The 57,811-nt window shown below is 34.8% G+C and overlaps 3 protein-coding genes and 1 long non-coding RNA gene across 5 annotated transcripts; 2 read left to right on the forward strand and 2 right to left on the reverse strand.

The window, feature by feature from the left end:
• Positions 1 to 2,878: 2,878 nt before the first annotated feature.
• LOC132031647 (uncharacterized) lies at positions 2,879 to 3,796 on the reverse strand. The gene has a single exon (XM_059421600.1). It carries the CDS (start codon positions 3,794 to 3,796, stop codon positions 2,879 to 2,881), a length of 918 nt encoding a protein of 305 aa, XP_059277583.1.
• A 33,303-nt stretch (positions 3,797 to 37,099) lies between these two features.
• LOC132069281 (uncharacterized) lies at positions 37,100 to 39,572 on the forward strand. Of its 2 annotated transcripts, none has more exons than XR_009417726.1 (4): positions 37,100 to 37,242; positions 37,538 to 37,712; positions 38,062 to 38,137; positions 39,211 to 39,572. It is a non-coding gene; the product is annotated as an uncharacterized LOC132069281 (long non-coding RNA). The 2 variants fall into 2 exon arrangements; XR_009417727.1 differs by having other exon boundaries at positions 37,190 to 37,325.
• Positions 39,573 to 43,038: 3,466 nt separating this feature from the next.
• LOC132029837 (protein ACCELERATED CELL DEATH 6-like) lies at positions 43,039 to 45,982 on the forward strand. The gene is made up of 2 exons (XM_059419216.1): positions 43,039 to 43,650; positions 44,829 to 45,982. The coding sequence occupies exons 1-2, from the start codon at positions 43,054 to 43,056 to the stop codon at positions 45,399 to 45,401; spliced, it is 1,170 nt and encodes a 389-aa protein (XP_059275199.1). The 5' UTR covers positions 43,039 to 43,053; the 3' UTR covers positions 45,402 to 45,982.
• A 4,927-nt stretch (positions 45,983 to 50,909) lies between these two features.
• Positions 50,910 to 53,461, reverse strand: LOC132069282 (uncharacterized). The gene is made up of 3 exons (XM_059462683.1): positions 53,423 to 53,461; positions 53,014 to 53,128; positions 50,910 to 52,366 (listed from the first exon to the last, which is right to left on the reverse strand). Exons 1-3 carry the CDS (start codon positions 53,459 to 53,461, stop codon positions 50,910 to 50,912), a joined length of 1,611 nt encoding a protein of 536 aa, XP_059318666.1.
• Positions 53,462 to 57,811: the final 4,350 nt, after the last annotated feature.

A 57,811-nucleotide genomic window follows, 5' to 3' on the forward strand; every position in this document is an offset into this window, starting at 1 on the left:
AACACTTATAACCTTCGCAAACGTATTTGATTCGCTCCGAAACTCTTACGAATGACCTTAGGGAGCCCAATGTTTGTAATTTTATGTCCGCCGCCTCAACTTGACCCGAGGTGGGCCCGCAGGTCCCGAAAATTTCCTTATTTGGTTTATTTATCTTATTTCTGCACGATACGAAAAGAAAACATTTGCTTATGACTCTAAGGTCCGTTTGAAATATCCTATGATGTTATTTGAACATTCTTCACTAAGAATGATACTGAGCTTTCCGAGAATGATCTACAATGTATTTTCTCGAAAAATTTATAACTTAAGAATCTGCGACTTTTGTATATAAATTCCGAATGACTCGCTACTTATTTTGAGGTTACTAATGTTAATGAATATGTATATGAAATTATGTGTCGAGTCCTGGATTTCACTTTTAATATGCATTACGGTTTCTGCACTACTCTGCTCGTGCCAATGATTATGATTTTTTGCGGCACCCGGGCCGGCTTTGTGGTCGTGCGCCCTATGATAAACTCGGCGGATGTTGTGTTCGGTTTCCGAGACCTCGCCGCTGGGCCGGTTACCGTATATGGAGTTATCTTTGTGATATGGCTAATGATATGATTTGTTCTGCTGACGCGATATGTCGCGATATGATATGTGTGATATGATATGATATGTTGGGGTTTGTACGGAGATTTGAAACCTTCTGGAGTATGCTGTGTTGTGGCACCAGTGTCGGGTGGTAGCCACGTTCCTGAGCGTTATGCACGATTTTGATTTGCACTATTTGCATATATTTTTGCACAGGTCTGATATTTGATTCGGTATTTTCTCTCTGTACTCATATTTCACCTGCGGTTTGGATTTCTGTACTCTATGCTTTACATACTCAAATTTCCTTGATCCCCCTTTCTTCTTCGGGGTCGCGTTTCATGCCCGCAGGTACCGATATATGCCCAGGAGACCCGCCAGTGTAGGCTACCCATTCTGCTGTCTTGGATTGATCCTTTTGATCCGGGAGCCTGTTTGTTGGTATATATGCTTCTGTTATGTATATGCTTCTGTACATTTGGACTATTTGGGTACGACGGGGCCCTGTCCCGTCATATGTTTCTGTTCGGAGTCTGTAGAGGCCTGTAGTCATCTATGTGGGTCGAGGGTCCTATGTATGCTTGTTTTGTTGCGATTTGTATCCTTATGCGGTCCCGTTTGGTCTGGGGGACATAGCGGCCCATATGTCAGTATATGTGTATATACGTGTTCGGCGATGTATATTCCGCCGCTCTTCTGACCTCGATATGGCATTTTACATCCGCGACCGCTTAAATTAGTATTTATTTTTACGCCTGCTTTAATTAATGATTATGACGTATGAGCTACGATAAATTATGATGATTCGATATGAATGTCCGTTCGGGTGTCCAAATAGGGCGCCAGTCACGGCCCACGGGGCTGGGTCGTGACAGATCCTTCAACTCTATGTTTCTGCTTGATACCCCGTTTAGACTTGCCAATAGTTCTGCATAATATTATTTTAAGCGTGATTTTTTTAAAAATAAATTGGTAGAGAGAAATAAATAAAAATTTACACCTATTACCTCTCGAAGGGATACATCCAATGACAATGAACTGGGCCTCCGAGTCGAGCTTATACGCAAGGTGAATTAGAAGATGTTCCATCACATCGAAGAATCCGTGGAAGAATTTTCTCCAACTTACTTGTTATTACGAATATTCCTTCTCAGCATCCGATCCAAAAGTTGTCTACCCTCAATGTGCCGGAACACAAGTCTTTGAAGAAAAAACTAATTTCGACATAGGCTTCCGTTCGGGTGGGCAAGCTACTAAATGCGATGGGAGTAAAGTTTCCATGAAAACATGACAATCATGGCTTTTCATCCCATGTAACTTTCCTTGCGCCATATCAACACGTTTTTCCAAATTTGATGCATACCCATCAGGCATCTTCAAGTTCTTAACCCATTCACAAATCTTTCGCTTGTGATCCATTGTGAATGAATAACTAGCCTTAGGCTTGAAGACCCCGTTCCGTTTGTCCTGCAACCATAACTCTTTACGCATACAATATTCCTGTAAGTCCAATCTAGCCTTTGGATTATCTTTTGTCTTGCCCTTGACATCCATTATCGTGTTGAATAAATTATCAAAGTAATTTTTTTCAATGTGCATGACATCAAGATTATGCTTAGAGAAGATTATCCTTCCAATATGGTAACTCCCAAATATGCTCTGTTTGGTCCAGTTATGTGCAAGCCCATACCCATCGAACTTGTACGGTGGTTCTTCAGTAACTTTCGGAAAGTTCTCAACCCTCCCCCAAATTTCCTCTCCTGAAAGTCTTGGAGGTGGATAGTTTCGTTCAATTTTGTTCTTCGTAAATGCATTTTTCATACTCCTAAACTCATGATCCATTGGCAAGAATTGACGGTGACAATCAAACCATGAATTTTTTTTGCCATGCTTTAAAGTGAACGATTTAGTATTCTCCATGCAATAAGGACATGCTAACTTTCCAGCAGTCATCCACCTAGACAACATCCCGTAGGCAGGAAAATCATTAATAGTCCACATTAAAGTGGCCCGCAAATTAAAATTCTGCTTAAGAGAAACGTCAAACGTCTCAACCCCTTCAACCCACAATATTTTCAACTCATCAATCAAAGGTTGCAAGTATACATCAATCAAAACTTTTGGATTACGTGGGCCAGGAATGATGCAATTAAGGAATATATATGGACTAGTCATACACAACTCAGGTGGAAGATTATATGGTGTTAAGAAAACAGGCCAGCAAGAATATGGTGTAGCAGAAACAGAATGTGGAGCGAATCCATCGGAACATAAACCCAACCTAATGTTCCGTGGTTCACGACGCAAAGTTTGGATATGTTGCGTCAAAATGTTTCCAAGCCTCTCCGTCCGATGGATGACACATAACCCTGTGCGGCCTTCTATTTTCACTGTGCCATCTCATATGAGGAGCGGAGCTATTTGATGCGTACAACCTCTTTAACCTTGGTATAAGAGGTAAGTAATGCATCGCCTTAACGGCAACCCTCTTCCCGCTATGAGTCCGCTTAAAACGAGCTCTTCCACAAAACTTACAAGATTCTAGACCTTTGTCATCCTTATAGTATAACATGCATCCATTTCCATTTTCACAACAATCAATTCTCATCGACGAGAGTCCTAACTTAGACACTAATCTTTTTGCCTTATAGTAGTTTTCAGGTATCTCTAATTTCGGGTCAACTAATTCATGTATAAGGGCAATCACAAAGATCCATTGCACCTTGAGGAACATTCCAATCGCTTTGATGCTTAATAATCTAACGAAGAATAGACAATTGAGAGTGGGGACTCCTTCATATAAAGGCCGACTAGCATTTTTCAATTGTTCAAAAAAACGACTAGCTTCTTCATTTGGAGCTTCTTCATCATGGTTACCGTATTCAAAATTGGAATGCATCCCATAAGCATCTTGAACCATGTCGTGCATTCTAGAATTTTGGACATTAGGTTCCACCGCCCTACTACTTTCACCAACAACAAAGTTTTGAAATCTACCAAAACTACTATTCGTTTCTCCATGACTAGTCCACACTGTATAATCTTTTTCAAAGGCATCTTTATAGAGATGAAGCCTAACAATCTCTGGTTTCTCGTAATTCATACATTTACATTTCACACAAGGGCACCTAACCAAGCCATGAATTTGAAAAGTTTCAAGTGTCATTGCATAGTCAACAAAAGCATCAACACCGTCTACAAATTCTTGCCTCATCCCCCCTCGGCCGTCGTTTGTCCTATTATACATCCAACTACGAGATTCCATCTACACAAACAGTACCAAATTTGAAATTGTTAAGGAACAAATTCAATGAATAATTTAATTCAATGTTCAAAACCCAAATCACCAGTTTCCCTAATTAGCAAATTAAAGCTTCAGACTAGGAAAAATTAACTAGGACAATTTAATCTAAGAAAATTTTAAAATTAATTATCATTTATTTACTTTTTCCATCCTTTACTGACTAATCTTTTTGGAATAGTAACGAACGTCATGATTCGGTACTCCATTTTTTTTCTTTACAATTCAACAACTTTAATACCCTTCATTAATTGTTTTCTTTTTATATTTCTTTTTTTGTCAAAGTCCGACACGAACTTTACTAATATGACAAAATGGTCTACTGTTTTATTTAGTTAATGATGCCATCATGCCCCAAATAAAGTTGTACAAAACAATGGAAGACAAAAGACAGCAAGATAACAATTGCGGTGTTTCTAATTCCAAGTTACATTAAGCATCAATTCAACAATTAAAATAGAGAAAGCACATTTTGAGAGAGGAAAACACATACCAGAAAGATTAAGGATGTTGTCTACTGATCGTCAAAGTTGTCAATAGAGGCGGCACAATGATCTCCTAAATCATGCACAAACAACTGAGAAAAGAAAAAGGGAAGATTGGGTCAATTCTCTCCAAGACTCGAACATTTTAGTTAGAGCAACAAAAAAAGGGGAAGTAACTTTCAGAATTAAAACGAAAAAGGAAATTACTGAATCAAAGGACAAGTTAGGGCTTACCCAGAAGATGGAAAATGAAGGTGGAGAGCATTGGAAGAAGACAAGGGCGTGAGATATGGGGAAAATGAAGTGGTAACAGATCTGAGAGCGTACAAAATGGGGGAGAGATTTGGAAGAAGTAGTCAATTAGGCAAACTCTTTTTTCAATGTCATATCTGAAACAAGCTTTTTTCGAATTTGGGTAGGGACGGCGGCGGCGGTGGATCGGCGGAATGATGGTGACGTCGCCGGAGTTATTAGGGTTAGACAGAGAGGGGCGGGGGGGGGGGGGGAAGGTGAGAGGAAAAGAGGGAGAAATGGGAAAGAGAAGGGTTTAATTTCATCTGTGTTGATTTTATTACACTGAGTAATTATACCGACCTCATGAGGTCGGTATATTTAATAATTTTATTTTTAATTTAAAATAATACCGACCTCGTGAGGTCGGTATTTTTTGAAATTAAAAATAAAATTATAATTTATTTAGCATGAAATAAATTTCCGACATAACGTGGTCGGTACATTATTTTTTCAAATTTTTGGTACAATATTACCGACCTCACGAGGTCGGTTTATTTTTAAAAAAATTAAAAAATAAATATTACGAGTTTACCGACCTCATGAGGTCGGTTTTTTTCCGACCTCAACTGAGGTCGGTTTTTTGAGGTCGGAAAATGCTGTTTTTTTAGTAGTGTCCTGTTTGCATTAAGATACTCTTTCTCAGTAAACTATCTTTCGCAGAAAATTAAGATAGCAGAATGCTCTAAAAAAAGAAATGATCTTTTTCTGCATTCAGTAATCTTTTTCTTTATGACGGGGTGAAAAGCTAGTGACTATTGTGAAAACAATTTTAACTTCCAAGTAAACAAATGTGATAAATTCAAAGAAAACCCAATTCAACTAAATGAGTATCAATTTCCAGTCCAAGATATATACCTTATATATAGGAAATATGATGTTAGAATAGCACAACAAAAAAATTATCGAGGATCAGTATCTCTCATCAAATGCTACGCGAACAGCGTGATTGATTGCTGAGCAAAGGTCAACGAACATGCTGGAACTATCTTCTTCATTCGGGAATTTCATCAAACATCTTGTTATTGATTTGTTTTTTGTTTTAGCGGCAACTTCCTGTGGCCAGTGTTGGAGCAGTCAGGGCACCAAAGCAGAAAATTACAAGAAAGCTAAATTTTTTTTTATCAATTTGAAGCTAGGTATTTATGGCGAGACACAAAATTGAAAAAGTCAAAAAAAGAAAACCAAAGGGAGACCAGAATCAAGAATAAATGAAATAAAATACCTGCAAGAGAGAGAATTGGAACTGAAAGTAGAAGTGGAAGCAGTAACACACATGAACTAATAAGGGAGGAAAGAGATGAACTTACACAACTGGTCGATTGAGCTAGCTAATGAATTAGAATTGCCCTTACATAACGTCTAAAAAATGGCTTTCCGGGGTTGAGAAGAAGAAAAAAGGCCAGAGAAGAAGAATATCATTTTCCTCCAGGGCAGAAAGAAACTGATCGGAGAAGAACCTAGTAGAAATGTGAAAGCAATCAAATGAGAATTGTGCATATCTAAAAAGCAGAGTACGCATGCTATTATAAAGTGCAGAACACCCGTCATAAAACAGGACTGCATGAGAATTGTTCGTATACCACTTGATGCACAACTTTTATTGCTTTTTGTACAATTCACTTGAGCTGTGTTCGTCCACAACTGTCCTTTCTAATATATAGAATAGATATACTAATTGGATAATGCATGTGCTGAGCACAGGTCCAACGTCCATTTAGTGTGATTGTTTAATTATTTAATTATTCTCACTGCTCGTTTTTTAAATATTTCTGAACTAATTATTTAATTAGTTCGTTGTTTTCTTCGATTTGTTTTTTATTAAATCAAATCAAACCAAATATTATAGATTTCTTAAAATTTAAAACTAAATCAAATAGAAAAATATAGATGTACTATCATTTCAAAAATTACAACCTCATCTTTAATTTTAGTTTATAAATAAATAAATTACCTTAAAAAGAGTCCTTTTTACTAACCATCTAAACTGAGGATATAATAAAATTTCATTTTACGCATTATTAAACTTGTTAACTATAAATAATATACTAATTTTGTCTTTTCTTTTCTGTATTATATTTTATACACCTAAATTTGGATTTCCAGTGATACAAATTATATAAAGCCGAAAGAAGACTAAAGGAAAACACATAAACAAAAGTTTAATCCATGTTTACAAGGTTGCCCATGGAACTGAGAGTTTGTGTAAAGTATTGTCGGGGCCCACATTTTGCAAAACGCTTGAAAACTAAACTATTTGTGTGGGGCCCACTTTTGTACCCGTCTGTTGGAAATTGCGGCTACTTGAGAGTTGTGCGCTAAGTACATGAGGAAGTAATAGTTGAGAACATTGTGCCCATTTTAAGTAATTAAATCAAATGTTTCATTTTTTATTCATGATGTACAAGTGACTACAACACATAAATAGACGAACTATCTAAAATGCCCCTCAAGCAACTAGTTAAGACTGAGGACGGCTTTGGTAATTCTTAAACAGGGCTGGGTTTTTCTGGAAATTTTATGTAAAGGACAACCTAAAAACATGGCTGTACAATTTAGTATATGCAGAACATAAATGAAAACCCGAAAATACCCATAACTCTAGGTAAACTGGGAGCACAAACTCTCCCTTCTATACAGGTAGTAAAGTAATTTAGGAGATTTTATGAGTTTTTCCTTTGCGGAACAAAATTTGGTAACTATGATTTCTGTCAGTAGTCAACCACAATCATCACAAGATAAATGAATTTCTTTGTTTCTACGGCCGAAAAATCCTCTCTAGGAAGATGAAGAGAATTTTCTCTTTGAATTCTCTGGCCATCATATTCATATTCATGTGGGAGAAACTTGTTTTTGCCAACACTCATGATGGTATATTTATATGTTACTAGTGTAATGCATGAACGTGCTCCGCATGTTATTCCCTGACAATTCTGATCGTCATAAAAAAATATTAGGTAATATTATTTGTAATTACATAAATTTATTTATGAAGTATAAAAAAGGGAATTATTGGATAAAATTGTATCTTTTTCTTTGAAAATGGTGTTCTTGGTATATCTTTTTTTTTTCTTTTTCCCCACATGGAAACTAAGAAAATCCAATATTAAATATTAGGAATTAAGTGATCCAACATTTGTTTATTATCATTTACATACAAATATAAATGTGTTGAAAATCGTTCCTAAACAAAATTAATTAATAAGAATGTCAATTAGTTTTGAGAATATTTAGTTATTTATTTTAAAAAATTTAAGTTGATCATAAAAGTAAGCTCTAATTATTTATTTTGAAAAGTCCTCTATCATTGTTCTGACGTCATGATAGTTTTCACAATCAAATTTTTACATGAAAAAACTATTTCAACTATTTTCTATTCAACATAAATTGTATATTTGCTAACTTGCATAAAATAATCGATAAACTTTGTGATGGTTATTTAATATCTTTCGAGAAGTTTGTTAAATTTTTTTATTTTCTTTTTGAAGCGGTATCCTAGCTTAAAATTAATATTCCTTAAAGAGTTTACGACGGGGAATGTGGAATAATGGATTTTTTATAGAACTGTTTGGCTTGCGTATCAATAAAATTAGGCATACAATCCAAATAGAAAAAGAAAAGGAATTTCATTACTCAAATTACTATAAAAAGTTGGTAATTTTGAAAAACGTAAAGAAATAACATAGAAATAGGATTAGAACTTGAGTTAAGTTTCTAGTGGTAATAGGATAATCCTCACGTTTCTTTTAGGTTTTAGGGAAATAGGATTAGAGTTTATTAAGGATATAAAAGTCGTTCATTATTTGAAGGATATTTTGGTCAACCAACATTTATATTCTTGCTTTAAAATAAATATAGAATAGATAGATAGATAGATAGGCAGGATTCCAGAGAAGGATAAACCTAATGAGACAATTAACACTCAGTGACGGAGCCAGAATTTTCACTAAGAGGGTTTAAACTACGAATAATTAAACACATGAAGAAGTCAAAGGGGGTTCAATATCTACTATACATACATAAAAAATAATTTTAACTATATATAAACAGTGTAATTTTCCGCCAAAGGGGGTTCAACCCCCTTAGCCCCTGTTAACACTCCTTATAGATATATCCGACCCAATAGCTTTTTCCAACGGTTCGGATATGAAGCAGTGGAACTTTTTGTTTTCTAGCTCAAATTGATGTTTACAGTATATACCATAATGGTGTCGATCTATTACTTGTTATTATTGTATGTCACCTTAATCTGATGTGTATAAATTAAAATAAGAAACTTGTTCAAAACTCAAATAGTAGAGTTTGTTTTGGAATGAGTGGCCATGGTACTTCACTCATGTTCTTTGCAGTGAACGTGATTATCAATGGGGTCTTGCATGGTAGTTGCTTCCTGTCTTTGCATTGAATATTACGTAACTAGATATATTTTTCCAGACGAAATACATCGATGACCCTTTAAATTTATTAAAAATTTCAGTTAGACGTCTTAATTGAAGTGGTGACGTACTCCCTTTATTGTCTTTTACTTCTCCGGTCTGCATTTTGCACTTCTCTTAAAAAAACATTAATTAAGTATATATTTAACCAAATTATCCTTATAATGATACCTAAAAAATTTAAATTTGACTACTACTACTTCAATTATTTTGAAAAATAGTTACTTATGATAAGGGTAAAATTGAAAAAGATAATCAATCTATCTTGATTTGCTAAAGTAGTTAAATAAAAAGAAAATTTATTTTTAATATATTAAACAGGTAAAATGGAATAGAGATAGTATTGAATAGCTGACATATGTAGAAAATGTGTGATGCAAGTCTAGTTGCCCCAAGGTCGCCTACGAGGGATAGAGTCGAGGAGGCCCAAGCTTAGCAGGGAATGAGTACTTGTGAGCATGCTTTGGCACCATTCCGGAGTTCCCAAGTATGGAAGATTGCAAGGGAAGACGGATTGGAGAAAGGGAATGAAGATGGCTACGCTTGCAAGGAGGCTATTACTTAAATGCTAGCATTTTCGGATTTCAAGTTCAAGGAAGACAACCAAACAAGGCCCTTACTTCATTAAGGATAGATTTGTACTAAGCATAGTTGTCTTTCTCTTTTATCTAGTATAAATAGGAGTATGTTTATTTCCCTAGGTAGTTTATGTTGAATATTGATGTTGAATACTCTTGTGAGAGTTATGAGTGCTTGGACAAGCCATTGTTGAACCTTGATTGGAAAATGGGGTTGCTTGGGAATTCAATTCCCTTGAGGTCCACTTCATAGGTTTAGGTGCTTTTATTGGATATTAAATTCATTTGAGGTCCTTTAGTTTAATATACTTTAGGGTTGCTTTTGATTCCAATCTTTGTGTCTACCTTTTATCCTTTACTTTATTGTTGTTATTTTCTTGTTTCCGTTATCCGTTATTGTATCAATTGGTATCAGAGCTTAGTTTAGGTTTGTTCCATCAAATCTAGTCTTGGGTTTTGATTTTACAAAAAAAAAAAAAAAAAATGAAAATTCACAAACCCTAAAAATTTCTTGTTGTTTTGTTAATTCTAGTGTTAGATTAGAGTTTCCTAGTATTTCTAGAGTCTAAATCTTTAATTTCGAGTCATTTGAGACATTTTTGAGTCATTCACCATTAAAAGGATTTGAAGGTCTAAGAACTCAAAGTGGGTCTTGTAGAGGAAGGGGAAATTAGAGATTGAAAGTTCTTGGATTGTGTTCTCCTAGTGAAGAAGGGTAGGAATCCGAAATTTGGAGGTATTTGGTAAAGATTTGAAGGATCTACCATTTTTGGAATTTGAAGCTTTAAAAACTTCAAGAACTTGAAAGTGGTTCTTGTTGAAGAAGGTGAAATTAAAGGTTGAAACCTATTGAGCTTTGTTCTCTATATCAAAGAGAACTTAGATCCGAAATTTGAGCTAATTTGGAGTTGATTTGAGGGTAGTTGGACTTTTGAAATTGTTCTTGTGTTCTTAAGGGTATTCATATCTTCATGTGAGGAAGATGACCCAAAAGATTATTTGATCCAAATTTACTAGGTCAAAGTTGAAGAAAGTGTTTGTTGGGCCAAAAGGGGAAAATATTAGGTTGTGTGGGCCCAAGACAAGTCACCAAATCAGAAAAATCAAGCCCAAAATTTCAAGGATTTGAAAGAAAAAAAATCAGCGTGCTACGTCAGCAGAGTGTTCAGACCAGATTCATGGAGGTGTTCCCTCCTCTTTTGGTCCGCGATGCGGATGGAAAGCACAACTCCGAAAAATTTCTGAATTTTTTTCTAAGACTTCAACTTGGTTTGTCAACTTCCTAACTCATTTCTTTGATTCTTATAACTAATTAACAACTAGTAATTGATCCTTACTAGGCTGTTAACTAGTTCTTGAGTCCGTAATTCTTTTCGTACTAATTTCTTTGTTCTTTTCTCTTTTAATCTCGTTGAAAACTTCTTGATTCAAGTCAGTTAGTTTGTATCGAGTCGTTCGTTCTTCATTTAACAAGAATCCATTCTAACCTCAAGTAGCAATTGTAACCTTGTGTACCACCGGACTAATCATGGATCAGCTTTGGCCAGTCCAATTTGTGAGGCAGCTAAATTAAAGGTGCGCATACTCGAGCAATTGTGAGTTGATTTACACTAACCTAATGTGTTTTGTTTGTTTTGTTCAGTTTGTTTACTATGTACTATGGCAAATGAGGAGGAAAATCCGACTCCCACCCGAGAAGTAACACTCAATAAATTGGCTTCAGTGTTAGCTGAGATGAATAGATAAATGGGGAGTATATCTAGTCGAATAGGAAATGCGAAAGGAGAGATGGGGGCTCTAAAAGGAAGCATGAGGGGTTTGTCATATTCCCCTCAAATCCAATATCAAGGAATAAAAAGTAGGGAACATCTTGACCCACTAGCACCTGAACTATTGCCACCCCAAAACCGTCCAAATGTACAACAACCAAAGCAGAATCATTTACCACTTGATGATGATGCTATATAAAATGTTATTCGTGAGCGTTATGATAATCAAGCTTGGGGGCAACATGGTCAAATGCAAGGTCCACATAGGGGAAGAGGCGGAAGGAATGGACTTATTCCCCAAGGGAGAAGGCAAGGAGGTTATCAAGACCGTTATAGGTACGATTACGGTGAAGATAGATATAGGACCTATGCCAACCATGGAGGTCGGGACACCACTCTTCCAAGCTTCAAAGGAAGTAGTGATCCCGATGTGCTCCTTGATTGGATAATGCAATGTGAACGAATCTTCTTAACTAAAGACATGTCCGAGGTGAAGAAGGAATCTTATGCCATTGCTCAATTCGAAGGATTCGCCTCCACATGGTAGGAAACTTAAGTGAAAGTGAGAAGGTTGCATGGAGCTCCTCCCACACCCACTTGGGAAGAGTTAAAGGGTATCTTGAGGCGCAAGTATATAATTGAATGATACAAGTAAGAGCAACTCAAGAAGGAATACACCTTAAAGCAAGATGACAAAAGTGTGGAAGAATACTATGATGAGTTCTAACTTTTGAAGATGAGAATAGACTTTGATGAGAGTACATTGAAGGCAATGACTCAGTTTCGAGCCGGGTTAAATGGAGATATTTCTTCCCAAATGAGACTCCACAATTATGGTGATATTAATGAAACTCTTGAAGCGACTATCAAGATAGAAAAGGGTCTCAAGGATGACAAGATCAATAAGTCGAGAGGGTATGTAAGTTCATAGGACATGAACAAGGAAGGAGGAATTTTTTCCTCTAATTGGCAAAAGGATAAGAGCACCATGCAAGAATACAAGAAGCCCTTTGCAAAGACCGATCAAGTAGAGAAATAACCTCCAAAGTATGAGCCAAAAGAAGGAGTTAAGAAATCGCTTCAATGCTTCATGTGTCAAGGATTTGGTCATAGGATGAGTGAGTGTCCCAACCGGAGGACATGTGTAGTGAGGGTTGAAAGTCCTTATTTTGTTGATGATAATGAAAAGAAATGCGAGGGTGACCGAGAAAATGAAGACCCCAAAGATGATGACTTCGGGGATGATGAGTATGAACAAGTCACTAGGGAATTGCCTCAAGAAGGGGAGCTTACCGTGCCAAATTTTGTAGTAAGGAGGGTTATGATAAGCAAGGCTATGGATGATCCGAGCCAACGAGAAAACCTCTTTCACTCTAAATGCATGATAAAGGGGAATGTGTGTTCTTTGATCATTGATGGTGGGAGTTGTGCAAATATGGCAAGTACTTGGTGGAATTCTTAAAGCTCCTAATCATCAAACATGCTACTCCTTACAAGCTTCAATGGCTAAGTGAATGTGGCGAGTTAAAGGTGCAAAAGCAAGTCTTGATCAAGTTCAAAATTGGAGATTACCAAGATGAGATCTTGTGTGATGTGGTCCAAATTAAATGCAAGCTTGTCATGTTCTCTTTGGGAGACCTTGGCAATATTATCGAGCTGCGAGGCATGATTGGAGATCTAATAGGTACTCTCTTGTTCAAAATGATTGCAAATACGTCCTTTATCCTATGACACCTTTGCAAGTTCATGAAGTCTAGCCAAAAGATGAGGCAGTTGAAGGAGAAAAATAAGGGTAAGCGAAAAAATAGTGATCAAGAGGATGTCAACATGAGTAGAGAGAAAGGAGAGGATTCCAACGGAAGGGATAAGGTGTCTCTTTCTTTTTTCTTTTTATTTTTATTTTTATTTTTTTTTATTTTTAAATTTCCCCAGTTTTCCTGGGAGTTTTGTATTTCATTCCTTAGAGGTCCAAAATTACAACACAAGGATAGAGACAATCCTGCAAAAAAAAATGGGCTACCAGCAAAAAACCAACTTATTGCCCATTCTACTACTATACAAGAGGTTAGCCTAACTAACATAGAAGTTCGCCTTGTCAAATTTAGATCTAATGCTAGGAACTTGTCTCTTATCCATGAGAAAAGGACCCTTTGGCAGTTGTTGGGCCGAGAGATAAGTGTTGCTTGTTTGTGAGTTCATTACCATTTTTGCCAGCCAATCTGCAAGTTGATTGGCTTCCCTATAGCAATGTGTGAACTTGACAGTAGCTTTGCTTAGCATGACAGAAATGTCTTCAATAATTTTGTTCAATCGGAAACTGCTAGCTTTCCTATCGCTGAGCATTCCAGTGATAAGCAAAGAGTCCAGTTCTATGTTGAGATTGTTGTAGCCATTTTGAATGCACTATCTACATCCATACCATGCTGCCTTTGCCTCAGCTATATTGTGACTGGAACACTCAGCTGGAACTGAAAATGCCATAATCACCTCCCCTTTTACATCTCTGAGAACCCCACCTAGATCCGTCTCGCCATTACTCAAGTTGAAGCTTCCATCCGTGTTGAGCTTGAGAAGGCCCTCGGTTCGGTTTTACGCCAAAGATACCACCGCAATTTAGGAATATGTTGTAGTTTAACCAGGTTGTGACAAAAGTCTTTCCAGGGGAAAGTTAATTTGCATCCAGGAAAGGTCTTGATGGTAGCTGCTTACACTGTCCAGTTCACCTGTTGCTCTAGTTTGTACCAACTGAATTTCTTTTGATTTCCAAATCTGCAACAACAAGTTTCCTTCCAAATAGCCCAACAAATAATAATAGGGGTTATATGCAAAATTAATTTATGAACATCATTTTTTGCACTTTCTGCCACCATGAGTTAATTACATGTCTAATAGGGTGATGAGAGTGCTTAATACCAAGAGGAGCACCAAAAAAATTCCAAATATAACTAGCTGCTTTTCCTTGACTGAAAACATGATTCAGAGTTTGGTCATGCTCAATTGGACAACAGTTACATTTGGAATCCATATGTTTGCCAAATTTCATTATAATATCCTCAAAAGGAAGCTTTTCTTTCCAAATTCTCCAAGTAAGAAAAGACATTTTAAAAGGGATAGAAGAATGCCATACCTTCTTGATTAGAGGTTGTTTAGCTCTTTTTGTTCTTACCAAATTCCAAGCAATTTTGTTAGAATACTTACCACTTTCTGTGAGATCCCAAAACACCTGATCATCGAATTGCCAATCTCTATTGTGCAGATATGTGCACAAATATGACTCGGCAGAATCGTTCTGAGTTTCTCATAATTCCAGTTTCCATTGTCGATGAACATTTTGACTTGAAGTTTAGAGCTCTTAGGAGAATCCGGAGCTAGGTAAGATAGAGGACCCTTACAAGTCCAATTATCCCACCAGAAAGAGCTAGTACCTGAGTTGATCTGCCACAACATATGTTTCTCTGCTTCTTCTCTGACCTGAAGCATATGCTTCCAGGAATGAGAATTACCTGAGGCCCATTTCTTACTTACCACATGAGCTCTGATACAGTACTTCTGTTTGACAAAGGAGGCCCACAGAGAATTTGAGGTTCTCAACCTCCACCAACTTTTCATAGCTAAAGTATTGCTAAAATCTTTCATGCTTCTAATACCAATACCCCCTCGTCACAAGGAACACAGAAGTTTAACCAGGAACTCTAATGGTAGTTCTTATGGTCCTGGCTACAGCCCCAAAAGAAATTAGCCAAATGCTTCTCAATTAACTTAAGGGTACTTTTAGGAGGAGTTGAAGCAGAGAGAGTATAGATTGGAAGAGATTGAAGCACACTTTTGATTAAAACAATTTTCCCACCATATGAAAGTAACTTACCATGCCAACCATTAAGTCTTTTAACAACTCTACTAGCCATGTAATCAAAGTATTCTAATTTTTTCCTACCAACATACAAAGGGCAGCCAAGGTAAGTAAAAGGGAAATTCTTATCCATGAAACCAGTGCATCTCCTAATCCTATTAATCCTGTTTGCAGAAGTTTTAGGAGCAGGAAAAAATAAACTCTTATCTCTAGTAACCAGCTGACCAGAACTAGTTTCATACTGATTGATCTGATTCATAATGAGTCTCACAGTAGAAGATTTACCTCTACTAAAAATAACTATGTCATCCGCATAAGCCAAGTGATTAATAATAGAGTAATTAGAGGGTATAGAAAAAGGTATGAAACTATCATGACTAATCAGATTATTTAAAGATCTAGATAGTACCTCAGCAGCCAAGATAAAGAGGGAGGGGGAAAGAGGATCACCCTGTCTTAAACCTTGAGGAGAAGAAAAAAAACCATATCTAGAGCCATTAATAATCACAGAATACCAGTTTTCAGTGATAAGATTATAGATCATGTCAGTCCACAACTTAGAGAAACCAAACTTAGTCAAGACTGCTATAACAAAATGCCAAGACATTCTATCATATGCCTTAGCCATATCAAGTTTAATAACAACATTGCCACCCCTGTTAGTCTTTGAGATATTCTGAATAATTTCCTGGACTAACAAAACATTTTCAGTAATTAGTCTCTCCTTAACAAAGCCGCTTTGATTTGGTGAGACAAGATTTTTCAACAAAGGATTTAATCTCAAGGAAAATATTTTGGAAACAATTTTATTTGTGAAATTTGATAGACTTATAGGTCTAAACTCACCAAAGCATCTAGGGGTGTCAATTTTAGGAATTAACACTAAGCAAGTGTGAGAGAAGTACCTGGTCAACTTTTTTCCTCTGAAGAAATCTTGAACAAAGGCAATGATGTCCTCTTTTTTCCTCTTTTGGCAAGTTTGAGGGAGATTAGGGAGGAAGTGGAGGAGCACGTTGAGGACTATTATGAAGAACGAGATATCCCACAAACGGGCCCATGGAAGCAATCCGGCGGATCCTTTGAATGGATGTCAAGGTACCTAATGTGCCGGGAAATTATGGCACATCTAATGCTTGTTAACTATAAGTTTTACTTATTTTCGAGCAAGTTTGTGTTAGTTTGATGTGTTTTGTGTGTTGTGCAGGTACTGTGAAGTTAGAATGCTCGAAAAAAGAAAAAATGAGAAAAATAGGCAATCTGTTCTGATAAGCATAATGACGGACCGTCAACATGCTCGACGGTCCGTTGAGTTGCCTCGTTGATAAGTTCCTGCGAAGTGACAATTCATCATATCATCATCAGATCGTCGACTTGCACCGTTGACATGATCGACGGTCCGTCGAAGTGCTTCGACGGTGGAGTTCCTGCAGAATGAAAAAGGCATACTCAGATCATCGATATGGTCATCGAGCATGTCGACGACCGTCGAAGTGCAAAGACAATCCGTCGAAGTGCAAGCCTAGCTGGAACAGGACTGGGATTAATTATTCTGAGTTTGACTTGTATAAATACCTGTTTAGGTTTTATTTTTCAGACATCTGGAGTTTTAGACTTGTAGTAATTACTTTTGAGTTATTATTGCTTTTGAAGATTTCCAGACAATTACATTCATTACTTTCAAGTTTATTTGTAAGTTCAATACAATAATTCAATTATGCAATCTTCAATATTTTATTGTTTTCTTGTTGCCATGAGTAGCTAAACACCTTTACTAAGGTTGTGAATCCAAGGATGGGTGTGTTGTGATTGGGGATCGTGAAAGATATACGCATAATGGATTGTTAGAGTTTATTTGTTCTTCGTTTTCATTATATAGTTAGTGGTTGCAAACATTAGCTAACGCCATAAACTTTAGTTTATTTGGGAAAATAGCTAGGGTTAGCTAAGAACAAATAACAAGAACTCAGGGCTTTAAACCTTGTTTAATAAATTCACTTACGAATAAGAGGAATTTACTTGGCACAATTAACCGTTCTTCATGCATACTTTCTTATCTTTGGAAAAAGCATAGAAAGAAATAATCTTTTCTTATTGGGAAATAGTTCAGATTCACATAGAGGTTAAGTGCATCCATACAAACAGTCCATTAGAAGTATATCAAGATTGATACCCATGATCATACACTTTATCTAACAGGGACACAACCTTGGTTCTTTTTACCCATATATATTTACAACTTTAAATTTCCAGTCACTTTAATTTAGTCCATAAACCAAATCAACTATAAAACCCTTTTCTGGAATACACCAGGACCGCAAGATTAGTATAATACTTGTTTAGTAAAATTTTCACACCATATTCTTTGTGGGATTCGACCCCAATCTTGTTGGGTTACTATATTTGACAACGTCCGCGTTATACCATAGAGGTGTAATTTGAGCGTATCAGTACCTCATTTTCTCATAGTACTCCTACTTCTTTGGGTGATTTGGATAACAATTTGAGTGTGAATGATTGTTTGCCTAGCATTAAGCTTGATGTTTATGATCCTTCCCTAAGTGAAAGTGACACCATATGATTTGACGATTCCGTATCTAGTAACTACTCTCTCTAATTATAATGCTAAGTTTGATGATGATAAGATCATTTCTAGTGATTTGCCTAATGGTTGGGTATGTGATGACGTTGATATAGCTTCCTTAAGTAATTACAAAACCTATGGCAACCCACTTTGGGATATTGATCCACTTTCCCTTAACGGATATTTCTTGTTGAGGGATTACCCTTCTCTTTTTGAGGTGGATGGTCTTAATAGCGTTATAGATATGCCAAGGGAGGGTAAACCACTTGTTGATGAGGGAATTGATTTGCTTGACTACTTGCGGAATCCTAGTAGTAACCTTTTTACCCCCAGTGTCCATGATTGTGAGTCTTTGTATGATGCCCTACTTATTTATGATGATGAAATTCGTGCTTGGCTTCATTCAAATGATCCCTACGACTATGACCCATTTCTTGCTAAAACTGATAGTGAGGGAATCTTTTGTAGTAATAAAAGTATAGTGTCATATTTGAGTAGTCATCCGTCGATAAAGAAACAAGGCTTTGATGTTGTGAGTGACTTTGTTGATGGCTACATTGATGGTATGACATTAGTAGACGCTTTCCATACCACATTGTTTTCTTGTGAGATCCCTTGTACATGTGATGAGTCTTTTGTGTCCAATGGGGATTTTACTTTTGAGTTTGCACTAAGAGACACGTTCCTCTACTATTTGTGTGCTTATGATGATTGTCATTGTGAGTTGATCTTCGCGGATCTCTGTAGTACTAATGAATCTTGTAGTGGTGGCATGGTGTCTTGTTGTTGGATGTGTGTAGGTGAACCCTTAAATTTGAGGACAAATTTCTTTCAAGAAGGGGAGAATGATGCAAGTCTAGTTGCCCCAAGGTCGCCTACGAGGGATAGAGTCGAGAAGGCCCAAGCTTCACAAGGAATTGGTACTCGTGAGCATGCTTTGGCACCATTCCGGAGTTCCTAAGTATGGAAGATTGCATGAGAAGACAGATTGGAGAAAGGGAATGAAGATGACTATGCTTGCAAGGAGGCTATTACTTAAAGGCTAGCATTTTCGGATTTCAAGTTCAAGGAAGACAATCAAAGAAGGCCGTTACTTCATTAAGGGTAGATTTGTAATAAGCATAGTTGTCTTCCTTTTTTATGAGTGCTTGGAAAAACCATTATTGAACCTTGATTGGAAAAAGGGGTTGCTTGGGAATTCCATTCCCTTGAGGTCCACTTTATAGGGTTAGGTGCTTTTATTGGATATTTATTTGAGGTCCTTTAGTTTAATATACTTTAAGGTTGCTTTTGATTCCAATCTTTGTGTCTACCTTTTATCCTTTACTTTATGTTGTTATTTTCTTGTTTCCGCTATAAGTTATTATATCAGTGTGCCTATTAAACTTTTGCAACCTCATCAATATAGCAACTTACTCATCCACCTACCACAAATGAGTCGTTCAAAAAACTAAGTAATCGTAACTGGCAAGAGGGTTGCTCAAGTGGTAAGCACCCTTCTTCTCCAACACTAAGATTGCGGGTTCGAGCCAACAAGAAAGTAAAGTGGGAAGCTCTTAGGGAGGGATAAAAAAAGAGTATCCGTGACCCCGAATACCACTCGACTCTATCTGTCGAGCATATATGACACTTCAGAATAAATAAGAGCAAAGTTTCAAGCTTAAACTGACTACATATATAAAAGAATGAAGATGTAACGTTCGATGTGCACCCATGATTCAAAGTGTGCTCACCAAAAGTAGAGAAAAAACATGACCCACTATAGGAAATTTGAATTTTGATAGCAACCAAAATCGCTACAAAAGCCACGAAAGTTGCCACTAATAGGTTATAGTGGCGACTTCTGAGTTGCTGCAAGCATTATCGAAACTGAATAGTTCTTGTGTAAACTACCGGGAGTCACTTAAAAAGTTACACATTTGTAACGACTTTAGCCGCCACAAATAGTAAATAAATACACTACAATGAGACCTTTTTCAGGTAGCTTGCCGCTGAAGAATAACTTTAGCCACCACAACAACTACTATACCTTCACCAGCAACTTCTATCGCCACAAAAGCCTGAGTATTAGTTGCGACATTGGCCGCCACAATACTAATTGTTATTGTGACAAAGTTCTGTTGCCACTAAAGTTTATTTTTTTCCAGAGGCAAAGTAATAGATTTTCGGTGTTAACCTAATTTCTTAAATCAATATACGTGGATATTTTTTTCAACCAAAAGGCAATGGACAACTTAAAAAAAGACGAACTATTATCGTATAGAATTGTAAGGAATTTTTTATTGCTAAAAGGTCAAATACAAATAAGATATTCAATACTTCATAGTACAATTTCAGTGTATATACACATAATACTAACAAAGGTAAAATGCCTTCAAAGTAGTTCTTTGTCGTCTTCAGACTCATCCTAGCCCTTGGCCAACTTCATTTTCCGTTGTTGAAGGACCTTTTCATTGACAATAAAAAATTACCATCGAAAATGATATATAAACTACGATTACTACCATATATAAGTAGTCTATAAAAACCAACTTAAAGAGCAATTGCTAATTCACCTTCATTCCCTCTAGTTCCTGTGCTGAAAGAGTCGAGAAGAACAAAGTATGGTTTGCCAAATATTTGATAATTCAACTAATATATTAGAATACTAGCAAACTATGCCCGTGATATGCACGGGGCCCAGCGTGATTAATTTAACTACTTACTTTAGTTAGTTTTTATGATTTGTATATTTTTCAAATGATACTGCGATTCTTCTTAGTGAGTCTCCATATTTTTTTCTTTTCCTCTTATTTTTCCCTTAATTTCTCAATTGTTGTTAAAATTTGTCTTATTTTGGTTATTTCCACCTCTTTTTATATTTAGTAAGTTGACAATTCAAATATCCTACATGTCAAGTTTATAATCATAAGATTCAAAGGATATTTTATTATACTATACATATTTTTAATTTCGAACCACAAGATTCAAAAGTCTATCTTATTTCTTAAACTCTATGTCTAGTCTAACGTAGACACTTAAATTGAGACAGAGGGAGTATATGCCAAATGAAGGAAATGAAAGGACAATTGAGACACTGCGGACACGTGGGGACTTAAAAAGTAAACACACAAGAGGTAGTATTAATGTTAAACTTCTGAAATGTACAGATGTTAGTCCCGGCTTAGAGTACAATTTCAGTTGCTTTTTATACAACTTATTGTTGTTGTGTTCGCCCACCTTGGGCGTTTGTTGTTAAATAAATAAAAAACTATCTTATTTTGGTTATGTCCGCCTCATTTTAAATTTAGTAAGTTGACAATTTAAATATCCTACATGTCAAGTTTATAATCACGAGATTCAAAGGATATTTTATTTCTTAAACTCTGTGTCTAGTCAAACATAGACACTTAAATTGAGACAGAGGGAGTATATGCCAAATGAAGGAAATAAAAGGACAATTAAGACACTGCGGACTCGTGGGGACTTAAAAAGTAAACACACAGGAGGTAGAATTAATGTTCAACTTCTGAAATGTACATATATTAGTCCCTGGTTAGCGTACAATTTCAACTGCTTTTTGTACAACTTATTGTTGCTGTGTTCGTCAACTTTGGGCGTTTATATATAATATATAAGAAATAAAATAAAATTCTCTTATTTTGGTTATGCCTGCCTCTCTTTATATTTAGTAAGTTGACAATTCAAGTATCCTATATGACAAGTTTATAATCACAAGATTCAAAGGATATTTTATTATATTATTCACATTTTTAATTTAGAACCACAAGAGTTGAAAGTCTATCTTTATTTCTTAAACTCCGTGTCTAGTCAAACGTAGGCACTTAAATTGAGATAGAGTGAGTATATGCCAAATGAAGGAAATGAAAGGACAATTAAGACATCACAACATCCGTGGGGACTTAAAAAAGTAAATACACAAGAGGTAGAACTAATGTTCAACTTCTGAATTCAGTTGGTTTTTGTACAACTTATAGTTGTTGTGTTTGTCCACCTTGGGCATTTATTATATATAAGAAAAATATAGAATAGAAAAATAGACATATATTTTTATTAATGTGGCCAAGTAATATGGGACGAAGGGAATACTTTATTTATTAATTCTTAAAGAACGTGAAAAGTCAAGTATAGTAATGTGGCCAAGTAATATGGGACGAAGGGAGTACTTCATTTATTAATTCTTGAAGCCATGTAATATGAGACGGAGGTAGTACTTCATTTATTAATTCTTAAAGAACGTGAAAAGTCAAAAGTGAATAAATAAAAGTGCACGGAGGGAATAAATATGTGTCGGAGAATTAAAATTGAAATTTTTGTACAAGCACCTGTCCATTCATCATTAATGAAATTGGCAAAATTTATAATACAATCTAACGTGTCCTTCACCAGTGAAATAGGGTACAACATGAAATGTTCTATGTACAATTTATTAATGTTGTGTTGGTCCTCCTTTGGCACTTATAGAAAAATTTAAAAGTGATTTTGCGTGATGATATTAAAATTAAATAATTTAATAATAAAAATAGAAAAATAATTTTGTATGATAAATTCAAAAATTGGATGACCACGGTGAAATGAAATAAGTGGCAATCTGGATGACCACGGTGAAATGAAATAAGTGGGAATAGATTGAAAGAAAGGCTGAAAGAAAATAAATAGTTGGGGAACCCTAAAAACATGTCTATGTCAATTGTCCCACAAATACGTGTCATCAAGGAGAGGGTACAAGTGGTATTGGATTAGGTCTTATTAATGGAGCAAATAGTACTACTTTTAGTAGTTGTGTTCGTCCATCTTCACCACTTTGCAAACTATGCCCGTGCGATGCACGGGGCTCAATATGATTGACTTTACTCACTCTTTAAGTAGTTTTATGATATATTTTTCAGAAAGATACCATACAAGGATACCGCAATTATCCTTAGTGAATCTCCATATTTTGTTTCTTTTCCTCTTAATTTCTCAATTGTTGTTAAAATTTGTCTTATTTGGTTATGTCCGCCTCTTTTTATATTTAGTAAGTTGACAATTCAAATATCCTACATGTTAAAGTTTATAATCACAAGATTCAAAGGATATTTTATTATATTATACTCCCTTCGTCCCAAAAAGATTGTCCTCTTTTGACTTGACACAAAGTTAAAGAAATAAAGGAAAACTTTTAAAATGTGTGGTCCAAAACAAGCCTTAGATATTTGTGTGGCTGTAAATCATCTCATAAAAGTAAATTGTTTCGAAATACAAAAAGGGGACAATCTTTTTGGACTAAAAAGGAGAGGAGGACAATCTTTTTGGGACAGAGGGAGTACACATTTTTAATTTAGAACCACAAGATTCAAAAGTCTATCTTTATTTCTTAACTCCGTGTCTAGTCAAACTTAGACACTTAAATTGAGACAGAGGGACTATATGCCAAATGAAGGAGCTGAAAGGACAATTGAGACACTGCGTTAGATCTAATTAACAACGTAATTTGTAAAATAAACTCACCAAAATTAATAGCAAAATTCTAATTTAAACAGGAAAAATTAAAAGAAAATCCCAAATTCAGAGTACCAACTATATGAACCACCAAAAGCCCCGCAGAAAAATCGATCGATCGAGCGAAGAAGTAGAAGAAAGGGTGAGAGACCACCGAATAGTGAAGAAGAAAGGCATTACTCGCTTTAGTTAGTCTTTACGTTCGTATATTTTGCAAAGGATACTGCGATTCTCCTTAGTGAGTCCATATTTTGTTTCTTTTCCTCTTATTTTTTCCCTTAATTTCTCAATTGTTGTTAAATTTGTCTTATTTTGGTTTTGTCCTCCTATTTTTATATTTAGTAAGTTGGCAATTCAAATATCCTACATGTCAAGTTTATAATCACAAGATCAGAGGATATTTTATTATATTATACGCATTTTTAATTTAGAACCACAAGATTCAAAAGTCTATCTTTATTTTTTAAACTTCGTGTCTAGTCAAACTTAGACACTTAAATTGAGACAGAGGGACTATATGCCAAATGAAGAAAATGAAAGGACAATCGAGATACTGCGGACACGTGAAGACTTAAAAAGTAAACACACAAGAGGTAGAATTAATGTTAAACTTCTGAAATGTACACATGTTAGTCCCTGCTTAGAGTACAATTTCATGTGCTTTCTATAATAGAGTAATAAAATGAAGTGTAGACGTAAAGAACTATGATAACGTAAAAGTGGAAAACATGTGTACAGAGAATAGGTGGCAAACCAAGTAGTACTTGTTAAATGAAGTGGACCCACAACTGGAAAAAAAAAAAAAAAAAGGTATAATTGAAATAAGTCCAAATTTGGTGTACAACTCAAATAATTTTTTGTACAATTTATTGTTGCTGCGTTCATCTTGAACATTATTCTATTATATATAAGCATGAAAGATGGACGAACATAGCTGCGCCTATTTGTACAAAAAGCAATATAAATCATACTGTAAACTGGTAAGAACACTACATTGCATTATTGTACTAACAATAATATGAAATGTACTATCTAAAAAGAAAAAATGAAAGTGTGCTGTCAACTTGGGCATATTTTATTGAGTGACTAAATTTCTTTGCTCTTCTAATACAAACATGTGTATTGTAACTCAATATTAACCCTTCATTTTACTCTTTTGGGTACAAGTGTTTATTTTTTTTGTCTATGTGGGGGACAACTAGTTTCCTCTTCATTTCTAATATATATAATATTGTGTTCGTCTTGGACATTTATATATATTATAAATAATATGTGTCGGAGAATTAAAATTAAAACTTTTTGTACAAACACATGTCCATTCATCATTAATGAAATTGGAAAAATTTATATACAATCTAACGTGTCCTTCACCAGTGAAATAGGGTACAACATGGAATGCTCTATGTACAATTTGTTAATGTTGTGTTGGTGTAGCGGTTTGATATTTTTTTCAATCCGTATTTGCACTTGTCTCATTTAAAAAGGAAAGTGACCCGGGAAAGTAAGGTTGTCAATCGTACCGGAAAAAAGGAAAAATATACTTCTACGTGGATGATGCTCTAAATGGACTTATTTTAGAGTCGCCACCTAATTTTTAGGAAATTAGGAAAACTAGTTTGAAAAGGGTTCATTCAAAACGGTTAAATTTTAAAAGAATCATAATCTAACCAAAGTACGGTAAGGGTTCTGGTGATCCTCCGGAGAAGGTGTTAGGCACCCCAGTATTAAGGATCCGTAAAATACGGTTGACCTACGGGTTCTAATAGTATACCTTACATGGTAGATATAAATTGTTTTATGGTAAAAAAAAATTGTTTCGGCTTGTATTTCCGCAACAAAAGATTTTAGCCATTCATGCGAAATATACCATGTTTCAAGAAACAAAAGTGGTAAATTTTTGCCCAAAATTGGGCGTTTAGGGTGTCGGACTAGAACTCTTAGGCTAATACTCGAAGGTTCTTAGCCTAAGTAGGACTCTACGTAAGTCCACCCAAAATAGTATATATATATATATATATATATATATATATATATATATATATATATAGAAAATAGTTGTTAAGAAAATAATTTTAGGCATACTATTATAGTTCATATATTAATAGTATACTATATATATAGTCCATTTTTATTCTATCTTTTGCCGAGTTGTAGTCAAATTTTATTATTTAGTCTAAGTCTAAATAGTCACAATTAGTCCCACAAGTTTTGTCCAAATCAGTCCACACATTCAAGTCCATAGATTTCGTAAATGTTCAAATCAGTCCCAAATTTCATAAAGTCGGTAGTTTTGGTCCTTTTAATCAAATAAGTCCTGATTTGAATTAATGCCTTACAACTATGTCTTAATTTTGTTGCAAATTCATTTTGGCAACTTTAAAATACGACAATTTCATAAGGGTTCCAATTAGCACAATAATTATGCAAGTAACAATTTAAAGTACATAATTTAAATAGAGATAGAGAGATTGTGCCGACCAAGCCCAAAAACAAAGTATTTATGCAATCGGGTTCATCTTAAATACAACGTATGCTCCATTTTGCTCCAAGGGAAAGATTGACTCGATCTAGATACGTTAGTGGCCCTATTGAGACTCACCAACGGGTTTGAATAGACAAAGATACAAACGGGTATGCATAATATTAGTATATATTCATGAATTAAACTAAGTACAAAAATGAAAATTACAATAATTATTACACAAGCAAAAAAAAAAAGATTACAATTTATTTGGACCGACTCACTTAACAATTCAATGATGGTAAATGATCAAAAATGGTCCAAATGGAAAATAAGCCCAAAGCAACAATAGTGATAAGCCGAGTATAATAACACAAGTGACAGGCCCAAATAATGAGCCCAGGTCCTAAATTTTTTAAAACAAATTTCTAAGTGTCAAAGAGTAGTATACACGGTATACCACTTGATATACTATTTCGTGTTTTAGAACTTTCTAAGTGTTAGGGCTATGATATACAAGATATACTAGGTGATATACCTATATATGGAGAGCAAAACCCCTTTGGGAGGCATACCCTCCATATACCCTATATGTTCCCCATGTCCTTCCTTCAAGTAACTCATCAAAACTACCCAGAAACAACATCAAAACTCCCAGAAAATACTCAAAACCCAGCAATGGCATACACTAACAGGTAAGCAAATTTACCTTCTCAAATGGCAAGTTTTAGGCAAGTAAATCAAGCAATGTTTCAGTAAAACAAATAACAAAAGATTTATGGTTTAAGCTAAGCAAATCAACATCCCAAAACTCAATTCATCAAGTAGTTTCTAAGTCAAGAAGCTTAGGATTAATCTAGTCTAGAACGAAAGCAACTCTTAGTAAAAAATAGAGATTTCAAAAATTCCAGTTTGAGGGATTAATTCACTGTTTTCATGAGCACAGTTGCAAACAAATATTTTCAGTTTACCTTTTCAACCTTTCCAGTTCAAATATCAAATCTTCATTCTTAGTTGTATTCAGAGATACCAACAAGTTAAAATAATGCACACAGAGTCCCTAAGCACAGGTTAAGTCAAGCTAAAACAAACCAAAAGTGACCAGCTTTTTAAAGTATTCATAGATTCTAAGTGTCACAACAAAAGAGACAGACAACCAGGAAGAAGTGAGGCAAGTAAGCACACAAATGATTTAAATAGTTCGCACACAGGATTACTTCTTTCTTTTCAAGTCAGTTTAACTTTGAAGAAAAAAGAACCGAATGTAATGCATTTTCAAAGCAAACAGAGACACCTTATGGTGTTATGTAAGAAAAGATCTAAATAAATGGAAAGTTGAACCTTCACAGAGTTCCCCAAACACTAAATGTTGTACCAAGCACATTTTTTGTCCAGAACTAGTTTATTAATCAAATCTTAATCACTATCAAGGGAACTTCATCTAAATATAGGGTAAAAATACAAGCAATCAAGTGAACCAAAACACACACACTTTCACAAAGGATTTAAAGCTACTATTACAGTTTTAGTAGTCTATTAATTAAGCAAGCTTAGTGATCAATGGTAGACAGAACAAAATTCATATTTCCAACTTCAATAGCCCATTCAGGATGCATTACAATACTTAACAAGAATCATAAAGATCAGTTTTGACACAGGAGGGTTTCACTCAGTTTCCATTTTTCAGACTTGAAAAAATGAGCAAAACTGCAAGCCATAACACAATCCCCAATCTTTAAGTCAAACAGGTTTGTTTCTTACAATTTAAGTCAATTTTAGTCTTGTTTAGCAAATAGCAAACTCAGTTTTTCTCTAGGACAGCCAAATGGATTCAAGATAGTGCCAAGCTTCAAGATAGCACATAGCAACCATTTATCACTTCAAGGTCAAAATAGGTTCCTTTAAATCCCTACATGACTTAGATGATTCAAAACAAAAATAAGTGTCAAACAAAAGGGAATTTCTAATCTTTTGTTATTTCAACTATTAAGACTTCAACTAGGCACACATAAGCATTTAAGAACTGATTAGGCTTCATTTTAACAAAAACAAGTCTCCATTTTAACTCCCATGTCAACAATTTGTAATCTCAGGGTCCTATAGGTTATATATTAACTCACTTCAACCCTATTAGAATACTCAGTCAATCTTGGTGAGTCATAAGACTCATTCAGTTCCTACTTTCAAAGACAATAATGACACTTAAGCAATTTTCAGAATTTCAAATTACAAATCAGCTTTCAAATATGACTTAAGGCCATCTTCACAAAGAACTGTAAATACATTAACCATGAACCAAGTTGTAAAGAACTTAGTACTAGTTTTAAATCATACTTTTAGCAGTCTAGATAATAAAGGGATGACATGACATGATCTTCAAACCCAAAGTAAATTCAAAGTAACCAGTGTCACACGGTGCAGCTTTACCATAATCCCCTTTTAGGTCTCTATATCTTAGTTTAAGTTCATTTAGAAGTCATAAAGGCTCAGCTAATTACAGAAAATTGCCTCAGCATACAAGCAGTTTTGTAGAGAACATTAAGAGGGCCTTAAACTGTTATTCTCACCTCCTTACTTCAGGGTTTGAACAAACAGATTCAATTACAAATATAGGATCAAAATAGAGTCCAACTAAGATGTAAGAGATAGTCAAGTCATAACCAGCAAATCCACAAGAATGGGAAGGAATATAAGACTATCCCTAGGAATGAACATGAGTCAAGTAGGGTCAAAGCAAATCACAAATGATGGAAAACTCCCATGGAAACAATTACAAATCTCAAAGGAGGCTCATGCCACTGTCCTAGGTCACAAAGTGATATGCTCAAGAGTATTACAGTCAACAGGATAACATATGCAAGTTGCAGGATCAGTCATAAGAAAATAAAGAAGGAAAGTCATGAAATTATCACTATGCTCAGTTTCCAGAATCCCATTTTGAGGTTAAATTCTAGTTTTTATTAGTGTCAACGTGATTTGGCAAACAAGAAGGATATTTAGAACTTATGTGGCCAAGGCAAACTCACAGAATATATCAGCAATGACTCAAATTAAGGATTGATACACACACAAGACCCAAAGAGATTCAAATCATTCTAATGGACTAACTAGACAAAGTATAGACTTATCCAGTTCCTACTCTTAGACAAATTCTTCCATTTTTTTAGAGTCTTTAATCTACATTTGACCCCTCTAGTATTCCTCAAACAAGTATACAAGATCATTTCCAGCTCTCAGATGTCTAGCCAAGTTAAAAAATGGAAAATGCATATCAAATAAAGCAAACAGTCATAAAGACAAGCAAGAAGTCCCTTTCTTATGATCTTAACATGTCACTTAAGTCAAGTAAAGGAGAATCAGGGATTGAGAATTCATTCTTTACGGATTTGGAAAGAAAATAATCTCAAAGGAATGAAACAAGTTCTAGCACACATAATACCAAGCAAGCAGAAGTTTAAATGTCTTTCAAGTTCAAATATGCATGAATAAAGATATGAGCATCATATTCTGAGATTTTAAAGCTATTTTCTCAACTTAAATAATCCTAGAAGATCATTGAAATTTACACAAAGGCAGATTCAAAAAAAAAAAAAGCACAGGTGTACATAAACAAGTCACTTTTTCCAAAAAAAGAATAAAGCCTTAGGTTCATTTTTTGAAACCAGTTCTTATTTGATGATCATTCAACCATTTCAGAGATGTTCATATCACTTCAAGATACCATTTAGACTAGAACTTAACTACTAATTAATGAACACAAGAAATAGGCTTACTTTAAGACTCTAAGCAGTTTTTAGATGATAAATATATGGAAGACATCTATAAAGCAAACCAGGTGATACGCACTTTATTAAAGACCATCCAACAACTAGAAGGTGAACTAAATAACCATGATAGGACTAAGGGTACTCAGGAACCACAGAAACAGCAACCAAATGGTCTCAAAAATGAAAAAAATACCCTTCCAGCCTCTTAAGACTAGCAAATGAGGCAGTAAACAAGATCCAAAGCAAACGCCTAACTCATTTTAACCTAGTAAATCTTAATACTCAATATCATGACAGCCTTGATGTTTTAATGAAACAGTAACTAAACAAGGCTTGTATCAAAATAGACTTAAAACCACATATAAATAGATACAGATACTGAGTTCTTCAAATAGAATCTTAAAGCATTTTTGAAATCAAACATAGGCAGACAATATACCAAACAAGTTGAAAATAGGAAATAAAGAAAGGCTAGAATAGGATAATACGTTTTTATGGGGCAACCAAAAGATCAAAATAAGAGAGATTGGATCACAACTTCAGCACCAACACCCAAGATTCTTTTAAGCAGCCCTTGTTTTGAATTTTCTTATATATGGTAGTATATTTTGAATAGTATATATATAAAAGTATATATTAGTATTGTTCTTCTTTTGATTATAGTGATATATCAGCAGGTTTTTCTTTGTATATAGGTAGTATATCTAGGAGTATATAAGGGATGAAAGATATATATGATTCTTTACCCTTTAGGATTTTCTGCTTTTTCCCAAAAAAAAAAAAAAAAAAAAAAAAGGAACCCCTCTCTAATGGCTATCTCCTTCTATTTATAGGAGTAGCCAAATAGGTTTTAGGGAAAATTATGGGAAAAAGCCCATCTCAATAGATTTTCCCCCCATTTCAACCTAATTCGAAAAATAAATTTAAATTTTCAATAACAACTCAGCAAATTCCTCAACAAGTTGTACTGATTGTACTACTACCAATCATAAAACAACACATATCACAAAATATAACAAATTTATCCTAAAATTCAAATAAAAATCAAATAAATCAGCAAAATACTAGGATAGTACACTTAGTCACCAATAGGACAAGAAAAACCAATACATCCAATGTATACATTGTATAAATAGGATAGAAATCCAAAAATAGTACTCGAATTATTCAAAGTCTTTTGGGAAATTATTCTAGGTCCTCTGTTTATAGTACGTGGTGCACAAGTTGGCTAGGAACTCTTGGTTCCGCCCATGACAACCACGTACTCAGAGAATATGAGCAATATCCCCATTAATCGACTTAATTCGAGCCCAACTAATCTCGAAATCACAAAATTAAACCTAGGAATGATGATAAGACAAGACAAAGGGTAAAAACCCTCAAAAATCCGGCGAGAATCAGCCATGAAACGCCACAGATTTTGATCGCTAAAAAAAACCCTAGGAATCGCCATTATCGCCTGAGAAGGAAGAAAGAGAGTCGGGGTGGGGAAAATGAGGGGTGGGGGGAGGGGGGGTGGAATGTTTATTTAATAAACTTGCACCCCTATTTTTTTTAAAAAAGTCCCCCCCCCCCCCAGTTTTTAAAAGGTTTAATTCAACCCCTCTTCCATTTTAAATCAAAATAAAACTAAGTATTAAAATACGCATATAACTTAAGTGAAAATAGTTATTTAGACAGACTAAAATCTAAAACTCATAGATTTAAAATTTTAGCTTTGAAACAAACCTAATATTGATATAGTTCCGGAGAATATTTAGGAATGTGAAAAAATGCGGTCAATAAATAAGCTGTAATTCATACGTCGTCTTAATTAACAATTTTCTCGAGTTAGACGGAGCGGGATACGTATTTTTTTTTTTTTGAATTATATTTATAAAAGTAAATAACTCATAATTTCCTGTAATTGTTAATTTTTAGGGAAACAATAATTAAACATCAATTTTTTGCAATTTTCTCGGGATTTTTAAATTTTTAGATTTTTTAAGGGCATCCTTACTCCGTCTTGGACTCGAAAAATTTAAAAATTAAAATACGCGTTTTATGAGGTGAAAATTAGGTGTCAACGCCATTGGTCCTCCTTTGGCACTTATACATAATAGAAAATTTTAAAAGTGATTTTGTATGATGATATTAAAACTAAATAATTTAATAATAAAAATAGAAAAATAATTTTGGATGATAAATTCAAAAATTGGATGACCATGGTGAAATGAAATAAGTGGGAATAGATTGAAAGAACGGCTAAAAGAAAATAAAGAGTTGGGGAACCCTAAAAATATGTCTATGTCAATTGTCCCACAAATACTTGTCATCAAGAAGAGGGTACAAGTGGTATTGGATTAGGTCTTATTAATGGAGCACATAGTACTACTTTTAATAGCTGTGTTTGTCCATCTTCACCACTTATGTATATACTTTATTTATTATTTCTTAAACAACTATGCAAGTAAAAGTGAACGATGTACGGGGCGACATAAGTCCATTAATTTTAAAGTGTACAATTTATATAACTTTTGGTAATTTTGTGTTAGTTAGTTTATATAGCTTTATGATTTGTATATTTTACAATATATAAATAAATATATATAAATACTAGCAAACGATTCTCTTAGTAAGTCTCCATATATTTTTTTTTTCGTCTTATTTTTCCTCTTAATTTCACAATTGTTGTTAAAATTTGTCTTATTTTGGTTATGTCCGCCTCTTTTTATATTTAGTAAGTTGACAATTCAAATATCCTACATGTCAAGTTTATAATCACAAGTTGAAAGGATATTTTATTATATTATACACATTTTTAATTTAGGACCACAAGATAATCTATCTTTATTTCTTAAACTCCGTGTCTAATCAAATGTAGACACTTAAATTGAGACAGAGGGAGTATATGCCAAATGATAAAAATGAAAGAACAATTGAGATACTGCGGACACGTAGAGACTTAAAAAGTAAACACACAAGAGGTAGTATTAATGTTAAACTTTTGAAATGTACACATGTTAGTCCTAGCTTAGAGTACAATTTTAGTTGCTTTTTGTACAACTTATTGTTGCTGTGTTCGTCCACTTGGGCGTTTGTTGTTAAAAAAAAAAATTGTCTTAGTTTGGTTATGTCCGCCTCTTTTTATATTTAGTAAGTTGACAATTCAAATATCTTACATGTCAAGTTTATAATCACAAGATTTAAAGGATATGTTATTATATTATACACAGTTTTAATTTAGAACCACAAGATTTGAAAGTCTATCTTTATTTCTTAAACTCCAGGTCTAGTCAAACGTAGACACTTAAATTGAGATGGAGGGAGTACATGCCAAATGAAGGAAATGAAAGGACAATTAAGACACTGCGGACCTGGGGGACTTAAAAAGTAAACATACAAGAGGTAGAATTAATGTTCAACTTCTGAAATGTACACATGTTAGTCTCTGCTTAGAGTACAATTTCAGTTGCTTTTTGTACGACTTATTGTTGTTGTGTTTGTCCACCTTGGGCATTTATATATAAGAAGAAGAAAAATATAGAATAGAAAAATAGACATATATTTTTAGTAATGTAGCCAAGTAATATGGGACGAAGGCAGTACTTCATTTTTATTAATTCTTAAAGAACGTGAAAAGTCAAGTATAGTAATGTGGCCAAGTAATATGGGACGAAGGGAGTACTTCATTTATTAATTCTTAAAGAATGTGAAAAGTCAAGTAATATGGCCAAGTAATATGGAACGTAGGGAGTACTTCGTTTATTAATTCTTAAATAACGTGAAAAAACAAAAGTGAACAAGTAAAAGTGCACGGAGGAAATAAATATATGTCGGAGAATTAAAATTGAAGTGCTTACATGTATACATGAGAAAAGAATAAATATTCGGTAAGAACGTGAAAAGTCAAAAGTGAACAAGTAAAAGTGCACAGAGAAAATAAATATGTGTTGGAGAATTAAAATTGAAGTGCATACGTGTATACAGGAGAAGAGAATAAATATTATAAATATTCAGTACTATGACATATATCGACGTGGGATTTATTAATTTTTAAAGAATGTGAAAAGTCAAAAGTGAACAAGTAAAAGTGCACAGAGAAAATAAATTTGTGTAGGAGAATTAAAATTGAACTGCATACGTCTATACATGAGAAGAGAATAAATATTCAGCAAGAACATGAAAAGTCAAAAGTGAACAAGTAAAAGTGCACGGAGGAAATAAATATGTCGAAGAATAAAAATTGAAGTGCATAAGTCTATATACATGAAAAGGGAATAAATATTAAGTACTATGACATATGTCCACGTGGGATAAAAAAATAATTGGGTAAAGTGTCCAAGTTATATAGCTTATGGTACAAACAGTCATTGCGTGTACAATTTGTAAAGCTTTTGGTACAAGTTGGTGATGCTTTGTTGGTCCTTCTTAGCCACTTATATATAATAGAAATATATATATATATATATATATATATATATATATAGAGAGAGAGAGAGAGAGAGAGAGAGAAATGTATTGGGCCACAGATCATGTGGGTCAAGAATTCCAGATAACATCATCAATTATTTTAGGCCAAAAATAGACCAGAATATGGAGTCATGTCACGATTTTCCATCTAGACCCCCCAACTGAAACGTTGACCATCCGAACTCCCGAACATAAGATAAACCGTGTCATTTGAACCCCCTCGTGCCAGCTGGTACACGCGTGAAGCTCATTGCTTTAAACAGAGCGTGAGAGACCAATTTTTTTCTTTTTTTGAATTTTTAATCATTAAAAATTAATTTTAACAAAAACTCTATTTTAAAATCTATTTAAATAATTAAAAAAATTGAAAAACCCAACCCATCCTCTCTGATAGCCCACTTCACCGCCGCCACGCCGCCATTGCCTCCTCTGTGCCGCCTCCTCCGCCGCCGCCGCAATCGCCCGCTTTCTTTTTTAAATTTTTAATCATTAAAAATTAATTTTAACAAAAACGCTATTTAAATAGATTTTGAAGCGAATTTGAAAAACCAATGGTGGCGGGCGTGGCAGCGGTGAAGTGGGCTATCGGAGAGGATGGGGTGGGTTTTTCAATTTTTTTTAATTATTTAAATAGATTTTAAAATAGAGTTTTTGTTAAAATTAATTTTTAATGATTAAAAATTTAAAAAAAAAAGCGGCGAGTGACAGCGGCGGAGAGGCAACGGCGGCACGGCAGAGCGATGGCGGCGGCGGTGGGCTATCGGAGAGGATGGGTTGGGTTTTCAATTTTTTTAATTATTTAAATAGATTTTAAAATAGAGTTTTTGTTAAAATTAATTTTTAATGATTAAAAATTTAAAAAAAGAAAGCGGCGGCGGCGGCGGAGGAGGCAGCGGCGGCAGTGGCGGCGGCGAGGTGGGCTATCGGAGAGGATGGGTTGGGTTTTTCAATTTTTTTTAATTATTTAAATAGATTTTAAAATAGGTTTTTGTTAAAATTAATTTTTTTTGTTGACATGACTTATTTTTTAAAAAAAAAAAAAAACAGCTAACATGACATGGCTCCATGTCACTGGTCTATTTTTTCATGTCACAGCAAGTGAGCTTCACGCGTGTGCCCGGCTGGCATGAAGGGTTCAAATGGCACATTTTATCTTATGTTCGGGGGTTCAGATGGTCAACATTTCAGTTGGGGGGTCTAGATGAAAAATCAGGACAATTTCAGGGGTCCATCTATGACTTTGGCCATTTTTTTTATTGAGAAAATTACATCATAAGTTAAGCTTTTAGAGTTAAGCATATAAATAGCATAACTTTTAAAGTTCTTCAAAAATAACAGATTTTATACCTTTATGATATATTTAAGAAAATATTATACCAAAAATAATCCCCCTAAATTAGGGATTCAATAATATTTACTCATTTTTTATTATCGTTATCCCCCTTCTTTAAGGGATAAACCCATATCTATTATATCATTTATCTCTCTTCTCCAACGATAAATATCTATCTTTATCAATTCTCTTTCTTATACACCCCTCAACTGCTACTACTTCTTCTTATTCATTTCTATTTTCCCTATGGGCGGTTGAGAGTTTTCAAAAATTTGGGCGAGGCTAAGGCTATAAAAAATAGATTGAGTTATATTAAAATAATTATTACAAAATCTTTAAAAAATCATATTTATTAAAAGAAAATCCAGCAAATTCACAACATATTCGAAAATTATTATATTATGTATACTGCATATATAAATATTATTTGGAGCATAAAATTATACGAGGTACAAAATTTATCACACAAGATATAATAAAAGCAAACGTGGTATATGAAATGTATACAAGGTTTAATAAAATGTATAACAAAATTATAAGAGGTATATAAAATTTATTATACAAGGTATAATAAAATTATATGTGGTATATTAATTGCATACAAGGTTTAATAAAATGTAAACAATATATAACAAAAACTTATACAAGGTATAATTAAATGTATATAAGATATAAAAAGCAATTACAGAAGAATTGATAAATATTTGTATAAGTTTTTTCTGATAGAAATTTAATTTTAAAATATTACTTATATGATATTTATATAATCAAAAGAGCTACAAGCGTGCATATGCTTAAAATATTATGTATCATACGATTTTTATATATATTAATGTTCTGTATACCTTTTATATGCATTTAATATGGATGAAAAAGTTATGGTATTGAAACTAGATGCAACCGATTAGGAAGATATTACTAACAAAAAAGTAGGAACATGGGGAGGTTTCCTTATATATAGAAAGTTGCTTTATTATAGAACTCTTAATTAAAGTGCTACTAAATGTTTACTGCATTTACCTGTTAACAATATATAAATATTTTTATATTCTTGTCTACTTATGTTTTTCCCCTTTTTTATTCAACAAATTAAACTTGCCCCATAGAATATTTGGCATTAAGCCTAAAATAGCTAGGATCATAGATTTTTCTTTTCTTGCTAATTACACAAACAATTCCTATGGTGGCTAAAATAACATGGTATTTATGAAATAAAAATAGGAGCCTATATGGATGACAAAATAAAATCTGAATAAAGTTCCAAATCATGTTAATTCTAGATCGCCAGACTAAGTATGACAAATAGGTCTGTTTTTAGAGCTTTTTTGCAATATCATTGCCTGAAAAATTCAAGATGAAGCATCAGCAACAATGGAAATGTCATTAGATAAGGGATATGGAATCTCTTAGGAATTAAAATCGACCTTTTTCATGCTATTCATAGACTAAATTCAAGCATCTAACCTTTTATTCTTTTTCAAATAATAAAAAAATAGTTAAAGGATATCAATTTTCTGGACAAAATTTTCAAAAATTGTAATTAAACGAGGAAAATCATATATATATATAAAAAAGCAAAGCTACGTTGACGCAAGAGATCTTCACAAACCAAAGATTTGCCTTTATCTATTTTCTCCTTTTTTTGGACAATTTCTCATTAATTTAATTAATAAGTTGGAATAGACAACAAACAAAATAAAACAAAAAAACAGTTTTGTATTTTAATGCGGACTCCAAAAGTCGCTTCCCAAACGCCAAAACCCTTGATAACTGCCTACTCCAACAAAAGAGAACAGTCCCTTCGAGTAATGTATCTTCTGCTTTCCACAATTTCTTTCTCGCCTCAAACGGATGACCTGAAATTTCTCTTTATTGGTGTGAACTTACTTTCTTCCATATCTCCGATTCCGATAGTACACAATTGTTATGATTATAATTTGATTAGTTTGTAATTTTGGGTATAAGTAGCCTTCCTCTGTACAGTTTTCTTTTCCTGTCTTCTGTGCATTGTTGTTAAGTTTTCCAAGGGATGAGTATTATATTGCTTTACGCTTTTCAATTGGATACTCAAGTTTTATTATAATATACTTATTGATGCTGCTTCTTTTTCTTCTTCTTCTTAATTAGTTGCTAATGTATGGTACATGTGTTTGATGTATAAAAACTTCAGAGATGGGGTCAACAGGGGCAAGGAACTGCGAGTCGGCAAGCCAGCCGTTTACAGAATTGTGTGTGATGAACAACAATTGTGCTTCTGTTTGCAACACTGAGGGCTTCCCTGATGGCAAATGCAAAGGCCTACAATCGCCATTGATTTTGTCTTAGAAATTGTTAAATCTATCTAGGTAATGCAGTGAGTAGTAGTAACTATATACATATATTGAGAATAACGTGCATTCGATTAGATATATATATATATAGCACGAAGGCTACTATTTTGAGTGCTACTATTATTGAATGTAGCTTTTTAATATTTACTCATTTAAAATTATATTTGATATGTATAGGCCAAAATGACTTTGTAACTAATTTTAGTAACAGAGTTAGGAATGTCGATGAAGCTTATGCCTAGGAATGTCGGTAAAGTTTATGCCCTCCGTTTTAATTTTCACAGCAATTCGTGTCCTTTGAATTTTGACTTTGCTAGAATGTATTATGGAGTATATTTCCTTTTGAACTTTTCTTCTATTGCAGGTCTTCAATGACGGCCGTAAGAGCTGCAAGAAACAAATACTTGCTAAAGATTTTAGCCAAAAAATAAACTTTGTTGGTAATGACACCCTCTCTTCTTCCTTCTCCCACATATATTTTTTCAGATTTCAAAAAGACGTGCTACATAGAAGAATCCTCGCCCGTCCTTGTATTTTCACTTTTTTTTTGTTCGTTTTAAGCTTCAAATTTCCTATTTTGTCAACCCGAATTTACACCATGTTATTGATTTTGCCTACTCAACTCCGTTGCTTCTTTCTCTCTAAACATAGAAGTAGGAATCAAAAGAATTGTTTTCTTGAAAAATAGATACCTATGATTTCAAAGGCTTTAACATTAGTTTTCATGTAAGAGCTCTTATAATTAAATTGACAAGACAATATAGGCGAATTTGATAGACATCTCGGAATTAATCATTAGGTGCTTAAGCGTTTCTTTCCATTTCTTACAATTTATAATTAAATTGATTTGAGTGGAAAGAAAAGAGATGAAAACAAACTCTTCACATGTAATTGAGAGGAGACAGGGTATAAGAGACGTTTTGATGTCTTGGTCACTAAGCTCTTAATCTTTGGTACAACTTGATTCATCCTTCTATTTTTTGATTTTGTTTTATAGGTTTCGGGCATATGATAGTCACTCTGACTGAGTGACTCTTTGAATTTCTTTTGGTTTCTTTGGTTTGTGGGATTTCTGTGGATATCTTTATGTATTTTCTTTTTTCTGTCACTTATGCTTGCTTTATATATAAGAAAGAAAAGAGATCAGGTAAAATTATGTGTCTGAAATCTCTTTGACATTGCTGACTTTGATTTCAGAGAAAGATTTAAGAAAAAATAAACATAACTCTGATATGGTGTGTTCAATGTTTTCTAATTGGTTACTAAGAAAGTTTTGGATCTTGATGAGATCATTAGCTACGTATCATCCCTTCGATGCCAACTTTGATAAATTAGTTAGATGGCGTTTGTTTTAAAATTTGCAAAAGCGACTTTGCAAATTTAGTAGTTGAGTTTTTAAAATGATTGTTTGATATGTTATTGCTAATAAAAAATGAATCAATTTATGTTTCAAATTATGGGGTTAGACATTTACCAAAATGGTTGAATTTTGTATATGGATGCTTTCATGCAGTTCCTCACAAGGAAGTAGCTAATCTGAATCCAAGAAGCATTTCAACATGGATGTTTGATCCCTCCAAGGAAGCAAGTTAGTCAAACATATAGGACTATTGACGAGTTTTTGGCTTCGTGAATATAATTGTTCATGAATTCTCTGACAGCCTGAGATGAGGATCGTTGTATCATACTAATAAAAGTAGTTGCAGGGTTTGGATTTCAAAGTTATGAAGGTGGTATAGAGGAAATTTAGTTCCTCTAAATACGTTGAAAATATCTAAAGTCACGTTGTACTAAAGAATTTACTATAAACATTATTCCTATATCAATTTGAAACAGTAGTTCAATATGGCATAATGACTTATTGCCTTCTTTGCAGTACCTTTATGAGATTTCTACTCATATTTTTCTTCTTTAAAATCCACTCATTTTAATGTGGTGTTTTTGCATCCCCATCCATTTTCGTATGGTGATTTAAAGTATCACGTATCACTTCTTTAAATTATTTTCTTAGTCATTGCTTATACAATCCTTGATTGGTGATGAGACTATCAACAAGACATGTTTAATTATTGTCACTTTATGCATGCATTACTGCATTGCGGGATATCTTCGTCTCCTTTTTGTTACATTTTACCTTCTTTAAACTGTTTCAAATGGACAGTAATATGTAAAATGTATTCTTTTTTCCTTAATACTTGATTGTGATATACAAGCTGTTGACATGACTAACTATGAAATATTAAATAACTAAGAGCTTATTGTTGTTAACTAAGTAGAACTACTATGATGATATTGCTTGCTGATATTATAGATGCCTTTTCGATTGACACGAGATCTTGAGACTGATAAAAGAAAATGGAGTTCTTTTTTTTTTTGTTTTGATTTGTGTTGTGTTAGTTTATAAATTATTCTACTTTTCATCTTCATGTTATTCGAATAGAAGGAAATTTTAGAAAAATCCAGCTCTATTATCTAATGAAACAAATATACCAAAACACTTGAAACACGTGTTTACTAACGAGGTATCTAAGAGATTCATGTATTCAAGTTACGCTCATACACTGACATATATTCTTTAATTTATCCCTTTTAAAATATGCTAATAAAAAGCACAGTTCATTTAAAATAATTGATAATACACAACACACGCAATGTAAAAATTGATAATAGTATCAATTTATTATAAAATTATTGCTGTCGTTCTATACCGAATATATTTACAATAATATCAACTATTATAAAATTATCAATATCCTCTATACCGCGCGAAGCGCGGGCTATTTCACTAGTAATCTGAATAAAAATCGTCACAATTGCAGCCTGCACCTGCTAGGTTTGGAAGGAAAAGGAAATGTGTCAAAATGGTGGTGACAGTGGGACCCACTTGTCCAAATGTCAAAAATTGAGAGGCCTCATATATACAGCTATAGCTGTGGCATGTTAGACACGTCACGTTTAAACAAGGGTAAATACATCATTATCCCTCAAGTTGAAACTTTTTTTTCAAAAAAAAAAAAAAAAATACCTATGACCCCGTTGAATAACTTCAGATTAGTATATTGATCCCCTTTTTGGGTCAATCCTAGCTATAAGAAAATGTGTGCAAATCACACACCAATTGTTACTTGTCAAAACTATTGAACTCTACTACAACAACAAAATCAAAAAACAAAAAAGCTAGAGAATAATGATTCATCAAGAATAGGCTCAAGGAGAAAGAGCTTGAACCAAAAAAGGAGAAAGAAGATAAGGGAAAAAGAGAAGCAAGAAGATAATGGAAAAAATGAAAGAGAATAAGGGAGGAGTTGGATCGAAGAAGATGAGGGGAAAAAATTGAAAAGGAAATTAAAATAAACAAATTAAAGAAAAGCATAGCTATCGAAACAGATATTGAAAAAAACCAAAAAAAAAAAAAAAAAAAAAAAAAATTTGCTTATATCACGCTTCATTGGAGAGTGAAGTATACTCTCGACGCCATGAGGCTTATAAGAGGAGGTACTCCCTGCGTCCATAAAAGATTATCCCACTTTCTTTATTAGTTTATCCTAAAAAAATTGACACCGTTTTATATTTAAAAATAATTTAACTTACGAGATGATTTACAACTACACAAATATCTAAGGTTTGTTTTGGACCATACATTTCAAAAGTTTTTTTTTATTTTTTAAACTCCGTGTCAAATTAAATTAGAATAATCTTTTTGGGATGGAGGGAGTAATAAATTTACTTTGAACAAGAATAAGAGGGTATGAGGACCTTTTTAAAGTTGAAGTGTCTTTTTGAAAAAAGTGATATAGTTGGTGGGGGTATTTATGTATTATCTCGTTTAAACAAAGACTCGAATAAACTCACAAATCAGTCTTCCCATAGTACGGGAAAAAAATTCTTCCCATTGTTTAATACTACGGAAAAGGCTCAAATATGTCATCCAACTATCGAAAATGGCTCATTTATGCCACTCATCAATAGTTTGGCTCATTTATGCCATCGAACTATAGGAAATGGCTCATTTATGCCATCGAACTATAGGAAATGGCTCATTTATGCCATCGAACTATCGGAAATGGCTCATTTATGCCACTCGTCAATAGTTTGACTCATTTATGCCATCGCCCGTTAATATAAATGACTCATCCATGCCATATTTCATTAAAGCTGATTTTACAATACCATATATGACACGTGGGCTCCAATTAGAGGTCTACGTCGTTTAATTAAACCAGCCCAATTTTAAATACCAAATTAATAAAATATCCGACCCATACACCTTACCCACCCACAACCATAATCTAGTTGGAGGCCACATGTCATATATGGTATTGTAAAACCAGCTTTAATGAAATATGGCATGGATGAGTCATTTTTATTAACGGGCGATGTCACAAATGAGTCAAACTATTGATGAGTGGCATAAATGAGCCATTTCCTATAGTTCGATGGCATAAATGAGCCAAACTATTGACGAGTGGCATAAATGAGCCATTTCCGATAGTTGGATGGCATATTTGAGCCTTTCCGTTAATACTATCAAGCAATGAAAGCAAATGAGTTAATTACAAGATCATAGTAGGAAGACCTTAGATAATCCAGAAAATCATAAGAGATGGATTCTACCTTGTACAAAGCTGCGACGAAAGGAATTATTGGAGATGGTGACTTTCTACATCTTCAGCTAAACAAGGATAAAGAAGCCGGGCCCCAACTCACTCCACAAGGCAACACCATTCTCCACATTGCAGCCCTCTATGGCCACTCGGAATTCGTCCAAAAAGTCCTTACGATAACCCCGCAATTATTACGCCACCAGAACAAGAAAAAAGAAACTGCACTTCACATAGCTGCTAATAAAGGGCACACTGAAGTGGTGCGCGTGCTACTAAATTGCGAAACAGATAGAGAGCACCTCATACGGATGAGAGATGGAGTTGGAGATACGGCTCTACATAAGGCTGTGAGAAAGCAGCACATAGATAATGTAAAGCTCCTGCTAAAACAAGATACGGACTTCCAATTCCAGGCAAACAATGCAGGCAAGACACCACTTTATCTGTCCGCGGAGTCTGGTTTTCATGATGCTTTGGTTGAAATCTTGGATTCCTGCAACACGCCAACTTATATGGGACCATCTCAACGAACGCCTTTGCATGCTGCGATAATTAATAGACATACCGGCACTATTTCTTATTCTTATTCACCATGTTAATACCCCTTATTATAATTAATTTTACTCTAATAGTATATTTCTTTATACTTTATATTGGATATAAAGTTAGGAAAGGGGATGTATACATGTCCAAAATCTATCTAGTTGTATAGTTTATTTCACATTTGGACTAGAAGTGGAAAAATAAGAAATATGAAGGTAAAGAGCATTCGAGCGATTTCATATATAATTCTTGTTCTGCAACTAAGATGGTGGATGGTCGAATTAGTTCTTGCATCCTCTAATTTGACAATTGCAGATTGCATCAGAACATTATGGCAACGGAATAGATGTTTATGCGAAGAAGGTGACACATGGGGCTGGAATTCAGTGCACTATGCAGTTAAACTAGGCTTGAAAGAAGAAGTAGATTATATGCTGGCCTGGAAAAAATCCTTAGCCTACCTTCCAGCAGGCAGTGAAACTGACTGGACAACTACATTTCACATCGCAGCCAAGGAAGGTTATGTAGACATGATGAAAGTGTTGTTAAATCACTGCCCTGATTGCTGGGAAATGCTTGACAGCAGAGACCAGAATGCCCTTCATGTTTCCACATTGAGCAATCAAGTCGAGGTAACCAAATTCCTAGTATTAGTCCCTGAATTTTATAAACTTATTGATGAGTCAGATAATGATGGCAACACACCTCTCCATTTGCTTGATGCTTCTGGGAACTATGTCCCAGAATTAGAAAACCATCGCAAAGAAAGGATGACGACGTTCAGCAAAGAATTGTTACCAAATGAGGTAGGAACCACATGCGCTTGACTCTCGCTTTTATTCATGATAATCGTGTTTATTGCTTCATAACAAACTGAGGTGGAGGAAGGAGATTGCAGAACAATTTTTGTAATATATTTCTAGCTAAATCTATTTTAGTTACAGTTGGTTTATCCGCTACTTGATTTTTTCCTTGTGGTTATACTTTATGCATAAACTTCTCAATCTAGATAATAAGTATGTCCAATTAGTTTTGATGTGTAAGTATATCATAGATGAAACTAGATTTTACTCTATCAAAATATATATGTTGCTAATGGTGCTAGTAATAACACAAGTCTTGTGACTCTTCTCTGATGTGAACCGTAGAACTTGAGATTATTTGTTCGAATATAGCAGCTACATTCCTAAGACTAAGAAACATAAAGTCATCCCACTTATTTCATATAAAAGAAAGGTCCCTCAATAAGCTTCAAAAATCTAGTTAATTTGATCCAAGTGCAATTAAGTACATAAATTTGTTTGAGTGTTGGTTTATACTCTGTCTGATAAAATCATTTAATCTTTTTAATTTATAATTATTACTATTTGAATATCATCTTTGACTTCTTTAATAGAATTGGAAGGAAACTAAAAATTATGTCTGAAGTGTGATTATGCCAATCAATAGTAGAATAAGAATGAATATTAGACAATTTTGAGATCTCTGGATACTTCAAACTGATCCCGTCAAGGTTTACCAGACAAGATAAAGTATCAGTTCAAAAATATTTCTACTAAATTCATCTCAAAATGTCAAGACCCAAGGTACCCGAGACCTGTGACCAACAACCAGCGATGCCCTTGCCGACCAAACCAACCTTACCTGCATCTGAATCATTCAATACATCTGAGCTTCGAGGCTTGAACAATCCTTGACTATAGCTATTCCTTCATAGAACTGACGTTTCCTGAGATTAGTGTCCATTCATGATGTATATGGTTGTGGTGTACTGGTGTTGTACATTCAAAGGACACAAGTAATGAAGAATCTATTTCCTGCTAGATCATCTATCTTACACGTGGATTTTGTTATTACACGGTATCATAGTCCTCTGTTATGACCAATCTGCTAAACTAAATACACATACTATTCGCACTTCAAGTATATATAAACTCATATCAGGTGAAGAACTAACATTTTTCTTGGAATTGGTGACATCAAGATGGATTTGAAGGACCAACCAAAGCAAAAGGGTGATACAGTAATGAGAGACAAGGTAGAACAGGGGGAGGAGGGGAAGGAGAAAAATAAAGGGCGGATCGAAGAAACTCTAAGGGCCACCCAGATACATGTAATTGTGGCTACTTTAGTAGTTACAATCACTTTCACAGCTGGTTTCACGTTACCAGGAGGTTTTGAAAGCAATCTGGGCCCAAACGAAGGGATGGCAATTTTAATAAGAAAAGCAGCTTTCCAAGCATTTGTTGTTACGGATGCCATTGCCTTTGTATGCTCCGTCAGTGCTGTATTCAGCTACTTCGCTATGGCAGCAAATACTGCATTTTTCCGACGGGTGAATGCTGACGATTGTCTTTATATGCTCGCTACTACTTTGCAACTTTTCGGTATGGCAGCACTTGTAATTGCGTTTATAACTGGTATGTATACTACTTTAGCACATTCAGTTGCTCTTGCCATTGCTGTATGTGTCATCGGTTGCATCTCTTTCCTTGTCTACGGCGTCATGCTGTGTCTCTCTTTCGATTGGAGGGCTTTGCGCCCGTTATTTGAGTAGTGAAGTACTACGGATGAATGTAAACTAGTACTGTATAATATTATTGGGTCGCTACGGCCTGTTGCACTGGTGCTTGTTAAATTAATTAAGCCTTTCAGTTAGCTCGCAACAAATAGTTTCCACAATTTTTTTTTTAGGTAGGTTGTCACTGAAGAATGACTTTTATTGGCGACTATTACAATTTACAAATCAGCAGAAGCAGAGAAAGAGTTCTTGAAAATTCTATATCTGAAAGAGGGCATTTGCTATTTATCCAGTCTAAAGCACCCCACTGTCTCCTTAGGAAGATCACCAGGATTGAAGATATACAAATTCTCCCCGTTAGCACCATTCTTAGCCAAGATATCTTTGACTTGATTTCCTTCCCTAAAGCAATGGTTTATGGAGATATTACCTTGACAGATGACTGCCTTCACTTCATTAATAATCGATTGTAAGTGCCATAGATGCGTTGCTTTCCCTTTGAAGCATCTGGATAATCAACATTGAGTCTTCTTCAAGGATAACATTGTTGTAACCATTATTTTGTACCATAGAATCCCTATACGGCATAATTGTTAGTCCCGTCTTGAAGCGCAAAAGCCATCACCATGTTGCCCTCTTGGTCTCTAAGAATTCCACCAGCCCCTGTTCTTCCATCTACAAATCGACTCCCGTCAGTATTTACCTTTATTTGACCATGTGGAGGGCTTTTCCAATGAATCATTTAGAAAGCATGCCAACAATATTGCAATCTCCCCAACTAATGCCAAATGGTCTCCCAAAGAAACAAATGTGTGCCTCAAGGTCTCAGTTTGAGGAACTTTTTTCACTTCAAACTCATCCACTTGGCCAACTTCATTTTCCGTTGTTAAAGAACCTTCTCATTGACAATAAAAAATCACAAGTAAGCAATATGTTACGATATATAAACCACGACCATTACCATATATAAGCAGTCTATAAAGCACACTTGGACAGCAATTGTTAATTCACGCCAGCTCTCTTCATGTTCACTATCCTTCAAATTATCTTAATCTCCCTCAAGTTCCTGTGCTGAAAGAGTCAAGAAGAACAAACAACGGTTTGCCAAATATTTTGATAATCCAACTAAAACATTAGAATATGTATTGGGCTATACATCATGTATGTCAAGATTCCAGATTTCACCATCTTTATTCAACAAACTTACCTCAAATAGAATAATTTGCATTGAGCCTAAAATAGCTAGGACCATACATTTTTCTTTTGTTGCTAATTACACAAACATTGGCTTTGCTCGCAGAAAATAACATGGTAGTTAAGAAATAAAAGTAAATGGATGACAGAATAAAATCTGAATAAAGTTCACAGGTGATGTTAATTCTAGATTACCTGACTAAGTATGGCCAATAGGTCTAAATTTCCCCACTGAAAAGAGAATATTATAAGAATCCAACAAGTAAGAAAAGTTAATGGCCTATATCATAAATGACTAAAGATGTACATTAGGACTCATGTACTTGCTATTCAATTCAGCTACATGCTACTTCCTCTAGAAGATCTATGTCAAAAGACTTGATGCCAAACTCAACATACAAGATTTTCTTTTCGTTTTCACTCCCCTTTGAAAACACTGCTGGAATTATTTATTCCTATCGTAGAATCCTACATCGATAATGCAATGGTTACTATAAAAATGTTTTGATTCATTCTCTTGACATTAAGTGTGAATATATAATGAGTCATTATTCCAAATTTGTAACTGACTTTTCAATTCCCTTTTAAAGACTGATTTGTTGTTGATTTGAATAGCCAGGTTAATGGCTCATTAAGTTTTCTTTAATGGTTGAGTTAATGGCTAATTAACTCTCTTTAACCCTTCAGATTTTCAGCCTATATAAACCAACCTTCTTGGTGAATTACTTACCCACTGAAAAATTTATTCTCCTCATCTTTTCCTCTTGGGTTGTTTTCTGGGCTATTGGTTTTCTGCAACTCCAAGCCTCCAGCACCAGTGCAAGTGTTTAGGACTGCTGTGGAATCTTGAGAGCGACAGATCTAAAAGATTTGCACTGGAGTCGGGCCGAAATCGCTTTCAAGGCAGTGACTTGTTTCACGACGGCGTTGATCCAATAAGTTGATTCTATCATTTTGTTCATGGTTGATATTGTTAATATTCCCAACAAACACGTCCCATTACCTGCAATTACTACTACCAGCCCGGAGACATGAAAAAAATAAAGAACTTGGATAGTTGAGAAGATGCAGGGTAAATTAGAGATACAGTTCTAGTAACGTTCACCAGCTTTAGAAATTACACGATTTGTAGGAGACTTCCCAAAGCATGATAGGTGGAAGATTGAGGCAAATATTTAAAAAAGAAATTCAAAGCAACAAAATCTAGTGACAAATTCATTTAAAAAAAGAAACAACTAATCTAGAAATAATGGATAGACAGAAACAACAAATCTGATAACAAATTTATTTAGATAAGAAATTCAAAGCAGAACAGAACAAATATAGATTTGTATGCTAAAATTTGGTGAAAAGAATTAAGTATGAACAAATTCAGTTGTCCCTGTGGATTAGAAATTCCAAATATGCAAAAAGTTTCAGTTTCAAATAAACTTCCCATGTAGCAATTAACATAAAAGTGATGTCGTCGGATAAGCAAGAGATTGTAAGAGTAATGACAGAATATTCTCGTAAATAATATTTGGTGCATAAACAATCCAGTTAAAAGAATTTAAATTTATTAACCTACACTGCACATAATTTTGAAGTTTTAGAAATATAAACTATACTAACCTCTACTACGGCCTTTTTTGCGTCTTTTTTTTTTTTTTATAACAATAAACTTTTTTGCGTCTTTTTTTTTTTTATAACAATAAACGACTTTACTGTATTAATGCATAAGCGGTTTCAAAGAGTTAAAAGATGCAGCAACATCAGTTACAATCCAACTAGGAAAAACGAAACCCAAATAACCTTACGTAACAACGAAATAGAAAACTTGGCTAAATTGTGCGTTAGTATATTCCAAGATCTAGAAATATATACCACATGCACATCGTCAAAGAAACTCATAAGCTTCCATATATCTTCACAAGTTGTCTCTATCTCCCATGAAGCTACATTTCTTTTCCGTATCATATCCACAATTTTTGCACCGACAAGATATGCACCTTTGATCATCCATTTTCTTTAGAATTTTCCAATGCTTCCCGAATTGCTAGTGCTTCAGCGGTGATGGCTTTCCCAACAAATTGAATTGGGGTACCAAAGGCTTGGCCTTTTTTGCGTCTAACATAACCATATTTTGGTTAACTGGAGCAAGGGGCAAGGAAAGAATTGAAAGCATTCAAGACAAATTATTATGTCAAATACAAGTTCAAGAAGAAGAATTGTTTTTATTAAGATTACCAAACCCAGAGTACCTTCATGAATTCAAAAGGAGCATATACTCCCGCCGTCCTAATTTATGTGAACTCTTTCCCTTTTAGTCAGTCTCAAAAGAATGACACCTTTTTATATTTAGTAACAATTCAACTTTAAATTAACCTTTTTATCCTTAATGAAATGATTTCTAGCCACACAAACTTTTATGATTTGTTTTAGGCTACAAGTTTTAAAAGTATTTCTTTATTTCTTAAACTTTGCGGCAGAGAATATTACATAATTAAAGATATCAACCTAGTCCATGAATTCCCAGATGTTCGAAATTTTTGTCAACCACCTTAGCTGTATTAAAATTCTTCCATTTTAATTACTACTTTGGTTTCTGATGAAAATTTCGTGTGCCCAGTGATGTTAAACTTATTCCAACCAACATAATGAGAGAAACATGAACAAACTCATCTGAACAAAATTAGCACTGCAGCAAATTTTTGTCTTACAACCCTTTTGGTTACCAAAGGAAATTACACAGTTTCATCAATAAACTTATTCTGTACACAATCACATAATACAAAAACCTGAATGATGTACAGATTCTTTGTTAATAATAATATTCAACTGGAACGACATCATTAGAAGTTTATGGAGCTCACTTCAAAAAGTAAACATAGTTTAAACGGAAAAGGGTAAAAAACGCCCTTAACGTATTAGAAGTGGCTCAAAAATGTCTTTTTTCCACCTATTGGATCAAATTTGCTTCTTCTTCCACCTATTTGGATAAAAAATACCCTTAACGTTTAAATTTAATTCTAAAATTGCCCCTCCTTTTAACAAAAGCTGACATGGAATATATGGATTTTTTTAATTGAATATGTGACATTAATTTTTATTGGTCCGCATGTAATTAGACCGAAATCCAACCGATTTTAAAAGACCCAACACTTCTTCCTCTTCATCCAACATATGACTAATTACACGTGAACCAATAAAAATTTCATATATTTCCACATAAGTTTTTGTTAAAAAGAGAGGCAAGTTCAGATTTAAATTTAACGTTAACAATATTTTTTTTATCCAAATAGGTGGAAGGAGGGACAAATTTGATTCAATAGGTGAAAAAGGACATTTTTGAGCCATTTCTAAAACGTTAAGGGCTGAACCTTTTCCTTAGTTAAAATAGCTCAAAGAACATCTGAGACCTTTAGTCACACTACACAGAACATTATTGGACGAAGATTTATGAAATTGAAAAGAGTTGTGGCATCTAAACATCCAATGAAATCCCATTTACCATATTAAGCTTGGCATCTGAGTACCTTTCGATCTGCATCATGCTCGTCACAAAGATTTTATATCTATGCAAGTATTAATCAATTAGAAGTAAGTAGTGGACATTGCATTCTACTTCACTTTTTTCTCTTAATTACACCATAGTTTTGTAAGATTCTATACAGGACAGCATATTCTAACTTCTTTTTAAGTTGAATATTTTTTTGTACAGGAGGTGAGACGATTGGCAGTCTGTATTTTTGTTCACATGAATTCTCTCCTTCCTCAATTATTCGTATAGATTGTCTTTACATTAATCATTGTTGTAACCTAATGACAAGCTAAGCCCCCTTCTAGAGTTCCAAAGATATATACAACACAACCCAAAATAAATGGGGCAAATTTAGTTTAATAAATGGGGCAAATTTAGTTTTTCTTTTTTAAACAAAAGATAGTAATTAATAAAGATTAAAATTTACCTAGATTATTATCTATATACATAGATTATTATTTATATAAGACGAAAGGACCATTAGACGAACAAACACTATTATCTAACGACAAGCTTATCAAGCAACATGCTTAGGGTTCCATGAGGCCAAAGAGGATCCTTAATTGGGTCAATTTTCTTACACCACTGTAAGATAAGCTTGTACAATAGTAAAAAGCCAGTAATTTTCATCAACACATACATACATTAACCACATATTATTAAAATACTTATAATTATTTTCATTAACACATACAGATTCATGCATACATACATCATTATTGATTAAAGGTGATTAACAAAGTACTTGCATCACGTCATACATTATTACATAAAACACTGCATTATATATTGCATAGTGATGACTGAAGTGCTTCATCCATGCATGTTAATTAGTTTTCAGCCACTTGAGTTGCATCTTGAGAAGGAACCAAGGCAATCTGATCGTCCAAAATGAAATGGCAAATGGGCTTTTCTCCTGGCTTAACATTGAGCAATTGAAAGGGCAACGTCTCAGGGTTCATGGATGCAGTATCCTCATGGCAGACTGATACTGCATTAACTTTAGTTCCATCAGCACCCACCATTGAGACTTGAAAAGTCCTAGTACTGCTTCCTTCTTCATGGCAATAGTGTACTGCATATGGGTAACCCACTTTGTGGCATATCACCCCTTTGCCATTTGCTTTCTCCTTCACTTCGTTGATGGTATATGTTTGCACCTCCGGAGTTTCATTCTCTAACTCGGTTGAAATTGCTAAAATATTATTTGTTCCAAGGAAAGATGTGGCGAAATCAACCATTGATTCCAAAGAAGTGGCGCAATATCTCTTCTCTCCATTACCTGCTGGGTCCTCGCACATTTTAATTGTTTTGTTGATCATTTTAGCACCTTCTGAGTCCTTATCAATGGAGAAGTGATTAAGAATTTCTTCAATTTTATCCGATGAAAAGGGGATAGATTCTGCAACTTTGCGAGGCAAAAAGGGAGCCGAGTTATAGTTTTTGAGAGACGGAAGGTTCATTTTCCTCCCCTGCTGTAAATTTATTTCAAAGAAATAAGGGGTGACTGGAAGGTTTTCATTAATATCTTTCTGGCGTAATTTGTGAAGCTCGCCCTCAGCCACTGGTCGATGCCACTCTGAACCTACTCCATATGGTTGGCGTAATTTCTGAAGCTCGCCCTCGGCCGCTGGTCGATGCCACTCCGAACCTACTCCATATGGTTGGCGTAATTTTTTGAGCTCGCCCTCGGCCGCTGGTCGATGCCACTCCGAACCTACTCCGTATGGTTGGCGTAATTTTTTAAGCTCGCCCTCGGCCGCTGGTCGATGCCACTCCGAACCTACTCCATTTGGTTGGCGTAATTTCTGAAGCTCGACCTCAAACGCTGGTTGATGCCACTCCGAACCTACTCCGTATGGTTGGCGTAATTTTTTAAGCTCGCCCTCGGCAGCTGGTCGATGCCACTCCGAACCTACTCCATATGGTTGGCGTAATTTTTTAAGCTCGCCCTGGGCCGCTGGTCGATGCCACTCCGAACCTACTCCGTATGGTTGGCGTAATTTCTGAAGCTCGCCCTCGGCCGCTGGTCGATGCCACTCCGAACCTACTCCATATGGTTGGCGTAATTTCTGAAGCTCGCCCTCGACCGCTGGTCGATGCCACTCCGAACCTACTCCATATGGTTGGCGTAATTTTTTAAGCTCGCCCTCGGCCGCTGGTCGATGCCACTCCGAACCTACTCCATATGGTTGGCGTAATTTCTGAAGCTCGCCCTCGGCCGCTGGTCGATGCCACTCCGAACCTACTCCATATGGTTGGCGTAATTTGGGAAGCTCGCCCTCGACTATGTGAATGATGAAAGACATTCATGCAGAAATGATTAATTAATGCACCAGCTATGTGATATAATGCATTATGCATCCATAGTTATGTTGCTTAATAATACTCCATTTGTCCACTTTATGTGACACAATTACTATTTGGAGAGTCAAAAGGTTTTTCTTTCACCACAATTTTTTAAAAAGCTGTCTTTAAAATATTTTGAATTAGTTATTGTGACTTATAGTAAATTTTAGATCTATGAATTTTATTTCAAAAAAGCATCAAGAATGTATATCCGAAATCAATGAAAAATTAGATAGTTTGCTTTTCGTATTCCGAATCATTTCACATCAAATGGGACAAAGGGAGTAATAATAATAATAACAACAACAAGAAGAAGAAGAAGGTTGTATAATAACAACAATAATAATAACAATAATTAAAATTCTTGTTGTCATAAAATAACATTGTGATAGTAGTTTTATAGCTACAATAGTAATGATGATGGCAATATTGATAAAATAGGTCAATGAAATTAAAGTATTAGTTTTACTTCTGAAAGTGCACGATGTTGCTAACCATGAGGAATTATCAAGAGTTTGTCATTTGTGTATATACACACACACTTTACCCCCTCAGAATTAGTTGAGTTGAAGACTAATTAATTACCTGCAGAATATTGTAAGGCATCCTTAATGGGTTTGGGCATGGGAGTGTTGGGCAGTTTCACTTGCCAATAGACCTCAGGAGATAAATTAGCTGCATGACTTGCTACAAAAGCAAGCTTTAACAACAAATAATATTCATCAGCTTCTTAGTTATCATAATACTTTGCATCTTTGCTTTGCACACGATATTGTTTTATTAGCAAAAGTAAATGTTACTTCCTGTTACACTATTATTGATATTCTAGACCATTTTTCTCAGATAACAGGTCAAAAGATAAATTAGCTGCATGACTTGCTACAAAAGCAAGCTTTAGCAACAAATAACAACAAATAATAGTCATCAGTTTCCTAGTTTTCGTAATACTTTAATATTAGTTCAATTATGGCAAAAAGATAAGAAAGCAACTCACAAAAAGAAGTGTGAAGAAGAAATGGTGATGCAACTCCATTGAACTTGTAACTATACTCAAGAGAATAGCCAAAGGATTAGAGCTAGGCTGATGAGGCACTCTGAAGCAAAATACAGCCCTATTTATAAGGGTTTGCAAGAGATTTTTTGGAAATTTGGAATAAATATAAAAATTATAGTTATCCAACCTTATTAAATAGAGAAAAGACATCATTTCCCCCTGGAACTTGGCGTGGCTCACTTTAGCAACTAAACTTAACGGTAATTATTTACCCCCTAAACAACTTAATCGATAATTATTTACCCCCCTTAGCGGCCTGGACCAGTTGAGTGTATTACACTCGCGCCACGTCATTGCCACATCATTGCCATGTCATTGCCACGTCATTGCCACGTCAAAAATTACCAACTCTTCATTTTTTATTTTTCTTTTATTATTTTTTCTCTTTCTTCTACTTTCTCCTCATTCTCACCACACTTGCACCACTGCCACCAACACCACCGCCGCCCCACCTTCTTCCGCCCCTCCACCCCCACCCCAGTTCGCATTGTGATTTCTTCATTATTGAAGAACACCACCACCACCACGCCAACCCCCACCCCTACCAGAGATGCATTGTGATTTCTTCATTATTGAAGAACACCACCACTACCACGCCAACCCCCACCCTGACCGCATTGTGATTTCTTCATTATTGAAGAACACCACCACCACCACGCCAACCCCACCCCAAATGCGTTGTGATTTCTTCATTATTGAAGAACACCACCACCACCACGCCAACCCCCACCCCAACCAAACAACCAAACCCACCTTCTTCCGCCCTCCACCTCCACCCCAAATTGCATTGTGATTTCTTCATTATTGAAGAAATTGCAATGTTCAATTTCTTCAACCGAGGCAATTTCAATTTCTTCATTATTCAACGAGAAAAAACTATCAACAATTTCGCCACACACCAGTCCATTTGAACTGTAAAATAACCATCACTTGAAGAAATTTTATTATTTTTTTTCTCTCCACCCCACCCCATCCCACCCGCACCCCCGCCCTCTTCTTCACCCCACAAATTTTCGTTTCTTTTGTTTATTCAAAGTCAAATTCGTCTCTTCCCATAAAAAAATCTTGTGACGGTATTGAAACAAAAATCACGAGTCCACTTGCACTCTCGTAAAGAAACTAAATTGAAAGAAACAAAAAATTATCCAACAAAGAGGCATATACATTTCTTGCAATTCATCAAGAAATTAAGCATTTCTTCACTGAAAATTTGTCGCTCAGTTCTACTTGGACCATTCCATTTCCATTCAAATTCGAAAAAAATAACTAGCAAATGTTAATGTAATTTTTGCAAAATTTGAAATAGCCCCAACACAATACAAGAGATCAGCCACAATACCATGAAATAGCCCCAAAACCAGCCGCCAACCTTCACCAAACAGCCATGAAAAATGCAAATTTTAAACCACCCCTTTCAACGAAAAAAAAAAAAAAAAAAAAAAAAAAAAGGAAAACCATTAAGAGAATTAGGATGGAACTTACGGGTATTGAATAAAAACTTGGAGAAATTGGGGTTTAGAAACTCGGTAGAGGGAGGCAAGGATGGTGGGAAGGAAGATGGGTGGTGACGAGGTGGCTTGGGGTGGAGATGGGTTGGTTTTGGGGTGAAGGAGAAGGTGGTTTGTTGGTCGGTTAATGGGCGATGGTAGCGGTGCGGTGGTGGTGTGATGGAGATCGGTGGGTGAAGGTGGTGGTGGGTGACGGTGACGGAGGCGGGTGTGCGAGGCGTGGGGGGGGGGTTGGAAGAGGAGAAGGGAAAAGAATAAGAAAGAAAAGGAAAAAGTTAATTTAAAATGGAAAATAAAATATTAAGAAAATCTTTAATATATCATCCAATTAGAAGATGACATACGTACGGTTGAGACCACTTTTAGTGTTTATTTTTTTTTCCCACGCGTTTTTTAAGAGATTGAGTACACTTTCTTGCCACGTCACCCGTTAAGGGGGTAAATAATTATCGCTGTTGTTTAGGGGGGTAAATAATTACCGCTGTTTTTTTAGTTGCTAAAATGAGTTTTTCTTTGCTGTTCTGTGGGAAATGATGTCTTTTCTCTATTAAATACTACTAGTACTATTTGAGAGAGAGGTTCTTTCTAAGGCTGATAAATGTACTCTCTCTATCTCTCTCTCTCAAATGATTGTCCTATTTTATTTGTTGAGGGTTAGATTATGTGATGTATTTTTATTGGGCATAATATTTTTAAAAAATCAAAATTTATGATTTAAAATAAGTTATAAATATGCATATGACTATAAATTATCTCATTAGGAGCAAAATAAAAAATAAAATTTCTTTGAATATAAAAATGTGTTATTCTTTTTGGAAAAATTAAATAATAAAAATATATCACATAAATTGAGACAAAAATAATAATACTATAATTTTTTATTACTTGACTTCTTATCAAAGATTTAACTTATTTTTATCCGTTTGACTTCTTTATTTTCTATAAAAATGATTTTGTATATCATAGTACAAAAGTCACTTATAACATTTGAAACAAGCGCATATATCATAATAAAAAATCACAACTAAATTTAATTGTAAGAAACAATGATACAGATCACTTATACATTTGAAAAATTCCTAGATATGTCTCCAAGAAAAAATTTCCAGCTAAATGTACAGATATATATTCCCATATAAACTTATGGTAAACCCCTTGCAAAAATTTTAGGAGAAAGAGAATCTTAAGCAAATCTAAAGCTATAAAATTTCTAGGTAAATTTCCAAGCCAAAGAATCCTCAACTAAATCCCTAGGAACTATTTCCATATAAATCTACAACTAAGTGACTAACTGAACCCAGAAAAATAATCCTTATTAAAAATTTTAGGTAACCAATAAAATGTTAGGTAAATATTTCCTGATTAAATTCCAGGCATTTTTCCCGCTAAATAAATCTCCAGTAGCAAAAAGTCCTAGAAAAAGGAACCCTCAGACACTCTAGATAATTATTTCTTTCAATTTTGTGTTTGTGTACCTAATGATATACATGTGAAAATATTTCTTGCGGATAGTTTTGTAAGTAATTGTGTCACGACCCAAATCATGGATCATGCGGGCACCCACACTAACCTTCCCTGGTGGGCGAACCCTTCAGATAACCACCTTAATTTGATACAACATGCGGAATAAATGCTATTATTATAAGAAATTCCCAAAATCTTCTAGACTCATACAAGAGCTTCAAGAAGTTTACAATTTGAATAGATAACGGACTCAAAGGGATACGACTTCTCAAGGATAGAGAACAGCAAAATCTAAGGAGAGACTCGGGTTGCAATATCTCAAATAGCTCACCCAAACGCCTTTGACGAATGCCTCGAAACGGTCGTGAGACTCGAACATCGCTCGAAAATAACTCTACACTCCGGTATGAGTGTAGCAAGAGTAGTATGAGCACAACACTAGGCTCGTAGGTATCATAGGCCGACAATTGTTAGTTCACGCATATAAACAAGAAGCAACTAACAAGTAGCGAGATAAGTAATCAAACACGGTACACATCTAGCACGTGAAAGTCTTGCATTAACGATAGTCACAAGGGATCTCAATATCTCGGATTATAAGCCTAGGGAGAATTCTATAAACCTCGATTCCATCCAAATTTTAAAATAAATACTCACAAACAACAACTCGATCAATTCACAAATCAAGAATCAATCGGAGAATGTGCCATGCAATGACATGAATGACCATTCAAATGGAGTGCTATGCAATGCAATGTCGTGCTATGTAAATGTTATGCAATGCAAAGTCACCTCTCACACTCCACTCCCGTACACATGCTATGTATGCCTCACGTAGTGGGCAAGCCCATGGGGGACCCGCGAATCCTTCCCCTCGCTCGGAATATCCCCGGATCCCACACCTCTGGATGGAGAAAACCCCGGGCTCGGACACTCCTGTTCCCGGAAAAAACCTCGGGCAAAAAACACTCCAAACTCCGGGGAAACCTCGGTCTTCCTTTTACTCTCGTCTCCCCGGGAAACCTCGGGTCTCTCTGTCCTCTCGTCTCGGCAAAAAACCCCGGATTCCCCATCCTCTCCCTCGTTATAACAACATGGTAATATGAAAGATGTACTGATATCATTCCTTTATCACCAATGCAAAAAACAAGTACAAGTCATTTTTGGGCTCAAACTCGATATTCCCCTTCCCTTTTTAAAAGGGGAGGGAGCATATGTGATAAAGATACAAATAGGTGATAATTACTCCTGCATAGAATTGGGATGCTCCTCGTGGAATCAACCTCATAATCACGCAATCTAGGTTCCTAGATTCTTAGGAATTGGATTATATTGATTCTCGGTCCCCCTTTTTTTT

Source organism: Lycium ferocissimum, chromosome 9 (assembly GCF_029784015.1).
Source record: "Lycium ferocissimum isolate CSIRO_LF1 chromosome 9, AGI_CSIRO_Lferr_CH_V1, whole genome shotgun sequence".
Classification (NCBI taxonomy): domain Eukaryota; kingdom Viridiplantae; phylum Streptophyta; class Magnoliopsida; order Solanales; family Solanaceae; genus Lycium; species Lycium ferocissimum.

Coding starts and splice junctions, on each gene's coding strand:
- LOC132031647 (XM_059421600.1), bottom strand. CDS start 3,796: ATGAGGCAAGAATTTGTAGACGGTGTTGATGCTTTTGTTGACTATGCA.
- LOC132069282 (XM_059462683.1), bottom strand. CDS start 53,461: ATGGAGTTGCATCACCATTTCTTCTTCACACTTCTTTTT. Junction 53,129..53,422: donor TCTTCTTCACACTTCTTTTT/GTGAGTTGCTTT, acceptor TTGTTGTTAAAG/CTTGCTTTTGTAGCAAGTCA. Junction 52,367..53,013: donor TGCCTTACAATATTCTGCAG/GTAATTAATTAG, acceptor TCATTCACATAG/TCGAGGGCGAGCTTCCCAAA.
- LOC132029837 (XM_059419216.1), top strand. CDS start 43,054: ATGAAGGTAAAGAGCATTCGAGCGATTTCATATATAATTCTTGTTCTG. Junction 43,651..44,828: donor AAGAATTGTTACCAAATGAG/GTAGGAACCACA, acceptor GGTGACATCAAG/ATGGATTTGAAGGACCAACC.